We start from the raw sequence: 67,099 nt of genomic DNA, 5'->3' as shown, positions 1-67,099 counted from the left end.
GAGGAGGCCGAGGGATGCAAGGAGGCCGGCGCGCCAGGCAGACGTGTGAAGGGTGGACAGACAGACACGTGCAGAGAAGGGTGGACCAACCATATGTCAGGGAAGGACAGCCAGACAGGTTGGACAGAGGCAAGAGCAAAGGGCAGAGCAGAGGGTGGGGGTGGCAGGAGGGACACGGGCTGCTGGCCTTTGGGATGGGCAGAGGAGTCTGTCAAGGCCTGCTGCTTCCCAGCTGGTAGAATTCTCTTCACGTAGGCTTGCTTGGTCAAGGCCTCTGATCTGAGCAATCAGCTTTTTTTTTCTTCCACCCCTTGCCCACCTGGTGCCCTCTGTTCTGGCGCTCGGTCTTGGCAGATGCAAGCCTGCCTTGGAAATACCTGGCTCAGGGGAGGGGCCTGGGCTCCATCTTTTGCTCCTCCACCCCCACACCACTTTGTTGGCTTCAGGCATGCTCCAGCAGGCCTCCCCCCTCCCCCGCCCTCAGGCCTTCTTTTTCAGCGTTGCCACAAAGTCCCTGTTTATTACACACTTAAATATGTTGGTGGGCTCTACAGTTACTGGTAGAACCATTTTGAATATTTATTCACCTAGGAGAGTCCTGTAAGGGCTGCTTGCTACATCTCAGTGGGACTGTAAGGGTCTGCACAGGGGGACACCTGATCAATCTGACCAGCGAATCTATAAATTGAGTTGTTGCCAATCCGCTCTAAATTTTTATTTTAATTGATGAGGGAGCTGAGGTTTGAAGAAGAAGCAAGGACACCCGAAACCCTGATGCCTGCCGCTGGCTGGAAAACAGTTCTCAAAAATAAAACACGTTGATGATAAAACCTTGGGGAGGCAGAGGAGCCCTAGGGGACCTTCTGGAAGAGAAGTGAGGCAGCTGCAGGCCCCAACTGGGAGGTGGGGACAGAGCAGCCTCCAGGAAAAAACAAACAAACAAACAAATGGCTTAGTACCTCAGCTCTTTTAGGCACCGTGGCTCCAGTTTCCATGTGAGGAGTCCGGTTTAGAGCCCCTCCCAGCCTTTATGGGCAACAGTTCATTTGGGATTCTGCCTCCTTGACTGGGTCCTCAGTCCCTCCCCACACCTAAAGGGGTTCATCTCAACCAATTGGGGCTCTCATGGTGAGGAGGTGGGGGAGGGCTGAGAAATGTGTGAGCTGTGGAGTCAGAAAGAAGGATCCTAAGAAAAGGCTTGGTTGGGCCCTTTGACCAAACCCAAACATTTCCTTTATCTTGTGAATGAACAAATTAAATACCAGGAAAAGAAAAGATAGGACGAAGCCAGGGAGCTAGCTAGGACTGGAGGCTGACTCTTTAGGCCACAGTTCTGCCCATTGCACCAAGACCAGCCAGGTCCCCTGGAGAGACATCAGCTAATTCAGATACTGTTGAAGTTGTTGGGTGGTCACTGGTGGGTCAGCCTGAGTGTGTATTTTGGGAGTATGGGGTGTGGGCGGGCCTCACTTTGGAAGGACACAACCCTAAAGAGTTCATCGCTTTCTACTCTCTGCTCTGAGAAAGCCGTGCCTCAGCTCCAAGGGTGGTTTCAAGTGGGCTCCGTGAGGCTGGGCCTAGCTTGAAGGAATTGGATTGTGACCGCTTGCCTGCCACCTGTATCTTCACCCATCCGCAGATGCATACTAGTGTAGGCCATGAGGAAAACACCAAACAGGAATAAGAAAGTAAAACCACCCACTCTTCTTTCTCCTTAAAAAAAAAAAAAAAAAAAGAGTTGTGTAACTCTGCTTATACCCTTAAATAGAATGAGCTTGCTGAGTGTGGCCTCTTTCCTCACCTGTGTCACAGTTTGACTAGCCGCCTAGCACTGTACTTGAGGGTCATGCTGGCTTTTACTTAATTGTTTCTCTATTGTGGGCGTCCAGTTTGTTTCCCCTTTCTGCCCATAGTCGGACACCGCAGTAGATATCCGGATGGGTGAGTTTGGGCGTGTCTATGGATGTCCCTTATGCCAGTGGGTGTGTCAGGGCACATCATGGACATCAGAGAAGCGCAGCGATGCTGGGCATCTGTCTGTCAGGAATCGGGAAGGGAGGTTGCAGAGGAGAGCCCTTTGGGAATTCATGTGGTAATGGTAAGGGCCATGTGTTAGAATTCCCAGTGCAACAGGGTTGAAAGGTTGGTAACTTTAAGAGCTAACTGAGCTGTTATGGAGGGAGTGGTACCGTCAGAGCGGCCTCCTCAGAACTTCTTCCTCATCCCTTCACCCATGGGATACTTATAAACATATGACGATGCAGCATGAAGGCTCTCCCGAAGTGTGGCCCTTGACCTTGGACCTCTGAGCCTCCAAAGACACAAGACAGATGCATTCCTATCCATTATAAATTACCAGCCTGTTGTATTCCAGTTTACGGTGGACTAAGGGGACTTTTCAGGACAGTGCACTGAGAGTTCCCCCCAAAAGGCTGGCTGTTGAGACTTTACCCTAGAGTGACTTTACCCCAGTCACTAACAGGGAACTACTACCCCCTTTCCCTAAAGCAATTTCATTTTGTAAAGAGCAGGTCCTTTAAGTCATCTGGGCTACTTTTATAGAAGTATGACGCAATGCTTTTTCAGCCCTGACCTATGTCATAAAGGACCCGAATCTCTACGTGGCCTTGACTTTGAGAGTAGGGGCAGGGAGGCCAGAAAACCTCTTCTGCCAGTTTGGTGAAGAGCTTTCTTCTTTCCGTATAGATTATGTCATTCAGTGCCCTGGAACCTGTTCTGGTGGCACTTAGGGGCTGATAAAGCAAGGTACCCTGGTCCATGGCTGGTGGAGGTGGTGGGGAGATGAAAGAGTCCTTCCTAAAGCCACATGTACCGTCGTGATGGCTGACACAGAATGAGGGAAGCATCCATACTCCTTGGGGATAGCTCTGAGACCTTGGGCAGTTTTTGTACACCCCCTCCCACACACAGATACACACAGATGGAAAGATCAAGGCCTTCAACATTTATTGACTCTCCAGTGATGCACAGCTGGGTAGGTGGCACCAGGAAAGAATAGGAGGGTTTATTGTTTTTTCAATAGGCAAAAAAATCTCCAGATGTCCTGAAATTGAATATTGTCATTTGTTTCTCTAGGGCTTTGTTCTTGCCATGGCTTTCGAGCTATATTATTATCTATAAGTTCTAGAAAACGGGCAATGATGTAAATTTTCATGTCCACTGAGTGGCCTAGGAGATCTGTGGGAGCAGGGTCACAGCTGTCCATGAATACACACTCTTTGGAGTCTCCATTAGAATAGGGCATAACATCTTTTTAAAATAAAAAATAGAATAATAATTCAAAACAATTAGTTTCATTATGACGTGCTCCTACACGTGTCATTACACTTTGCTCATATACCCTCATTACCTTTCCTGTCTCCCTTTTCCCTCCTACTGACCCCAAATAGTTCCTCTTCCATCTTTCTTCCTTCTATTGAAGAGAAATGATTTTATTTTAGACTTTTTTGTTTATATGTGTGTAGTTGTGTATGTCACCTGTGTGCAGGTGCTAGAAGGCCAGAAGAGGGCACTAGATTCCCTGGACCTGGAGTTAACAAGCAGTTGTGAGCAGCCTGATGTGGGCGTTGGGAACCAAGTGGATTCTTTGGAAGAGTAGCAAGCACTCTTAACCCGGGAGCGGTCTGTATGCCCCTCTTTATTTATTTTTTTATTTTTTATTTTTTGAAGTATATCATGTAGCCTATTCTAGTTTGAACTTCTTTGTAAAATTATCATTCCTTTCATGTGTGAATGTTCTGCCTGCATGTCTGTCGGTGTATGTGGGCATCAGATCCCCTAGGACTAAAGTTACAGGTGGTTGTGAGACACCAGGTGAACCACCTGGGAATCGAACCCAGGCCCTCTGGAAGAACAGCCAGTGTTCTTAACTGCTGAGCCATCTCTCCATCCCCTGACCTTGAACTCTTGATCCACCTCCCAAGTGTGGGGAGTTACAAGTTTGTGCCATCATACCTGAATTCATATATATATATATACATGAATTCATATATATATATATATATATTTTTAAATCTAGGGTCTGTGCGAGAAAGAACAATGCATACATATTTAATGGTTAATGATTCTCTTACTAATAAGTTAAATAAAAATTTACACATGTGTTTGCTTTATATTTGTATGACATTTCTGATTTTTTTCTTTTTTTGTCTTTCTCACCGCATTTGTTTCTGCAAGCACTCCCTTCCCTGTGTTTTCACTCAGATGGGGCAGACCTTCACGTTGTGACATTTGTGATTCTTACCCTTTAATCTTTTATCCATTCACAGTAGTAAGCTCACTATTCTACCCAAATGGGTCTGTCTTATGTCAGCGTTTTTTCCATTTATTGCACATACCTGGGGCTTGGGTCCTAAGAAGGGAGGGAAATTAATGTGGGTTGGATTAGCCCTGGAGTGCTTCCAGAAGAGGGGACACTGATGGCTGGAAAGTGTTTATAGAGTAAAACCTAAGGGGATGAAAAATGAATACAGATAGTACATAGAAAATAAGTGAAAAAGCAAAGCTATTTTCCAGGGCTGTTGACCCACAAAGTGTTGGATACAGTTCCTGACTCACAGTAAAGCCTCAACAAGTGTTGTGCAGAAATGTTGAATATTAACTTGCATGAGAGAGCAAAGGAAAGCATGTCTTTTACAGCTTTTCTATTTGTTTTTGTTTGTTTGATTTTTTTTTTCCTCTGCTGCCCAAGGACAGAGTATCTTTAGTTACGAAAATAGATTTCAGTGTTTAAAATACTGTCAGCTGCCAGACACACAGTTTCCAGAGACTGCATTTGAGTCTAATCGAAACATTTAGGAGAATAATATTGACATCCTCTGAACTCAGACATTTAAGGAATTATAAGGAGCGAACTCAGGGCACAACTGGCAACCTGTGATCACCTTCATGTTCCTGCCCACCCAAGGGAGAGTCATTTGTAGTAAAGTCACATGATAGGATCCAGCCACAAGAGTGAGGGTAGGGTAGAACAGGCAACTGACAAACAGTGTTGAGTGAAAGAAGCCAGATACTGTATGACTCTATTTATATAAAGATCCAAAGCAGGAAGGAGACCTGCAGGGTTGCGTGCCTGGGCAGTTTCTATTGGGGCAATGCTGTGATTGGGTGGGAGCTTCCGGTGTTTCCTGCCCTGGGTGCTGGCTAGACTACTACATGTTCTTTGTGCAGGTTCTCTCAGCAGCAGAGAGATGTGCATTTTAATCCTAATCTATAATAGCAATAGCAATATCAACAGTACTGACAAATACTAAATAACAAAGCTTCTGGTTTTCATGCTCGTCCAGTTTCAGAAAGAGAGTTGGGCTTGAAGATGGAGGGGGTGGGGGTGGGAGTGGGGTGTCGGCACGGGATTCCAAACAGCAGAGGCAGAGGAAAAGGAAATAATATTTATTCCATCTGTGCGAGAGTTTCCCCAGCTACGAAAAGAGTTGCCTTTCTTCTGAGCAGCAGTATTCCCTATCTTTTCATTTATTTGAAGGCACCTCTTGAATATTGCAGAGTTCCCCACAGAATGCTTCCCTATGCAACTGCTGCCACTCAGCCAATCCTGCTGGGGGTAGAGAGTTGGGTGTTGGGGGTAGGGTGAGGTGGGAATTTCACCTCAGGCAAATATAAGGACTGTACATTTCTGTGTCATTCTGGACTTTTTGTTTCCTGTCTGTATTTTTTTTTCTTTTCCCCAATTTGCTCTCTTAAAAAAGTTAGAATGTTTCCTTTTGCCCTGATTTATTCCCCGATAAAGGAAAATATAAATATGTGTGTGAATGCTACTTGTCCAACCGCAGACTCAGGAGCATCCTTCAGTCCAGCCTCGACCTTGTCAGAGCCTTTCAGCAGCTTCTGTTTAGGGCTCCTGTCTATAGGGCCCTGTGGCAGCAGGGTCCTGGTCCTTTCTGATGAGGAGCCTGCCCACCTGTCCAGGGTCTCTCCTAGCCCCTATCCCTCTTAACTCTGTACCTCAGACACTTTAGACATCCAAATGGCCCATCTGGAGACTTCCCTAGCCTCCTTTCCCTCTGGGCTGAACAAATAGATCTTCTGTCTAGCAGGTGAGGCTTCTCGGCTATGCACTTGTCTCCCACGCCTGCTTCTCCAGGGCAGGGACCGAGTCTAATTCAGCACCAAGTCCTCAGCTTGGGGTCCTCTTGAGAGAACAATAGGAAATAAAATTGGGGGGCGGGCAGGTAAGGTGACGCACACTTTAATCCCAGCACTTGGGAGGCAGAGGTAGGAGGATCTCTGTAAATTTGAGGCCAGCCTGGTCTACATCTTGAGAGCTTTTGTAAAATCACAAATTAACTGCCTAAATTAGCAGATTACAATTCATAGACAACCAGGAAAACCAGGTTTGGTGGGGATAATGGCATCATCTTGCCAGGATGTTGCCGGCTGCATACAAAATACCCTTCTAATTTTACTATGTCTAGACTTAGAGAAAAGCCATCAGATCAGTACAAAGAGTTCATGTGTATCCTTTACCAAGATTCCTCCAAAGTCAACAATATATGACTTCAACAACATATGTAACCATAGAACCAGGGAACCAATGGGGTATTGCATGTGACCCTCACCAATCCTTCTAGAATGTTATTTTCAGTTCTAGAAACCAGTTCAGGATCCCAAGTCGCTCACAGCTATTGTATCTCTTCAGCCCTTCTGGTTTCTGACAGTTCATCCTTCCTCTGTTGCTGTCATGGCCTTGACTCCTCTGATAAGTATTGATCACTCTTACAGAGGCTATTTATTTATTTATTTCCAATTCCTGGTTGGCTTCCAGATGACTGAAGTTTCTGGAAGTTTGCCCTTAAGGCAGGCACTGGGTAAGAGCTCTTTTCTCTTTTCTCCTTTCCTCCTCCTTGCTTCCCTTGGGATTTCTAGAGTCAGAGGGAAGCACATCAGAAGGAGGTGATTACTGTTTCTTGACCTTGGACATTTGTTTCTGGTCTAGCAGGACTCCGGCCACATCTGTGGTTGATTACACAATTAGCTATGCACAATGACCTTGCGATGGACGTGATGCCTTCTTGCTCCACCCCTTGTTCTGCCCATCTGTCTCCATTCCCCATCCCCCTTGGTTCCCTTGGTAACAGACTGGAGGGAGAGGACCCTAGGCCTGTCAGGCGAGGAGCACACACTTTTCAGGGGCCATGCACTGAGACACTTTCTAGGCCAGCTGAGGAGGTGGGGGGGGGGTGGGGCTGGGTTGGGAATGGGTTGGTGGTGGACATTGTGTGCTGAGTCATGCTCAGGACATGAGATACTCCCTAGCTGGGGTCCTGAGGTTCATAGAGTCATCTGGGATGGAGCTCACCTTTGGTAACAAAGTGCCAGTCGACACAGCCTCACTCATCATAATTCAGAAACTCATCTTCCCATGATGCACCTGGGCTTTTCTGAGAGAGGATGCACAAAGATACTAGGACATATTCCCGTTCATTTGACCCCAGCAAACTGTAGCTGTTTTTTTTATTGTTGTTATTAATGTTAACTCGTAGTGATGGGATGAAGCTGATGAAGGCATTGCCCTCAGTGTGCCCCTGTAGGGTGACAGACCGTTGCAGAGCCTAATGCCCTGTGACACAGGCTCTTGGAGGACTTTGTAAGAACAAGGAGAAGGAACGTTCTTAACTAATGGGCCATCTCTCCAGTCTCCACCCCCCTTTTCTATTTTTTTTAAATCAAATTTAAAATTTAAATATATTTTGATCATATTCTTCCCCTCCCCCAAGTTTTTCCAGATCTTTCTCCTCCCTACCCACCGAACTTGAAGTCTTTTCTCAAACAGACAAATAAAAACCCAATACCACATCAAAGCCTCACAAAAAGACAACCTCCCCCAAAACCAAACCAATCCACACAAAAACAACACTCAAAACAAGCAAAACAAACAAACAAAACTCCACCTAACTGTAACCAAACAAAAGCACACAAAAACCTGTGGAATCCGTTATGTTGGTCAACTACTCTTGAACATGACATCTATCCTGGAGTGTTTGGGGTACCCAGTGTCACTCCACTGGAGAAAACTGATTTTCTCTCTCCCAGCAGGCATAAATGACAGTTTAGTTGTTAACCTTTAACCTAGTTGCTAGGTATTCGTTCATTCATTCAAAAATATAATAAGATAATAAAATATAATAAAACAAAACAAAAACTATTACATTGGAATTGGTCAAGAGAAACCAACAGAAGGAAAAGAGCCCCAGAGAAGGTACACGAATCAGGGACACACTCTTTCCCCCGCTCAGGGATCCCATAACATCCCATAACTGAAGCCATTATACAATCATGGAGGACCTGCTGCGGACCCAAGTGGGCCCTGTGCAGGCCGCTTCAATCTCTGTGAGTGCAGATGAGCTGGTGTTGATTCAGAGGCTCTGTTTTCTTGGCGTCCTCCATACCCTGCAGCTCCTACTCTCTTCCTGCCTCTGCTTCCACAGCGCTCTCTGAACTCTGACAGGAGGGATTTGATGAAGACATTCACTTTAGGCTGAGTGTTCCAAAGTCTCGTACTCTCTGTGTAGTGTCTGGCTGTGGGTCTCTCTATCTATTCTCATCTGCTGCAGGAAGAAGCTTCTCTGATGATGGCTGAATAAGGCGCTGATCTATGAGTGTAGCCGAAGTCATTAGGAGTCATTTTATCATTATATAAAACAAACAAACAAACAAACAAAAGACCAGTAGTATTTTGCTTTGCCCTAGGTCCCTGGCCTATCTAGTCTCTGGTTCTTGGTAACCCAAACAGCACTGGGTATGGGTTCCATCTCATGGGATGGGCCTTAAGTCAAATGAGGTATTGGTTGGTTACTCCCACAATAGTTGTGCCCCCATTTCCCTACCAGACACTACGCCATTGAAGACCAAAGAGTTTGTGGCTAGCATAGTGTTTATATTTCTCTTCTGGTAGCATGTAGAGTGCCTTCCTGTATCTAAGATGCCGGAACATAGCTCAGTGGAACAATGAGTTTAAGGCTATTCCCTAATTTCTTTTCTATCATGTTCAGTGTATCTGGTTTTATGTTGAGGGTTTTGATCCATTGGGAGTTGAGTTTTATGCCGGGCGATAAGCAAGTATCTATTCTTCTACATGCAGCCGTCCAATTTGCCCAGCACCGTTTGTTGATGATGCTGTCTTCCACCCCCCCCCCCCAGTGTGTGTATTTCTGGCTTCTATCAAAAACCAGGGGTCCATAGGTGTGAGGATTTATGTCTGTGGCTTCACTTTAATTCCTTCGATCAATGTATTTGAGTTTGTGTCTAATACTACACTAATTTTTATTACTACAGCTTTGTAGTAAAACTTGAAATCAGGAATGAGGATACTTCTAGTAGTTCTTTTATTTTTTAAGGATCATTTTAGCTGTTCTGGGGTGGGTTTTTGTTGTTGTTGTTTTGTTTTGTTTGTCTTTGTTTTTTGTATGCGTGCATGTGTATTTCCATATGAAGCTTAAAATTATCCTTTTAAGGTCTATGGAGAATTGTGTTGGAATTTTGAAGATTGCTTTTGGTAGGATGTCCATTTTTATTGTGTTAATCCTACTGGTCCATAAGCATGGGAGAGATTTCCCTCTTCTGATATCTGTCTCAATTTCTTTCTTCAAAGACTTGAATTTTTTTGTTTTACTATATAAGTCTTGCTTTGGTTAGAGATATCACAATATGTTTTATATTATTTGAGGCAACTATGAATTGAGCTGTTTCCATAATTTCTTTCTTGGCCTGCTTTTCATTTGTATACAGGAGGTCTATGGATTTTTGTGAGGTAAGTTTGTATCCAGCCACTTCGCCGAAAGTGTTTATCAGCTGTAGGAGTTTCCTGGTGGAATTTTTTGAGTCACTTGTGTATACTATCAGATCATCTGCAAATAAAGATACTTTGACTTTTTCCTTTCCAGTTTGTATCCCTTTGACATTTTAAAATTGTCTCATTGCCCTAGCTAGCTAGAACTTCAAGTACTATATTGAATAGCTGTGGGGAGAGTGCACAACCTTGCCTTGTCCCTGACTTTAGTGGAAGTGCTTTGAATTTCTTTCTGTTTAAGTTGATGTTGCTGTGGGCTTGCTGTCAATCACCTTTATTATGTTGAGGTATGGGCCTTGTGTTTCCAGTCTCACCTGGACTTTTGTCATGAAAGCATGTTGGATTTTGTTAAAGGCCTTTTCTGCATCTAATGAGATGATCTTGTGGGTTTTTTCTTTCAGTTTATTTATATAGTGGATTAATTCATCAATTTACATATGTTGAACTTGGGTCTTTGAGATGAAGCCTACTTGATCATGTTGTGTGATCTTTTTGATGTGTGTGTGTGTGTGTGTGTGTGTGTGTGTGTGTAAGATTTATTTTATTTATTACATATACAATGTTCTGCCTGCATGTATGCCTACACACCAGAAGAGGGCACCAAATTTCATTATAGATAGTTATAAGCCACCATGTGGTTTCTGGGAATTAAACTCAAGATCTCTGGAAGAGCAGACAGTGCTCTTAACCTCTGAGCCATCTCTCCAGCCCGTTGATGTGTTCTTGAATCCAGTTTGCAAGTATTTTATTAAGAAATTTTGCATCTATGTTCATGAGGGAAATTGATCTATAATTCTTTCTTTTTTATTTTCTGATATTTTACAATATTTTTTATTCTTTTTATTATTATATTTCTTTTTAGAAGCATATACATTTATATTATTACACATAAATAAAATAAGTTACATACAGCAGGAAGAACCATGGAACAATCAGGAATTATATAGCTGTTACATTCATAGTGATTTGGCTATTTGTATTTGGCAAACATGAAGTAAACATCTTTCCTAGATTGTTGAGTCTAAAATTCTGAATGAAAATCAATATCTATCATATCTCATCTCTATTAACTTAAAACATCTATTTAGATCTAAAAATATCTTAACCTGTAACCAACTAAGCTTAATTGTAAGACTAAGCTATCCGGTCTTCAACCCCATCAGGGACTTGAGAAGGAATAAAACTTAATTACCTGAGTGAACTGGAGGTACAGGTTAGTAGCTTCCAAAATGAAAAAAATGACAGAGACAGTTTACTGCCTGAATAGTCACCCAAAACTCTCTATAACATTGGAGTGTCATCTCCAGCATTCTGGCCCAATATAACTGACATATTTGTGAGGCAGGAACTGTTGAGGACTTCCTTACCCTGTCTTGGCAGAGTTTGGCCATTGACTCTGCCTGCATCCATTTTAGGCAGAATTCTGTCTGTGACAGAAATGAGGACATTTTGCCCAGTGGCTGGTTTGCCACATTTGAAGCCATCTCTATAAGGAGGTTCTTTGATGCTCATCATCCTCTTTGAGGTAGGCTGGATGTTGCCAGGAGTTCTTCCCTAACTTAAAGAAAGGCTGTAATTCTTTCTTTGTTGAGTCTTTAGGTGGCTTTGGTATCAGGCTAACTGTTGTCTTGTTAAATATATCAGACAATGTCCCTTTTCTATTTTTTTGGAATAATTTGAGGAATATTGGCATTAACTCTTCTTTGAAAGTCTAGTAGAATTCTGTGCTAAAACAATCTGTCCCTCAGGTTTTATTTTTGGTTGTGAGACTTAATTACTGTGTCTATGTCACTAGAAAGAGGTTATAGGTTGGTTTAAGTTGCTTGTTTGATCTTGCTTTAACTTTGGCAAGTGATATATATCAAGAAAAATATCTATTTCTTTTATATATTTTTCCAATTTAGTGGAGTACAGGTTTTAAAAAATACATTCTTATGATTCTCCAGATTTTCTCAGTGTCTGTTGGTATGTCCCCCTTTTTGTTTCTAATTTTGTTAATTTGTACTGTTCTTCTTTCATTTAATTTAGATAAAGGTTTGTCGATCTTTTTTTTTTTTTTTTTTTTTTTTTTTAGGTTTGTCAATCTTACTGATTTTTTTCAAATAATTAACTCTTTGTTTGTTTCTCGCTGATTCTTTTTATTGTTTTAGTTTGTTTCTATTTTATTGATTTCATCCCTAAACTTGATTATTTCTTGTCATCTATTCCTTTTGGGTGTGATTTTATTTCTTTTTGTTCTAGAGTTTTCGGGTGTGCTGTAAAGTTGCTAGTATGAGATCTCTCCATTTTTAAAAAAAATGTAGATACTTAGTGATATAAACTTGTTTCTTAGAACTGCTTTCATTTTGTCTGATAAGTTTGGGTATGTTGCTTATTTGTTTTTATTCAATTCTAGGAAGTCTTTTATTTCTTTATTAATTTCTGTCTTGACCCAGTTTTCATTTAGTGGAGAATTGTTCAGTCTCCACGAGTTTGTAAACTTTCTGTTTTTATCATTGTTGATATGCAGCTTTAGTCTGTAGTGGTCAGATAATATGCAGGATGTTATCTTGATTTTCTTGTATCTGTTGAGACTTGCTTTGTGTCTGAGTATGTGGTCAGTTTTGGAGGAAATTCCATGAGTTGCTGAGAGGTTTATTCTTTTGTGTTTGGGCAGAGTGTTCTGTAATTATCTGTTATGACAATAGGATCAACAGGTGATTTAAGCATTAGTAGTGTTTCTTTTACAAACATGGATGCCCTTGTGTTTGGGACATAGACGTTAAGAATTGAAATGTCCTCTTGATGGATTTTTCCTTTGATGAGTTTGTAGCGTTCTTCCCTATCTCTTCTGGCCAGTTTTGGTTTAAAGTCTATTTTTTCATATATTAAATTAGCTAGACCAGCTTGTTTCTTAGGTCATTTGCTTGGAATATCTTTTTACAATCCTTTACTGGGAGGTGATATTTATCATTGATGTTAAGGTATATTTCTTGGGTGCAGCAGAGGAATGAATCATGTTTTCTTTTCCATTCTGCTAGTCTGTGTCTTTTTATTGGGGTATTAAGATCATTGATGTTGAGAGATAATAATGACCAATGATTGTTGATACCTGTTATTTTACTGTGGTTATTGTTATTATTGTTCATTGTTGTTGTTGGTGGTGGTGCGTGTGTGCGTGCGTGCGTGCGTGCGTGCGTGCGTGCGTGTGTGTGTGTGTGTGTGTGTGTGTGTGTGTGTGTGTGTCTCCTCCAAATCTCCTTAAAGAAAAAAAACTTTGCTGGTTTGGGATTATTTTTTTCCACTGTGTTTTCTTGGATGGAATGAACTTCTTTGGTTGCAGTTTACCTTTTATCACCTTCTGTAGAGCTGGATTTGTAGATAGATATTGCTTGCATTTAGCTTTACCATTGAATGCTTTATTTTTTCCATCTATGGTGATTGGATGTCTGGGCTGACATCTGTGATCTCTGAGTCTGCAGCACATCTGTCCAGGCCCTTCTGGAGTTTAAGAGTCTCCATTCTGAAGTCAGGTGTAACTCTAATATATGTTCCTTGATATTTTTCCCTGACAGCTTTTAGTATTCTTTCTTTGTTTTGTACATTTAGTGTTTTGATTATGATGTGCCAAGAGGACTTTCTTTTCCGGTCCAGCCTATTTGATGTTCTTTGTGCTTCTTGTACCTCGATAGACATCTCCTTCTGTATGTTAGGGGAGTTTTCTTCTATGATTTTGTTGAAAATATTTTCTGTGCTCCTGTCCTGTGTTTCTTCTCCTTCTTCTACTCCTATTATTCTTAGATTTGATCTTTTCATAGTGTCCCAGATTTCCTGGATGTTTTGTGCCAGGAGTATTTTAGATTTAACATTTTCTTTGGTCAATGTATCCATTTATTCTATCATGTCTTCAGTGTCTGGGACTCTTTCTTCCATCTCTTGTATTCTGTTGATGAAGCGTGCTTCTGTGGTTCCTGTTAGAGTTCTTAAAAATTTCATTTCCAGGTATCCCTCAGTTTGGGTTTTCTTTATTGATTTTATTTCCACTTTTATGTCTTGAAAGTTTTATTCATTTTTATCCACTGTTTGCATTTTCATAGATTTCTTTAAGGGATTTATTAATTTCTTCTTTAAGGACCAATATCATATTAATAAGGCTGCTTTAATGTATTTTTGTACTTTAGCTGTGTCGGAGTATTCAGGGCCTGCTATGATAGGGTTGGTGGCTCTAGTGAAGACATATTGTCCAGTTGTTTTTACACTGGCATCCAGGCATCTGGGTTTGGGCAGATTGTAATTCTAGGTGCTGATGTCTTGTCTTTTTGGGGGTAGGTGTTTTCCCCTTGATTTCTGTTTCCTTTTTGGTTCTCATAAGAGTATGAGGCTGTGTAATTGCCTAGCAGGAGCATCATCTGTGGTCTAGAGAGATGTGGCTCTAAGGGTTCCAGGTCAAATGTGTTTCTACGTGTTGGGTCCTGAGCCTTAGGAATGGGATGGGGCGGGAACAGTGGAGAGTTTTCACAAGAGGGAGGAAAGCAGGGTGTTCCACCAAGATCTGCTTAGTTCCCTGAAAATAGGGGCAGAGTGTGAGGAGAGGCCACAACAGAATGTCTGTTGCAGAGCTGAGCATGAAAGCAGGGGTGGGGGTATGTGGGAGGCCTAGGGGGGAGGGGTTTGGACTTGGAGGAATGGAGGAAGAGGTGGAGATCTGCATCAGCCTATCTGCAGGAAGAGGTGGAGATCTGCATCAGCCTACCTGCTCCTTAGCAGTGCCCTGTGAGCTCCCAGAGCCCATGTGTTAGTTCTTAAAGATACCCCTATTAAGAGTCATGTCCCACGATATACTTGACAAAGTGAGTCACATGATCAAAGTAGGCACTGATGAGTCGGGCATATGTAACCTTCTTACAGAAAACAGCAGTGACTATTTAGACCAAAACTATAGCCCACCTTATGTTTGAGGGAGGTGAAGAGCTCAGTGTGACTGGAATGTGTGGCATGAGGATAGATTGACAAAAGAGAGATGAAATATCAAGCAGAAGCTCAAAGTCACCTGGACCTTGGTTACCAGGTTGAGAGTTTGGGCTCCACTGATTGGTTAATAGGGAGAACCTAAAGGCATTTGTTGAGTTGTAAGCAAATGGGCATATATAATTTTCATACATTTTACTCAGCCTTAGGTCTTTTGTTATAGCGACACCATAGAAGAGATAGGGAAGTGGGCCTGAACTAAAGCTGGCCTAGGATAGAAGGAGCAGGAATAGGATCAAAGGGAGAGGCTAGCATGACAATCAACAGATGCTTTAGAGAGAGTATATGTAAGTAAGTTGGTGTGCCCAGGCCTTGTGTACCAGTAAAGCAAACAGTGTTCTCACCACCAACAACATGGGTCCTGATCAAATGCCTTTCTAATCTCAAAACCTCGACCTTTGTTGACTTTTAAAATGTGATTTGTAACTGACATAAAATAAGTAGAAATCCTGATCTGGTCCCTGTAGCTAGCCTGAGGGCTAGAGTCAATGGTGGTCCCCAAATCAGTCTAAGGAAGGATGGTTCAGAGGGAAGACAGAGCATGGAGTTTGGGGCAGAATGAGTATGAGGTGGGGTGGGGGAAATAGACAGCAGAGGGACCCAGGAAGAGGCTGGGACAGACAGAAGCTGCACCCAGAAGCCAAGCAAGGATGCAGTCTGGCTGTGCAGAAGAAGGAGGGGGGCTGGGCTGGACCCTGGGGCTCAGCAGCAAGGGACAGGTGCAGCTTCTTGTCCTCCACTGCCAAAGGGGCTGCGAGGGCAGGGTGGGTGAACTGAGCGGCTGGAAGGTCCTAGGAGGAGGGTCAGGAGTCAGGAAGGTGGAAGCTACCAGCAGGGTCAGCTACACCTGAGCTTTGGAAAACGCAGAAAGGACTGAGCTTCATGGATATATGATCCTCAGGTTGAGAACTACGGCTGTAGCTAGTTTTGTCCTTTCAGCATATTGTAGAAATGACACCAGACAGGATGTGGGCTTTTATCTCTCTGTTCTTTCATGTAGCATCATGCATTTGAGATACATTTAAATTGTTATTTCAATGTCTCTTCCTTTCTGTTGTTTGATAGGGCTCCTTCCTGTGGATATGCCAGATGTGGTTTGCTATCTTGTCTTTTCTGTGTAGGCTCTATAACAAAATACCAGAGTAGATAGCTTATAAATAACAAGAGTTTATTTCTCATGGATCTGTCTGTAGGCTAGGAAGTCCAGGATCAACATGCCAGCAGACTTGGTGTCTGGTAAAGCACCTGACCCATATATAACAGCTTTTGCTGAGCTCAACTTGGCATGCCTAGAACCCCAGTGTTCAGGAGCATGAGGCAGGAGGATCGTGAGTTCAAGGCTCTAAACAGAGAGAAAGAGATTGCTAATCCACTTGGGTATTTACTGGGATTCCATGGTCATTTGCTTAAGCACATGACTGCCTTATGAGAACTGCCAGCCTGTTTTCTATGGTGATCATCAGCAGTGACTCAGAGTCCCAGGGCTCTGAATCTTCGATCGGATTCGGCATCCGTCCCCATCTTAACAGGTACACAGTGGCATCTTTAGCGCGCCCTTCCGTAAAGACTGGCGGTGCTCAGTAACTTCCGTGAGCTTATTTGCCCCGTCTGTCTCCTTCTGTGTCTGTTCTGTGTCTTACAGCAGGCTCTACCCTTTCTTACTCTTGAGTTTAGAGAGTGCTTTATATAGTCTGGATGTATTTGTCAGATACCTACAGTCTGTGGCTTGCCTTCCTAGTCCATGAATTCTGTCTTTCATAAAGTAAGCATATTTTAGGGGGTTGCTTTAACGAACCTCCCTGTTTTTTAGATCTTTATACTTTACATTTGGGGCTGTGATTATTTTTAAATAATTTTTTTGTAGAAAATCTTGTACCACATGTAAAAGCATTTCCTGTACAGGGGCGTCTGATTGTCCCAGCACCATTTATTGGAGATACTGTTCATTCTGTTATTTTCTTCACTTTAGCCAAGATTCCATTGAACTTGTTCATGTGGTTCTGTTATTTCTGAGCTCTGTGTTATGTTCATAGAAGTTGATGACTATAGCGGTTTTTAAAAATTTTAATTACATTTATTTATTTAGTTGTTCTTGTTGTTATGGGGTGTATGTGTATGCATGCCATGCCATGCCATGCATGTGGAGCTCAGAAGACAATTCTGGGAGTCAGGCCTCTCCTCCCACCAAGCTGTACACAGGGATCAAAGATGGGTCATTGGGTTTAGTGGCAAGTGCCTTGACTCACTGAGCCATCTGCCATCATCAGTTTTTTTTTTTTTTTTTCAAAGTTGCTTGGCTCTTCTAGAGTCTTTACCTTTTAAAATGTGAATATTAAAATCAACCTAGAGACTCCAAAGATTTCTTTATTTTTATTTGTATGTATGTCTGCTTGTATGTAAGCATGTATGGTTGTGGGTACCCTCTCTCCCTTCCTGTTAACTCTGAGTGTCTTAGTTACTTTTCTATTAATGTGAAGAGACCTCATGACCAAGGCAACTTCTAAAGGAAAGCATTTAGTTGAGGGCTTGCTTGCTTACAGTTTCAGCTGGTGAGTCCGTACCATCATGGTGGGAACATTGCAACAGGCAGGCAGGCATGGCCCTGGAGCAGTAACCCGATTCACAAGCATGTGGCAAAGGGGGGAGGGCACAGAGGGAGGGAAGGAGGGGCAGAGGGAGGGAGGGAGGAAAAGAGGGAGAGAGAGACAGAGACAGAGGCACAGAGAGACACAGAGAGATACAGAGAGAAAGAGAGACACAGAGACACAGAGAGAGGCAACTGGGCCTGTCATGGGCTTTTGAAACCTGAAAGCCTATCACCAATGACATACCTGCACCTCCTCCAAGGCCACACATCTTAAACCTTAAACAAGCATTCAAACATATGGCCCTCTGGGCGCCATTCTCATCCAAACCATCACAGTCCACTCCCTGGGCCCCCATAGACCTGTAGCATATCTTAATGTGATAGACATCCAGCCCAACTTCAAAACATTTTCTTTGCGAGCTGTTGTCAATTACAGATAGTTGCTTATGGCTGAGGGCTCATGTTCATTTTTTACCTTTTGGTGCCAGGACCCTGTCTGGCTTCGACCTGTGCATGCCGCCCCAATATTTGTGAGCTCATATGTGCGTCAGCCCTGTTATGTCTAGAAGGTATTGTTTTCTTGGTGTCCTACATCTCTACTGGCTCTTACAATCTTTCTGCCTCTCCTTCTACAAAGTTCTCCGAGCTCTTAGGGGAGAGGTGTGATGGAGGCAATCCCACTTAGAACTGAGTGTGCTGAGTGCTTTCACTCTGTGCATATTGTCTAGGCATGGGTGTCTTGTCCCTACATATTCCTGGTGGAAGGTTCTCTGATGATGGCCAAGGAAGACACTGATCTATTGGTTTAGCGGAATGTCATTAGGAGTCATTTTATTGCCATGTCCTTTTAGCAGAACAATAGTATTTGCTTTTTTCTCTAGGTCAATGGCTATCTAGGGTCTATGCTTTGGGCCACTCGAGCAGTGTTCAGAGTGGGTCCATCTCAGGGTGTGGGTCTTACATCCACTCAGATACTGATTGGTTATTCCCTTAAGGTGCTACTATTGTACCAGTGTATCATATAGGCAGGTCACCACGTACATGGAAGGGCTTATAGCTGGGTTGATGTTTACTTTTCTCCTTTGGTAGCGTGAAGAGTGCCTTCTAGTACTGTGAATACAGGTAAGAGTGAAGGCTCTAGCTGGGAACCAGTTCCACTTCTTTACGTTCACTGAGATCTGTATGGGTTGTCTTCTGCAGTAGGACCTTACCATCGGCTTGTGGAGAGCAACCTATAGGCTTGGGAATGGCCTGAGTTCTTTGGATGGGCCAGCTGTAGACGAGCAGGAGAAATCACCCTGATGGTGTGGGTGCCTGGGTGCAGGGGAGTTGTTGGCCTGACCTGCTCAGATATCTCTCAGGACTAGATGCAGGGCTTTGAATTGGCCTACCCTAACATCTACTTCATTGATAAAACTGCTAGAGTGCATGAGGGGACCAGTCTTATAGATCCAAAACTACGGGATCTCCATGACACAGGGCAACAACAGGATATCCAAGAGGAGTCTTTCTCAGGTCCCAGTATTGATAGGGTAGGAGTAGCCAGAGGTCTCATGGTAGACCAACAAGTCATTGCAATGAACATTTGCAAGCAAAGAAGTTTGGACAAAAGGGCAGACTGTGTGACACATACTGTGACTGTGGGACATACTGTGGGGGAGGTTTCAGGGGTGGAGGGTAAGTACAGGGGGAGGAAGAGATGAGTGGGATTGGGGTACATGAGCCAATAAACCAAGAGCCAATAAAAGGCAAAACAAAACAAAACAAAAAAGAGAAACAAAAGAACAAAGTAAGTAAAAAAAAAAAAACAAACAAAACAGCTGAGTAATACTCCATTGTGTAAATGTACCACGTTTTCTTTATCTATTCATCCGCTGACAGACAAATAGACTATTTCTAATTTCTGACTACTATGACTGGAGCAGCAAGAACACGTATGAGCAAGCATCTCAGTAGTAGGGTATGGAGTCCTTTAGGTGTATGCCCAAGAGTGGAATAGCTGGGTCTTGAGGTAGATCTATTCCCAGCTTCCGGAGGAACTGACACTGATTTCCACAGTGGTTGTACAAATTTCCAGTCCCACTAGCAATGAATGAGTGTCCTCCCTTACACCACATCCTCGCCAGCATGAGCTGCCATTTGTTTTAGTGATGATGGCCATTCTGATAAATGTAAGATGAAATCTCAACGTGGTTTTGATTTGCATGTCCTTGATGGCTAAGGATGTTGAGCATCTCTTTAAGTATTTTTCAGCCATTTGGGCTTGATCTTTTGAGAATTCTCCATTTAGATGTATACATCATTTTTAATTGGGTGCTTTGTTTTCTTGATGTCCAGTTTTCTGAGCTCTTCATGTATTTTGGGTGTTAGCTTCAATCCAATGTGTAATTTTTTTTTTCATCAGGAAGTTGGTGTCCTTTGCCATACAGAAACTTTTCAGTTTCATGAGGTCCCACTTATTAATTGTTGATCTTAGTGCCTATGTTAATGGTGTGCTCAGAAAGTCTTTTCCTGTGACAACGAGTTCAAGACTATCCCCCACTTTCTCTTCTGTCAGATTCAGGGTACCTGGCCTTATGTTGAGCTCTTTGACCCATTTGGACTTGAGGTTTATGCAGGATGATAAATATGGGTCTATTTGCATTCTTCTACATGTAGCCAACATCCAGTTTGAACAGTACTATTTGTTGAAGATGCTGTCTTTTTCCTAATGTATATTTCTAGCTTCTTTATGAGAGATCAGATGTCCATAGGTGTGGATTTATGTCTGGGTCTTCAATTCCATTGATGAACACATCTGTTTTTATGCTAATACCGTACTTTTAAAAATTACTGTACCTCTGTAGTACAATTTGAGATTTGGGATGGTGATACCTCCAATAGTTCTTTTATTATCCAGGATTGTTTTAGCTGTCCTATCTTTGTTATTTTTTTAAACATGGGAGATTTTTCCATCTTCTGATATCTTTTTCAGTTTTTTTTTCTTCAATATCTTAAAGTTTTTATCATTCAAATCTTTCAGTTGTTTGGTGAGAGTTACTCCAATATTTTTTAAGCTATTGTGAAAGATATTTTTCTATGATTTATTTCTTAGACTATTTGTTATTGGTATGTGGGAGGGCTACTTGTGTGTGTCAATTTCATATCCTGATATTTTCACTGAAAATGCTAAACAGCTGTTGAAATTTCCTGGGGGAGTTTTTAGGGTCATTGATATATACAATCACATTACGTGCAAATAAAGGTAATTTGACTTCTTTTCTTTCTATTTGTATTCCCTTGATCTCCTTCAGTTTTCTCATTGCTCTAGCTAAGACTTCAAGTACCTTATTGAATAGGTATGGGGAGAGTGGACAGCCTTGTCTTGTTACCGATTTTAGTGGACGTACTTTGAATTTCTTTCTGTTTAGGTTGATGTTGGCTGTGGGCTTGCTGTAAATTGCCTTTATTATGTTGAGATATGTCTCTTGTATCCCTAGTCTTTCCAGTTTTATCATGAAGGGGTGCTGGATTTTTGTCAAAGGCTTTTTTGTGTCTAATGAGATGATCGTGTGATTTTTGTCTTTCAGTCTGTTTATATGGTAGATTATATTTATGAGTTTCCATATATTGAATGAGCCATCCTTACCTCTCTGGGATGAAGCCTACTTAATCATGGTAGATAAACTTTTTGATCTGTTCTTAGATTCAGTTTGAAAATATTTTGCTGAGATTTTTGCATCTGTGTTTATGAGGGAAATTTCTAATTTTCTTTCATTGTTGAATTGTTGTGTGGTTTAGGCCTTGGGGTAATTGTGGCCTTGTAAAAATAATTAGACAATGTTTTTATTTTGTGGAATAATTTGGGGAGTATTGATGTTAATGCTTCTTTGAAGATATGGTAGAAATCGGCACTGAATCCATCTGGCTGGCCCCGGACTTTTTGTCTGTTAGTTTTTTTTTTAATTACTGCTTCTGTATCACTAAGGGATATAGGTCTATTTATACTGCTTATATGGCTTTTAAAACTGTAAGCAAGCCCCAATTAAATGCTTTTTAAAATAAGAGTTGCCTTGGTTGTGATGTCTCTTCATAGCAATAGAACAGTGATTAAGACAAAAGTTGGTACCAGGGACTGAAGAATTGCTGTGACAGCCCTGTCCCTGTTGTTTGTTGGGGGAATATGGAGATCTGGGGACATTGGACTATGAAAGCAGTTGGACACTCTAAGCAGGGCTTGATGGGCCATCTAAGTAGGCACTTGGAAGACAGTGGGGAGGATGATTTAATATGTGGGGGCCCAGCTCATGAGTCAAAAACCTCCGAGGTAAGCCTCCTGAACCTGGAGGAGACAGAGTGGAGAATCTCAGGCACTAAAGACAAGGCAGAAGACATGGATGCCTTCGTCAAAGAAAACGGTAAGTCCAAAAAAAAAATTTTTTTTTCAGTCGCCAGAAACATCCAAGAAAAATGAGACATCGTCAAAACTCCAAGTTTATGAATAACAGGCATCTTATTTATAGTCTAGGAATCCGTGGCTTGGGGAGATTGGGAAATACCTCTGCTAGTGGCTGAGGAGTTCACTGACTCGCATTTGAACCTGCTTACTTCTGAGGTAACCAGATCTACCAGTTCACCTGGCCTGGGGCCGAGGCATTCTTCAGACACAGGCTTTGGAGCTAAAACGAGGAAAAGTCCTGTCAAACCAGGAAGAGTTTTGTCACCTTGCACAGCTGCATCTGGTTTGCCCAGAGAATGAACTTTTGCTGGCCCAGCTACAGATAACCTGAGCTGGGGTGTGTGGCGCCCTAGGCGGTACTTTACTAATCACCACCCAGAGCTATGTACCTATAGGTCACACTGTTCAGAGGCAGCTCTTTCTCTCAGTTCGGATGTTGTTTGTTTTCTTTGTGAAGACACACATGCCGTGTTAAAGCCTCATGTGAAAACAGCCAGCCTAAAGCATGCATGGGCTGAACCTAGGCCTTCTACACATGTGTAGCAGATGTGCAGCTTGGTCAATAGTGGGTCCCGCATACAATGGCAGTAGGGCTAGTCTCTGACTCTGTTGCCTCCCTTTGGGCCCCTTTTCCCCTAGCTGGGATGTCTTGTCTGGCCTCAGTGGAAGAGAATGCTCTTAACCCTGATTTGACTTGGTGTGCCAGGGTGGGTTAGGACCCATGAGGGACTTCTCCTTGCCTGAGAAGAGGAGGAGGAGGGAGGGGCAATGGGGTATAAGGGTGGGACTGGGAGGAGAGGGGGGAGGGGCTGCAATTAGGTTGTGAAATGATTAAATCAGCACTGGGAAGCAGGCAGATTGCTCGAGTTCGAGGCCAGCCTGGTCTACAAAGTGAGTGTAGGACAGCCAAGGCTACACAGGTCTCGTAAAAACAAAACAAAACAAAACAAAAAAAAGTAAATAAATAAATGGGGGTAAAAGATGCAAGTAAGCAAACAAACCAACCCTCTTGGTCTGCACAGCTTCCAGGCTACTGTGTAAACCATACCCCCACTCCTACCCCCAGGAACCAAGACTCAGGAGCATTGTAAGTTAGCTGCATCCAAGTCCAGGCTGTGAAAGGACTGTGAAAAGTGCCATAAAGTCCCCAAAAGCTGGTGTATCCACAGACTTCTCAGACACCCTGGATGGTCTCTTAATAGGCCGAGGAAGACTCAACGCCATTTTTTTCCTTTTATATCCCAGAAAAAGAGGAACATTCGGCATTTTATGTATCACAGAATTATTTGGGGTGAGGGGTATTGCCAGTTTGGAGAACCAGCTTTCTCCTCCCATAGACCCTGGAAATTGCTGGAAATTCAGGGGATAACGAACTCCGGAGGTAAATAGATTGAAGCCCCATAGACAAAGAAATTTTCAGAAGTAAAGAAGTTCATCCTCCAGGAAGAATATTTCTGGGGTCAAAAGCATTAACTTCAAAAACAGCTCAGAAGCAGACAACAGCAGGGTACACTTGTGACACCAGTACTCACAAGGGAGGCCAAGGCTAGAGGTTCAAAAATGTGTGCCTGGGCTACTTGGTGAGATCTTGTCTCAATACCAAACCAAAAGAAAGCAAACAAATAACCATCTAACCCCCTTTCTATCCTTCCAAAACAAAAACAAAGCCCACACAATTTGGTCTACTTTAAAAACTCTGTTGCATCAGTGGCGAAGTCAGAAAAATTGCTTTAAAACACTCTTATCAATATTTAAAAATCAATGGAGAAAGACAGATCAACTCACCGTTTTTGCAGTTACTTTACAGACGAACATGAAACATGTTTCTAAGACTGTGTGTTGACTATAGAAAACCTGGCAATCACTCAGAGTCTCTTAACCCGGGGGTGAGTGTTTACCAGAAAGACACTGGGACCTGAGTGTAGGATACTTAATTTTGACATCAGTTTAAGCTCACCTCCTGAGTTGTAACAGCTGCTAGGTTTGTTTGTTTGTTTGTTTGTTTTGTTAAAGACTTATTTTATCTTATGTGTATGAATGTTTGCCCCACGTGTATACGTGTGCAACATTGTGTGTACCTGAAGATGTCAGAGCTCCCGGAACTAAAGTTACAGATGATGGTGAGCTGCCATATGGGTGTTGGGAACCAAATCCAGCAACAAGTACTTTTAACTGCCTGTTCAGCTCACCTGCCTCTGCTCACTTGGGTTTTAAGGTTCTGTCACAGTCTACATAACCAACCGCTCTGTGTTGGACATTGACTGCTTCCAGTTTTGCTTTGTAAATGGTGCTGCATTTAATATTAAAGGAGGTACAGCTCTTGGGCTGAGCCTTGGAAGGGACGCTTACTACATTGCTTGGGGCTTTGGTTGTGGGAGTCAACATCTCCATGTGTCACCTACAGAACAGCAGGAGTTGTAAGGGATTTTGATCTGAGAGGTCATGGAAGCAGGACATATAAGGACTTACTGGTTTGGGACCCAATGGAACCCTCCAGACTAGAGGGGGAAGACACAGACACGGACACAGACACGGACACGGACACACAGACACGGACACACAGACACACAGACACATGGACACACAGACACACGGACACGGACACGGACACACAGACACACGGACACACAGACACACGGACACACAGACACACGGAAACACAGACACACGGACACACAGACACACGGACACGGATACACAGACACACAGACACACAGACACACAGACACGGACACGGACACAGACATGGACACGGACACAGACATGGGCACGGACACACAGACACGGACACACAGACACACAGACACACAGATACACAGACACACGGACGCACAGAAACACAGACACAGACACGGACACACAGACACGGACACATGGATACACAGACACACAGACACACGGACACGGACACACAGACACACAGACACACAGACACGGACACGGACATGGACACAGACATAGACACACAGACACAGACACACACACACACACACACACACACACACACACACAGAAAGAGAGAGAGTAAGTTAGAGTTGGGTGGGAGAACACTGAAACATGTTCCCCCAGGGTGGAGGAGGGGTGATGGGGTAAAGAGGGGTGATAGGGTGCAAGGTGATACTCATAATCTCAAGGACATTGGGTTATAGGAAGCTGCAAGTACTCTAGCTCTAGACAGGGTGTCGGAGTGGGTCCCCAATTTTCCAGATAATGGCTTATTGAGGTTGTTCTGCTAGACCTGGAGTTCATTCTTTGAAATACAACTTCTCTGTCAAAGAAAGGAACTCCTAGGGCCTTGCCATCTGTGCTAGGGAGCCAGGGATTGGGACACTGGTTAGGACCAAACATTTGTAAATGCAGCGCGCCCCCTAGTGGGAATGTCTTGATTTTCCAATGGCTGGAGCGTGGCTGCTTCCTGGCACAGCCTCCAGCTCCTAGATGGGAAAGAAGCCTCTTACCCAGCCATAACTTTCTGGGAACCAGAGGCAGGTTCTAGCTTCAGCTCTGTCTCTTGTGTGGCGCTGGGCCTTCGTACCGTGAGCTCTGGCTCTCACCTTGGTCTTATGTGAAATCAAGGTCACAGGGCTGCCGGGATTTAGTCCAGAGTAGTGGGGCTGAAACAGCTCTCCTCTCTGCTCAGCCTGGGAGCCTAGGGCCCCTGGAACAGGCAGTCTGTTTCCTGAAAGCATTGAGTTTCTACCCTAGCATGGTGTCCACTAAAAGCCAGGGGCCTCAAAATGAGCTCTCGGCCTTATGAGGGTTTAGAGCAGAGGCCCCGTCCAGTCAGGTAGGAACACTGACCCCGAGGAAGTAACAGCACAGGACAGCAGGATGCAGACTACCGCTCCTATTGGCACCCTGGAAGTAAACGGCAACCTCATAACAAACAAGGAGCATCTAGTCAAATAAAACAAACAAGAAGACTAAATTTTTTTCAAAGTTTGGTAAACTTCGTGGCATTGTAACTTGGCCATAGTTCTATCTCCTGCTCCCTGGACCTTGGAGCCCTGTGTCCAAGAGCACCACCATTGAAGAGAACGGTCAGCCACTGAAAGAGCAGCCCTGGGCTCTGCATCTCCAAAGTCTGAGCTACCTGGCTGTTCTCCAGACAACTTCTCCTTCAAGGCCTTGTTCATTTGACTTGATTTGGAGAAACTCAAAAACAGCCTTAAAAAAAAAAAAAAAAAAAGAAAGAAAGAAAGAAAAGAAAAAAGCCTTTCCACGTCTGAGCTTGTTGGAAACCATCCCCACCGACTGTTTAACACAGAACTATGTCTCAGCCAGAGCTTTTGAGGAACTGGCCAAACCTTCATAGAGGGCAAGTTGAGGAGGAAGCTTTTCTGCAAAGGGGTTTGAAAAGAGCAGGCATATTCTGTGGAACCGAGATACCCCATGTGCACAGGGCTATGCATCTGCCCAGGAAAAGAACCTGCTTCTTTGCTGATTGCAAACGGTGCTGCAGCACTGCCCAGCTCTGATGGGCGGTGGGGGTGGGCTGAATGCATAGAAGGCTAAACTGGATCTCCCTTATTTTCTGTCACAACTAATTTTCTTTTTTTTAAAAGAATAGGCTTATTTTTAATTATGTGTGTACATGCACACAAGTGCAGGTGCCCTCCAATTCCGGAAGAGGGCATCAGATGCCCTGGAGCTAGAGTTACATGGGTGCTGGGAATTGTACTCAGGTCTTCTCAGTAAACACACGTAGCCAATGAGACATTTCTCTAGTCCTCTAATTCACTTTCTTGGTGTCCCCTTCTCCTCTGGTGAGGATGGTAGCAGTTTTATATGTGTATGCAACTGTGTGAGCATTTGCACGCATGCTTGTGTACGCATTTAATATAAGCTCTATCAGCTCTAGAAAAAGACAAATTTCAAGATGTCTTTATTTAGAGATAAAAAGGTATAGAACATCTCATGCACCAGGGTGACTAATATATAGTCATTATCCATACAGTAATTACTACAAAAAGAAATAAAAACTTAACAGGAATTGTTTATTCAACTAAAAAAAAAAAACCAAATTAAAATTGTTAACCTAAATAACAACCTGCTTATTATACCCCCAAAAAACAAACAAATCCCCCCAAAACAAAAAAACTTTATTCTATGTTTGTGAGACTAGAAACTTGTAAGTATCATTAGTAAAATAAAATTAAGAGAAAACTAATTATTGGTTAAGCAATTGTCGGTGCTATTTACAATACCCCCACCCCAGGCAGAGAGGCCTTGTTGGGGGAGGGGTTCACAATGGAGGGTGAGCAAGCAGATGGCATCTTTCTGCCTTGCCTGGACCTCTTTGTGTCTGGATGTCCTCTCCTCCAGCTATGGCCCCAGTGGGAAGTTACTCTAATCCCTCCAAGGGATTAGAGGTGCAGAGGTGCCGCTGCTCTTGGAAAGGGCAGAGGCCTTGCGTTCTGCAAGGGGTCCTGGTGGAGGGTCATTCCCTGAGATGTGGCAACTAGGAGAAAAGGCTAATGGCTTAGTGGCTCTGTGATGCAGTTACATTTGATTTGGGGCAATGGCCAGGCTTGCTGAGTTTGCCTCTTGGGTGCCTCCAAGAGATAAGCAGACAGCAAGAGAAATAAACGGGAGCATGAGTGACCTGGCAAAGCAGCTGCCTCCCACGGGCAACCCAGGCAGGGTTGAGTGTCACATGGGTTTCTTAGCTCTTCTGGGATCTTTGTGGTGAATGGATTGGAGGCTATCCTTGCTCTATGACCTGTCACCTATGGTCCCCATTGTCCTTCCGGGGTGAATTCACAGTTGCTTCAAATTCAACGAGACATTTCCCTGAAGTTGATGGAATGGACCATTGCTTAGAAAAGCAGTTAATGGGGCCTGTGGGATCACCTCAGGACTCAAGGTCAGGAGCTGCTGACAGTCTGCTTCCTCCCTAGCCTGGCCTGGGGGAGGGGCTGGGGGAGTAGCTGGGCCCTGGATAGGCTTGAGGGAGGCTCCTGAGACCAGGCATGATAGATCAGTTACAACCTTCCTCGGGACTGGGTTTTAGAGTCTCTACCAGGGCTTCCTGGGGACCCCTGGGGACCCCTGGGGAAGACTCCTCAAAGTTCAGCATAGGCAGGTTTGCTTGGCAGTTTTGAAGGAATGGAAGTCTGGGATAGATTGGGAGTGTGTATGTGGGTGGGTGCCCAAAGACAGAACACGAGCCTCACTTTCGCAGTATTTGGAGTGGCCATCAACAAAACATGTCTCTATCTCTGGATATTTAAGGGACTTGGAATTTGCTACCCGGAGGATGGAAAGGTCTTTGGTAGCCACAAGGAAGGGGTGCTGGGCTGGAGGGTCTGTGCCACTCCTCGGAAATCAGGGAAAGTGTGTCAGGTGTCTGATCCCAGCTGCAATGAGTTTGGATCTCCTGGCCCAAAGACCGGAAACCCTAGATGATAAGCTCTTCCCGGGGATCCGAGCCATAAAGCTCCGCCAGCATCTTGAACCTGGGTCCCCAGTCGTTAAGGAAGTCATAGTCGATTTCAGAATCGGAGGAATTGGTGGTCAGGGAGCTGAGTGACTCTGCGATGGACTCTGCGCCCTCGTAGCCGTAGATGTGCAGTGTGTCATAGGGGGGGCCACCGCTGTCATTGTCTGCCTCATCTTTCTTCACCTCGATCATGGTGGCCATCTCGCTGGGTCCGCTGTGTGCTCCTGGAGCTAGCCGTGGTGGCTTCTGCACCTGCGTGTACACTGCTGGTACGGCATCCATCGTGGACCGCAGGGGCTTGGTGGACCCGTTGCGCACCGAATTAAGCACTGACACATCGTAGCTGGTAGTGTCCATCTCGCCACCGCCCTCCTCGTCGTAGGTGACCAACTGCTCGTGAATCTCAAGGGCGCTTTTGCTATGTGCGTGTGCCTGCTTTCGGAGCCGCCTCCGCAGGAAGATGAGGAGGGTGATCACTGCCAGCAAGTCAGAGCAACAGATGTGGGTCAGATAGGGTTCCCGGGCGGGGTGCTCCTAACCCCTCCTTCCTACAAATTCCTGGGGCCAGCCCAGATTCCCAGGGCCATTACCATTCCTGGGCAAACACAGACTTGGTTTGGCGCAAAGTTTAAGTCAGTGACATAACATGGACCCTGCTGAAGACTGTGGGGGAGGGGGGTGGCTGTGGGAAGATCCCCCAGAAGCCTGAGCTGTGTCAGAGAGCTCCTCATTGTTTCTAGCCTTGAGTTAGTTACTAATCTGTAACATACATAAAGTAAGGATGGCCTAATGAAACCCCTCCCTCAGCCTCACTTTTCCTGTCTGCAAAGTGGATATAGTGACTGCTCGGCAAAACTGGTATTTGAGAAAGAAGGTGATGATGAGATTCTGTGGGTGATATTAATGCTTCCATCCTTCTTATTAATTATTACTTATGAAAAGGAATCCTGTCTCTAAAGTCTCTGGCCCAGAGGTTCCGGGAAATGGACACAGTGGGAAGTGTAGAGGCCTGGAGCAGAGGCTGCCTGTGCCTCTTGCATCCTAGCACTGCATGGGGCTGGTACAGCATAGAGAAAGTACTTTCTGGAAGGAGCCTTCAATCCTCAACTGAGTGGACTGGAGAAGAGGGCTCTGTGAGGCACCAAGCTTCCTGGTGCCCCATGGGCATGAGGCTGGCTAACACGGCCCTTCACAAATCTTTGTCTGAGGTTTGTTTCATGGGAAAGTGAAACCTAGGTGAAACCTAAAGTCACCCTGAAAGTGACAAGGCTCAAAACAAACAAACAAACAAACAAAAAACCCCAAACCAAAAAACTAAAAAACAACCCTCCCCACACAAAACAAAACAAACAAAAAAGGAACCAAAACAAAACAACCCAAAAGAAAAACTAAAGCTGGAAGAATTCTATAAAAGCAAAGAAACCCCCTGGTAAAATTCCAAGTTAAAAGTCTGAAAATTTTCCAATCTAAAGGAATTTTAGAAACAATTAAAGCCAGAAGTGGTGGTGCACACCTTTAATCCCGACACTCCAGAGGCAAAGGCAAAAGAGTGTAGGTCAGCCTGCTCCATATATAGTGAGTTCCAGGCCAGCCAGGGATATCCACTGAGACTTTGTCTCAAAATAAATGAATAAAATAAATAAATAAACAATAGTTTTAATGTATATCAATGCCTGAAACAACACCCAGAATATAGTATGCACTCAAAATGTATGTAGCAAGTGAATGAATGTCAAGTGTACATTCTTATTCTTTTTGAAATGGTGGACATTAAACCTTGTGCCTGACACGTGCTCATATGTGCTCTACCACCGAGCTCCAGCCTTGGTGCCAGGTTATTTTGAATTGGAGTTAGCTTGAAGAATGGCCCTATATCTCATCTTTCCTTTCCCCTGGCCCCTTAAGCACCAGGTTGGCGGAGTTCTACATTTATATCTTTGTGGCCTATACAAGGAACTGTGAGGTCCAGAGTGGTACAGGACTGGGCTGGGACCCTGCGTCTTCTGTGAAGCCCTCTCAATGTCTCCTCCTTGCCCCGTGAGACACTGACCTGTGATGGTGAGGATGCAGAGAAAGATGGCCACCAGCGCCTGGATGCTGATGCCCGCCTGGGCGGCCATCTCCTCACAGAAGGTGAACTCGCCTTGTTCGTTGCATTTGCACACAGCCACTGTTAGCGTGCCGGTTCCGGTCAGGCTGGGCATGCCATTGTCTGAGATGAGCACGGGTAGGTAGTGGAACTTGGTATTCTCCCGATCAAACTGCCCATACTTGACTGTGATGTTGGCCGTGTTGTCTGCAAACGTCAAGACGGCAAAGTGAGGCTCTGTCAGGAACATCTGCCCTCCTGTCTCCTGGGGAGAGGCTGCCTTATCCTATGGGATTTCACTGCCTTCTTTGCTCCCCCGCCTCAAGTTTCAGCCCCTTGAGCACAGGCCTGCCGCTTTGCAGAGGATGTAGTTTTGGCAGGTGCTTTGACCCAGCCTGAAAGAATGGCTCAGCCAGCATATAAAACCCCAGTTTTCTGTTTATGTGGACGATGGTCACATGCTCTCTTCTCCAATCTCATCTCAACAACAGGAGCTTTTCTCTTTTGCTTAACTCATTGCTGTATTGTTTCAAGCTCTCACAAAAATAAAATTGGGGAAAGAACACTTTTTCTTCGAGCACCGGGCTAACTTTTTTGTGCTGCCTCTGAATCATTGCAAAGGAAGTTTATAACGGTAAACACAAGCCTGAGTCTCTAGTGGCACCTGCAGATTACATTTGCCACTGGGAGAGGATGTCCCTGGGCATTCTGAAGCTGAGAACCAGTTTCTGTGTCAATATCCCCCGTCCTTGGAGCCAACCATTGGTTTACTGTGCAGAAGGATCCTCCATCCTCTGGGGAGCTTTTTGAACAGCTTGATTTTCAGGCCCCCCTTTTCCCATTGTATGCACGTGCATGCATGCATGCACACACAGACACACAGACACACAGACACACACACACACACACACACACACACACACAGAGCTGCTACTGCTGCTATTCAGTGGCCATGGGCAAAGGACAGCTAATCTGCCTTTTGTAGGTTCCTGGGAGGTTATTGGAGGACTTAGGCGCATGGGGTGGGCACATACAAGACCAGTCAAAAGCCAAGAATTTAAAATAAAAGCTGATTTCACATTGTTATTCATAATTACCTTTCAGTTTTAAGGCTATTATAACTGAGAACAAATGACAGGCCACTGACACATGATGGGAGAAAGGATAGACTCTGCTACTTAGAACATTTGTATGCAAATGACTCTGAGACCAATAGACTTGCCTCCTCTTGCGCATGGGATGTTTATTTGGGGGTAACTTTCTATTTTGCTGTAGGACCCCAATTCTACTTAGCTCACTTGAGGTATGCATTGGGAATGGGGCAACAGGTATTTTTGTAATGTTGTTTTCTGAGTGTTGAGTTGTGTCACTAACTATCAGCATAGCATGGCTACCGTCCTCATTCTGTAGGCCATGGTGTTCAGCTGGCTGGATGCGTCTGTGGCTGATCCCCTGTATCTGCCCCTTACTCTCAGGGACCCTCTTCCCTAGTTTTTTCCGAAAGATGACAATGGGCTATTTCGGTATGGGGCCCTCATGGTGTTATCAGTTAGGGACAGGGAGCTCTCTTTCCATGTTTGGGTGAACCGTTGCTATATTCATCCTGAAGGGTGTTATTTTTTTCTTAGAAAGTTGCAGAGGCTGTGGAAATAGAGGCCATGGAAGCCTGGCCACTTCCCCATGGAATTAAATCAGCTTACCAAGTGGATCTTCAGAGCTCTGACTGGCAACTACTGACCTCAAAAGACTCTCTGAGCCTTGATTGGCTAAAGAGATATACTGTGCTATGCTGTGATTAGTGGACCAGATCCCCCGTTCAGGGCCCACTCTCTGGCAGGTATCTGTTCTAGCTTAACTGGCAACAAAAGCTCTTTGTGCTGATGGGGACTCATGGCTTCCTTTTCCAGTCTGAGTTCTTTGGAATGATATAAAAAGTTGCAGTTTTGTTGAGATCGAGATCCCAGTATTCAAAGAAGCTTTTGGATGGTTTGGACTGAGCTGGCTGCCTGCATCCCTGTTATCCATTCTGCCTTCCTCTTCAATGAAGCCTCACTGGGGTAATGGTAATCCTACGGACCATGCCCTATGGACCATGAAGCCTGGGCAGAAGGCTTGACCACACAACTGTACATTGTATATGGTGAGAATTGTACAAAACATCCTATAACTTGTAAGATCCTATGGAGACCTGTCACTCCATGTTGGTCTAGTGCTTGATTTTTGTGCTTCGAGACTCTTAACTGACACTGCTGACCTTTTAAGAGCCAACGGACCGCTCTGATGCTTACCATGGTTGTCTATGAGGGTGAAGTTGCTGTCCTCGGACTTCAGGGCAAACTTGAACTTTGTGTTTGGTTGCATCACATCCTTGTCTGTTGCGGAGATCTGTACCACCAGCTGGAATTGTGAGAGATGGGGAGTGATCAGTGTGGTTTAGGGGTGGTATCTTGGGGTTCAAGGCTGGGTTTAGACGTGACCATGGCTGCCTGTCACCTATGGCACTCTCCTAAATGGTCTCTCCAAGGCCACTTTGTCTTCTACCATCCTGCACTCACTTGTCCCTGACCTATTCTTCAGACACCGCCTTCATTTTTCCACATGTAAAATGGGAACAACATTTTCTTCAGAGTCATTATGTAGTTACTTTAAACTTGGGGCAGTCTAGGTGGGTAGGGAGGTTTTCTCCTCAGTCCTCTGCCTGAAAACACACTGTTCTCCCTCTACCTCCGCCACTCGAGGCCGACTCACCTTGCCCTGGGCAGCATTCTCACACACTTTAGGTTCATAGGGCAGGGCCAGTTCCGGGGGGTTGTCATTCTCATCCAAGACTTCAATGTAAGCCTGCACAATGGATTCTTTTCCCACTGGGTTACCTGCAGGGGAGACAGCTTGTTAACACAGTGGGCCCAGCTGATGCTGGCCTCCGGGGCTGGAAGATGTTTGGATGGACAGTCCTGGGCCACTGAGTGGTGAAGCCCATGGTTTTGTTTTTGTTTTTGTTTTCAGGAGAAAAGGTCAAGGATGGTGTTGTGGATGGAAGGAGTGTGGAGGAGGACAAGTAGGGGTAAACTTTCATAGATGAGCAAATTTGCTTATGTGAATTCAAGAGCTAAACATCCTTGATGCATAGTAAGAGGTTGTAATTAAATTAATAAGTAAATCAAGCAAACAAATACAATCAGTTAAAAATGATGCAATTGAACAAATAATCAAGTGCTTACTTAAGTAATGGTGTCCCCTCTCAGAGATCCCATGGAACCTGGGTGCAGGAGGAAAGTGACTACTTTTTTGCCTGGGTGATTGTCACAACTCCCCTGCATAAGTTTTTGCAGATCCTAAGGATCTCTATAGTTCAGGGCTGCTTCTTGGCCCTTTAACCGGTGCACATATAACTTTCATTGCACGCAAGAGTGTTTGCTAAGGGTGTTTAACACTAAGAATCATGCCGCATTTGGTCTATGCACATACTTAGCCCTTTCTCTCTCTGTTCTCTGGACCAAACCTTCAGAAACTCTGTGTGTAGCTTTCGGTGAGTCTCATCACAGAGACACCTGAACAGTCTTTCTCATCACAGTGCTTCTTAAACTGTGATGTACACGGGGTTCTCATTAAGTGTAGGCTGGCTCTCTGTTATTCTGTATTCCCAACAAGGTGGTGGGTGCTTTATGTCACGCTGGTCCAAGGAGTACATTCAGAACAGAAGGTCAACATACCCCAGCCAGAGCATGTGTCCCCAGGGTCTTATGAATTGGACCTTTAGAGGTCCAAAATGATGTTATGTCAATTTTGAAAGAATGAGGGAAAAGAAGAGCCCAGAAGGCCTGGAAGTTGGAGCCACTCACCTCTAGAATCCAGTTCATTGGCCTCCACAGTCAGATTATACCAGGCGTGGGTTTCTCTGTCCAGTTCTTTCTCATTATAGATGCCTCCCTGTTTGGTTATTCGGAAGAACTGGCCTCTGTCACTGGTCTTGCGGATGGAGTATCTGTCCAGGAGAGAGAAGCTCATGACTTTCCCTGTCCTTTGCTGTTTGCAAAGTCTTCAGCATGACAGAGAAGGCTCTTCGGGGCTTGTCCCTTGCATCCTTCCCTGTACCCCTTTTCTAGTGTTCACTGTTTGTCCTGACTGTCCAGAGCGAGTGGGCCTGCACACGCACACAGGAGCAGGATGACGCTTGGACAGAATGATGTGCTTATCTTACAGTTGTACGGGGGTACCTGAGACTCCACCCAGCCACATTTCAAACTCAGCAGGTGACACTAAAATCAATTATGCCTCAGCTGCAGTGTGTGTGTGTGTGTGTGTGTGTGTGTGTGTGTGTGTGTGTGTGTGTGTGTGAAGATAGTTGCTACTACTGAGAAGCTATGACAAAATAGCAGAAGCAATACAAAATATAATAATAATTTTTGATAGGACGAAGGCCCGAGCCTACAGATTAAGCAATGTATTCGATATTTGGGCATAACTATAAAATATATAGTAATAATGAGATGTGTGCTGAGAGTCCTTTGAATGTCCCAGCAGTGTGAGGAAACTGAAGAGTTCAGACTCTCAGGAACAAACATAATAGATTCCTTAGGAAGAAAGGGAAATTAGACCTACTTCAGATGTTCCCATAGGCTGAGTGCTAGAACACATTGGTGGGACGTTTGAAGAGAAGTACACAAGTACATCCAAGAGTCATTAACATAAGAAGGCAAAGAGTGATTTCCTATCTATCTATCTATCTATCTATCTATCTATCGCTACCTAATCTATCTGTCTGTCTGTCTATCTGTAAATATATAAGAACTTAGGAAAAACATCATTCACAAAGATGAGTCCTGCTCCTGCAAACAAACAAACAAACAAACAAACATACATCTTGAAAACTTTAAGAGATTTCCTCATAGAAAGTAGAAACCTGGTCTGGGAGGAACTGAAGTGAAGTTATTAGCACGTAGGTGTGAGTGATGCTTTTAACTAGAAAGCATTTAAGGTTTTGTAGACAGAAGGAAATCTCCAGGCCTGTACAGCATTAAGGTAAAATAGATCTCTGAGGTTCATAAGTTATCCAGCCCATGATATGAAGTTATTGCAAAGGAAAATGAACTAAGAGCAAGTATTGGTGAAACTTGCAGGACACGATCCAAAAAAAATGACAGCAAAACCACAAATAATTAACAATGAACGAGGCATCAGTGTATCAGTACGTTTGTGTAGTCTTGAACGGAAGGCTACTCTGAACTCACCCATGAACTCAGGGAGAGCAGGAGTGACCACAGACTTCTTTATATATGTGTAATTTCGTCAAGCTAAAACACTTCTGCAGGCTTTGTGTTTTGGGAGACAAATTACTAAACCATTTTTGGTGACAGGGCCTCAGATATGCCATTGCTACTTATGACTGCTCACTTTGACTCCCAGGTCCAAAGGGATTCAAAGAACAGAGGATGACCTGGACCAGACCAGATGGACAGGACATGAGCTAGCAGGACAAGGGTGTTAATGGAAAGAGGCAGAGTCCAGCATCTTTCCATGGAGGTGTTGGGAGAAGCCAGTGCCGTCTGAGCCTTCATCTCAGACCACTAGACACAAGAACATCCATTGCCAGGATCACCATGGCATTTTCACCTCACGCCCACCACCTCCTTACCCAATGCTGCGCTGAGCCTTGTCAGGGTCTTTGGCCACCACGGTGCCAATCAGAGGTTTCTTCTGGTTCTCTGGCAGTTGGAAGTGATAGAAGTGTCGCTGGAAGACCGGGGGCTCATCCACATCCATGACATTGATGGTGATCTTGGCTTTGTTTTTGCCTGCAGTGCTGCTCAGGTATCCGAGTCTGACGGTGGGGTCTGTGGCCTCAATGTAGAATGTGTACTTCTGGATGAGTTCATAATCCAGGGGCTGTGTGGGTGGGAAGTGTGGAGACTGCCTTTAGCCCATTTCATTTTACTGGTCCCCACCTCGGTACCCACTCCTGCTCTAAGAACCGAGGGCACGCAGAGCCCCAGTCCTCCTCTCTCGGGGTTCAGAGCCTAGGAGTTCTATTCAAAGGGAGTATCGTTCACGGTTTTGCTCAAGAGGCTTCTCCCATGTTTGTCTGTCTATCAAATTCCATCCTATTCATCTTGAGGAATGAATAGGCGTTTGCCAGTGAGCAGGTAGGAAGAGACAACCCTCTCAGAAACTATTCTGAATAGAGGCAACAGCTTCCTGCCTGGCGTTGTTGTGCAGCCCTGAACATGTCAGCTACATTGTTCTTGTTGTTGTTTGTATGTCTGTCTTCCCTGCTGTCTGAGAGCTTTGTGGACTCTGGTGGCGTTGTGTGTGTTCCCAGTCCTCTACCTGAAAGTTCTAGAAAGCTCCTCTCCCTCCTCTTCTGGATTCAGTCAGTATGACTTTGCTTGCTGCCATCAGTGGCCACTGTCCATGAGTGCTTGTGCCCTCAGGTGCTCATTTTATCAAATATATGCTAATAACTACTGTGGACTCCAGGAGTTAATGCTGGGGTAGGGGAAGGGCAATACACTGCGCTGATTTTAAATGTGAATTTGTCACAACCTGGAACCACCAGAGAAAGGACCCTTAACTGAGGAATTACCTAGATCGGCTTGCCTATGGGCTTGTCTGTGGGAGATAGTCTCCATTGTTAATTAGTGTAGGAAGACCCAGCCCATTGTGGGCAGTACCATTCCCTAGGTCTAGAAAGCTAGCTGAGAGCCAAAGCCACAGACAGGAAGTATAAGTGCATTTGTTTCTCTCTGTTCTTGGCTGTGGATGTGATGTGACCAATTGTCCCCTAGCTCCTGCCACTGTGACGTCCCCTTAACAATGGACTCAACTTGGAATTGTTAGCCCAGTACACCTTTTCTTCTCCAAGGTTTGACCAACCTTTGGTCAAGGTTATTTTTATCATAACATGAGAAATGATACTAGAACAAGCATTCTCTGTCAGCATTGCAGGGTTTATGGCTGCTTATCCCATAACCTGACCTTTCTCTTGTAACAGTGAGATGTGCTCTAGGTGGCTCTCTCATGGGTCTAGGCCCCACTTGTGCCTGTCTGTCAGTGATCTCAGGAGTAGCTACCTTATTACCACCTGTCACCACTCCTGGGGTTTCCAGGGATTGCTTCCCAAATAAACACTTCACACCCAAAAGCATTGCCTCAGCTTGATTTCTGGAAAAACTCAGCCTGAGACAGCGGCTTATAGTCGCCATGAGCACACAGCCGGCTCTGAGCTGTACAAGGATATTCTTGTCAACGGCCTGTGCCTCAGAAGCAGTCTCCAAGCCCATCCTTTGGATGCTGTGAACTCAACAGCCTGTGATGGGTTCAGTACTGCAGGTCTACGTACCTTCGTGGGCTTGATGATGCCCTGGTTACGGTTGGGGTCTGTCTCAATGGTGAAGGTGTCCCTGTACTCGCCCTGCATGATGCTGTACTTGGTCATCCGGTTCTGAGGCTCATCTGGGTCCTCAACAGATAGAAATCCCAAGGGGCTGCCCACACGGATGTCTTCTGGCACCGTAAATGTGTACGTGGCTGATGTGCATAGGGTACCACAAATAGTTAATGAGATAAATAAGACAACTGTCTCTTAATATTCTCTCTCTCTCTCTCTCTCTCTCTCTCTCTCTCTCTCTCTCTCTCTCTCACACACACACACACACACACACACACACACACACACACACACACACACACACACGACTTTGCCAAGGGTCTTACCCAGGCTAGGCAAACATTCTACCACTGAACTACAACCCTAGCCTTTGGACTTTGGAGATAGAGGATTGCTCTGTCGACAGGCTGTGTTTGATCTTGCAATTCTCCTGCTCCTGTCTCTTGAATGCTGGGGTCGCAGTCATGTGTTGCCCTATCTGGGTTTCATGTAATATTTTGCTACAGAAAACAGGCGAGAAACATATGACCATGGTATTCTGGGTCCAAGGCAAGGAGGCCTGCCTTGTCTTCTGTCCATCTGTCCATTCTTCTGTCCACCAGGAAGTTACTAAGCTCATTGTGTACTTTGGAACACCAATAGACAAGAGAGATATCTTGCCTTCAGGAAGTAACAGAGTGATTTCAGGACTCGATAATTTGGGGGGACAACTGAGGCCTGGATCACAACATAGCTAGAGGGTTCCATGAACACACTGACTTACTTTCCCAATCTTACTTGGGGCATGGTGAAAGCTCTTGGCAGACAGTTTTTAAAGGGGGAAAAAAATCAATTTGTGGGTATGTTTATGCCAGGCTTTAATTGTACCCGTATTCTCTGGATTTTTATAGCTGGGCCTTCAGGCTCAGAGGCCAGGTTTCCTGAGCCTGTGGAATCTGGATAAAATTGTTTCTGTCTCACAGTGGGACTTGAAAGGTTGTAGCGGCGTCGGCTGGGGTGTGATTTTTATCTGGTCTGTAAAGGGACTCATCAGTGGACAGTTGGATGACTTTGGGAGCAAGGTGTTAGGCTGGATCAGGGGCTCCATATCCTGGCTTCAGAAGTACTCTGGTGGATGGGGGGAAGTAGGTTTGGAGTACCTTCCGAGAGCCTCCAAATCACCGAGTCTGGATTGTACTGAGGGCCCTATGGGAGGGGCTTACATTGAGTAAAGATGGGGAAGTTGTCATTGATGTCTTCCAGCTTGATCAGCACAGTGGCCGTGCCTGACTCGCCCCGCAGACCTTGGGCATCTCGTGCTTCTACCACGATCTTGTACTCGGCCTGTGTCTCTCTGTCCAAGTTTTTGGTCTTTGTGAAAACGAGTCCTGAAAGAAAAAAAAAAAAGTCCCACCAGGAATTGTGTTATTTGAGGGGCCTTGGGAAAATCTGGATGATAGGATCCTTCAAGAAATATACAGGTGACTCCACTATATATCTGAGACTGAGAACCCCAGGACAAAAGCCCACTACACAGCCTTGCTGTGTATGGCTAAAAGCTGGCCAAATGTATGGTCCAAAATTGTCCCTAGCCATAGAGAACCTTATGCTGAGAAGGACCACGCAGCCAACTCCAGGTTCAAAGTGAGAGTGCTATGATTGATTAGTGATGTCTGCCTTGGTACACTTAAACATGATTGGCTGTGCCGTGTCTTAGTACTGAGAGTGTTGTGCTTGATTAAAAATGTCTGTCTTGACATATGTAGAAGTGACTGCACCTTTTAGTGCTGAGAGTGTTGTGATGGATTAGTGATGTCTATCTTGGTGCACACAGAAGTATCAGTTGCATTGTGCATTTGCTAATCTTTCTGGAAGGCCCATGTTCCTAGCTGAACTAACTGGCCTTCTTTCTTGCTTCCTAGATTCAGTACTTACAGTGTTTTAAATCTGTTGAGCTGAGCCAAATTTGGCCTGAGAAGCCTTCTGTACTTGCAGACTTGAATCTTTCTGTGATGAGCTGTAACCTAGTAGTATGTAAAATAAACTAAAATCTTAACTTAGGCGGATGCTCAGCCAATCCCAGCAGCTGCGCTTCAGTCGCTCATAGGCCTGCCACCTGTTTAAAGCTATTCAAATAAGGCAGACACCCCAGCTGTAACCAACTGAGCTGTTTCTAGACTGCAGGGTGGTTTGGTGTTTTTTTTTTCCCCCTGCACCATAAATATCACCCAACTATGTGGCAGCCCTGGGGCTTCTCTGAATTTGTTTAGATTCTGGGGTGTCCCAATTTGTGAACTGTTCTTTGCGAAATTAAATTTGATGAAATTTAATTGGCCTAAAGTTTTTCTCTTAACAAGGCCCTAAAAATCATGTGGCATGGCCATGTCTATGTATAATCTAATTCAAACTTCACAGCTACTGCACAAAGAACAAAGGAAGGTTTGTAGGTGTGACCTGGCTTGTCTGAGGGCTGAAAGACTGAGAAGCAGCTGGGTTAAAATCAATCATCTCTGAACACAGACATTCCAGCCAGAATCTTCCGTTGAGTCCCAATGTCTGCTTGGGTGAAAAGACCCTGTATTTCTTGCTGTGTTTGAGTGCATGCTTTGGGCAGTTATCTGTTTCCTCCTCCCCTAACCCCGCCTCCCCCATATCTTTATATGTATTAAGCATTCCTTGCCTGGATCAGTGGCTGGTGACACCTGTCGGGCTAGACTTCCTTCTGCATTGGCACCTGTAATATTTATGCCCCCTCCCCCATCCCATCCCTCCAAATAGCTACTTCTCCCAAAGGGTTAGCCATACAGACCAGAATTATCAATGGAGAAGTACTCATTTCCTTTCAGGATTTGGTACATGACAGTGGCATGGCCTGCTACGGTGGGGTCATCTGCATCCACTGCAGTCACACGGATGACAGAGGTCCCTGTGGGGACAGAGAGAGAGAGAGAGAGAGCTCATGACTGTGGCCCTCACCCCATTCCCTGGGAGTAGACAGATGGGGTTCTGTTGTTGTGCCAGAGGGGCTATCATGAGAGCAGAGTGCTAGCAATGCTAGGCCCAGCCAGAGAGAACAGGTGCTTTCTGTTTGTGGGAGAAATGAAGAAGGAAAGATATTAGGTGGTTTTGCTTTTTCTGAAAGTGAGGGAATGTGCGACTGGGAAGGGGCCTCCAGAGAGGTGGGGGTTACATTTCTCATCCTTTTTTCAAGGTCTGGCCCCAGGGCCCTGATCACACATCCTGAACAGAAGAGTAGAGGGGGTTCACTTTCCCTAGACCTTCTAGAAGCAGGATGAGGTCATGCTAGTACCTCCTAGGCCACATCTAGAGTGATGGCACTCTCTGCGGCTCAGGATGAGGGCCCAGGCTATCCTGATGCTCAGTGCTCAGCACATGATTAGGATGATTAAGGTGAGGGTTTTAGTTTGGGACTAGGTCAGAGGTTAGCCTTTAGGGACCGATTTTGAAGTCAGGTAAAGGGGTGACGCAGCGTTAAGACCACTTCCTTGAACTTACTGAAGCCTGGCTCTAGGCATTGAGGTGGCTAATGTGTGAGATGTTTTCAGGCTCGGGTTGAGGAGAGGAGACAGAGAGCAGATGAGGCACATACCCATAGCTGACATCTCTGGCACAGATGCGTTGAATACCTGGCGTGTAAACACAGGCCAGTTGTCATTTATATCATGAACCTTGACAATGAAGTGGGAAGATTGTTCTAGGTTTTCGTTGGTCTCCTTGTCCACAATGAGGGCAGTAAGGTTGTACTCAGTTTTCTTTTCCCGGTCTAATCTCTCAAAGGCATACACATCTCCTGTGTCAGGATCGACCCTGAAGATTTTGCCAACAAACGGTCCTTGCAGCACATACTTAGCATTCTTACTGTTGATGCTGGACATGATCTGGGAAAGAACAGGTCACGTGAGGTAGGAATGGGCAGTGTGGCTGCTTGCATTTGTGAGAGCGTGGGCGCACACACGAGCGTGTATGTTTGTGTGTGCGCATGCATGTAAGGATGTTTGTGTGCATGCATGTGCACAAGATCATACGGGTAGTGCTGAGTGGGGAGCCTAAGTGTGACTCCGAGGTTTTCAACGAGAACTTTTGACTGCTCAGCAGTGAGCTCCTCTTCACCAGGCGGTTGTAAGCGCTTTGGTGATGGGCCCAATGCGTAGAATGGTGCCTGGCGCCTGGCAACACATTTGCCATTGAAGAATAAAAAGTATCTTTTCCCCCTCAGAAGACACTGATTGTTACTCTCTCATTTGTAACATGGAGCTAGTGGGATTTCTAAGGTTGATTTGCACTAATGGGTACAGCTTCCTGTTTGGAAATGAATGCCAGGAAACCTTGGCTTCTCTTGTTGTCCCCCTGAAAAAATGAGATACGTGCCATCAGTGTACTGGAGTTGGCTTTTATGAACATGGCTTTGAAAACTAGGCTAGAATTGTGGAATATTTGTGATCTGGTTGTTAAACATGGTCACGTTAAAAATTAAATTATATGAATGTACAAGGAAATAAATCATTGCTATGAATGGTTTGTTACCCCAGGATTTGGGCATTCAGCACCAACTTCGGTGACATGCCTCTGGGGATGCGTTGTCTGTTGTGATTTGTCTAGCAAACATTAACAGAAATGAGAAGGACCACCCTGAATGTGGGTCTCATCCTCCTATGGGCCTGAACTGAACAAAAAGGAGAAAGTAGGTGAGGCAGCTGCATCCATTTCCCTCGGCTTCCCCGGCTGTGGACACCTCTGCTGGCATTCCTTCCTCCGCACCCCCCGTGATGGATGGGGATGGTGGGGGTGGTGGTGGGTGGTGGGCTGGAAGGGGGAGTCCCTTCAAACTGTGAGCCCAATTAAGCCCTTTCTTTCTGAAGTTCCTTTTATCAAGTCTTTGGTCACAGCACTAGAAATGTGACTAATCCAAACATGCCAGAAGCAAATATTACAGACACTCAGAATTCATGTTTCTAGGCCATGTCCCTATACTCTACCACATTCTTGAGGTTAGTGCGGCTTCTGTGTGACCACAGTGGCAATGCTGAATGGGGTACAGCCGTGTACATCTTGTACTAACTCTGCCTTCAGGGAAGTCACGGCATCAACTTGGAGGCTGAGTATTTGCACTACAGAAATTGGCAAGTTCTGCACATCTGCACTCTCCCTGAAAAGCCAGATGTCAGACATTTATCAGCACAGTGAGTGCTGGGTCCCGGGGAAATTGGTTTTGGAAGGATGCATAAAATATCCTCTTCTTGGCAATTTACGGTGTCTAACTCGAAGAACAGAAGCCCCGTGAGCCTTGCTTAACTCAGGATGTCCTGTACTTGTTAGACCACTGTGCTTTTCCTTTCTTTTAAACACATGCTACTGGTAGCTTTAGGGAAAACAGTGTGTGTCATGCACCTTGCACTGAACATTCCTGAGGTAAACGAGAGTAATCGCTAATGATAGAGCCGCAAGTCAAAAGGTGTTAGAAAGTCCGAGTGCTGAGTATTCTATTTTCATAGCCTGAGGATATTGGGTGTATTAGAGTATAGTATTATATGAGCTCAAAATAGTACTTTTCTAGGAGGCTAGAATGACCAAAATGAGAATTCCATTTGAAAAAAACCAGAAATTGGATGCCTACCAGGTTATCAGGTCTGCTATGGAACCCACAGATACCACAGGACCCATTCTGGCTCTCGGCACTGAGCCTTCTAGTGTAAGGCCAACAACTCATGAGGGTGGCGTTTGAGGGTCAGATGGAGCAAGACCCTCCCCATGTGCAGGTGTGCGGTAAGGCGTAATTAAGAAGGTGGGATGAGAACGGAGGGAGTGGCCAGGAGGTCAAGAACGTTAGTCTCAGGGAAGAAGGAGATTCCAGAAGAGTGTGGACCAATCCCACGAGGTCTAGAAAGTCTCCCTAGAGCTTAGCAGTTGTTCAATAATTAAAGCCCTTGGTGAGGGGGCCAGGGGGTGACAACTGTGTGGAAGGCTTGGAAACCAGATGGCAGAGCACAGAGAGGATTCTGGAAGGGGAAAGAGCAGACATATGGAGGGAAGGCCCTTTCCCTGAATGGCCATTGGAGGAGGGAGGCCGGCAGCAGGTGGGACTAGCAGAGATCCTGGAGCAGGAAGTGTGGTGTATAGGGGGTAGGTGGGCCCGACGCACACACGGGGCAGGTAATGAGCTAGACCAGGCAAGAGGCCTCGGTCCAGGTCTGTAACCTGTGGCATGTGTCGACAGCAGGCAACAAAGAAGAGCGAGGAGCCTGATGCCCTGTTTAAAGGCCAGATTAAGCTGTGGCGCTGGTCTTAACCAGGACCTGTGCTCTGCATGAAGGCACAGACGGAAAGCAAACTAACTTGGAAATGGAGTGAACAGTGCCCGTGTCACGAGTGTCCAATATATCTTTTTTAAAAATCCCTTTTCTTTCCTTCTCTTCCTCTCCCCCACATCTCCCTTCCTTTCTCCCTCCCTCCCTCCCTCTCTCCCTCCCTCCCTCCCTCCCTCCTTCCTTCCCTCCCTTTTTTTTTTTTTTTTTGACAAGGTCTGGCTATATAAGCCAGGCTGGTCTTGAACTCCCCATCTTCTCGCCTCAGGCTCCAGAATGCCAGATTATAGCATACACTGCCACGCTTGGCCCAATTTCATTTAGATAGACATTAGTTTTTACAACTCTTCTTAGACTTAAAGAAAATTTAAGATACCAGAGCTTAGAGTTCCTGGGTGCCTGCTCCCTTCACCTCAGCATCACGCCTTACATTAGTGTAGTCCCATGCTACAATAAAGGGATCAAAACAGATGAAGCACTATTGATTAACATAGAGAGCTTATATAGATTTTCTTTGTTAAACCTAATATTTATGTTCCCCCATCCAAGATGCCATTTAGTTATGATGTTTTTCAAAGCTTATTTGGGTTGTGACAGCTTCTGAGAACTGTATTACTTTTGATGACCTTGGTAGTTGGGAGGAATGCTGGTCAGGACTCACCCTGGACACCCTCCCATTTCAGTGTCTCGGATTTTCTCACCACTGAACTGGGGTTATAGATTTTTGCCCTTCCCCTCTTTCTACTATCATTGGGTTTGGGTGAACTAGCTTTCTGCCAACAGCTGCGCTGCCCTGGGAGGCTGCTCCCAGCTGGCTCCCATTGTCCATGCAGGTTTATAAACAAAAGTGCCAGACTTTGACCTTGATAAACATGTGCTTCCTTCAGATTGTGTCCTCAGAGCCAGGAGGGGATCCTTGGAGTTCTGTGTTTGTGTCTTTTACAAACTCTTGTTTTAGCCAGGGAGGGGAGCACGTGCTGTTCCTCTACTCCTCCAGCCCTATGCTAGGTACCAAAGAGGCTTTGTTGTCACAAGACACAACCCATCTACCACCCTTCCAAAGCTTGTCCTGGTTGGCGTTGGCCTCCACTTTCTCATAGCTCTTCCTGATTCGAATCATTCTTCAGATGTCCCTCAGGGCTAGCCGCTCTCCTCAGAGGGTGATTCATATCCAGTTGTCCCATTGGGAAAGTCATAGCTGGGCTGATGGCATTTCCCTCTATGACACAGGGTTCACTGTGTAGTTCCAGACTTGCGTCTTTCCTTTTGACTGGCCGGGTGGCAAGATTTACATCACTCAGTGGAAAGCCATTTTTGGAAGCCAGACCGGCCTCTGTGCCCAGTCAGCTGGCTGTGGGTGGGGCTGTTAGTGGACACTTCCCAGGCAACTCCATCTGCTTCCTTTAGCAGGGGTTGAGGAGACAATTCTAGTGCCTTGTCCAGACTTGTGCTTCAGCCTATTTCTGTATCTCCAGAACACTCCCATCCCCACCTTTTGTGTGGTTCTTTGATATGTGCTGTTTCTCTAGATGTCAGTTTCTTGAACTGTGGTCTTTAATATCATGCGGAGTCATGTGCCTAAATATAGGAGTTGTGGAAAACATCAGCAACACTGAATGATTTCTTGATCCACAGTGACAAAAAAAAAAAAAAAAAAAGTAATTCATAATCCAATGTCTGATTTTTTTTTTTCAGTGCTTGCCTGTGTTGTTGCCTTGGTTCTTGGTGCACAACGTATGTGCTAGGCATTGTGTGTGTCATCGTGCCACATGCCATCAATGAGTGACACCTGAAACACTTGGCTCAGATTTGACACAACTGTATAGACTATGGTGATTTTACTATGCACACAAAGTTTTCTGCTTTAATAGAAACAATGGCAAAAAAAGAGACCTAAAGAGACCTTAAAGGATACATATTATATAATATATATATATATATATATATACACCTTTATAGGAGATAATCTTTAAATATATGTATCCTTGTAGGAACGTGTGTGTGTGTGTGTGTGTGTGTGTGTGTGTGTGTGTGTGTGTCCTGGAGATCATTGTGTAGACCAGATTGGCCCAAAACTCACAGAGATTCACCTGTCTTTGCCTCCTGAGCACTGGGATTAAGGATATTGCATCCATGCTTTGTGTGTTTGTTTTTGTTGTTGTTGCTGGTTTTTTCAAGGGGGGGGGGTGGTGGTTGAGACAAGATTTCTCTGTGTAGCCCTGGCTATTCTGGACTCTCTTTGTTGACTATACTGGCTTTGAACTCACAGAGATCTGTCTGCCTCTGCCTCCTGAATGCTAGGATTAAAGGCGTGGGCCACCATGCCCAGCATACCAGCATGTCTTGTAAAATAGACTTTTAACACTTTTCTTGAATCATCCCTCAGCATATAAAAGTCAACATTAGTGCATCGTTGAACTGAGTCGTGTCAGAACATTTGATTTTAAAAGTTTCTGTTTGAGTTGTTGGCTTAAGTTTTATTTTATTTTATTTATTTTTTAATTTTAATTTTATTAAGTTATTTAGATTACAACTCAATTGTTATCCCATCACTTGTATTCTCCCATTCCTCCCTCCCTCCCGCTTTCACCCTATTCCCCTCCCCTAGGTCTAAGACCGAGGGGGACTTCCTCCCCCACTATATGGTCATAAGCTATCAAGTCTCATCTTGGTAGCCTGCTTACTCTTTCTTTGAGTGCCATCAGGCCTCCGAACCAAGGGGAGGTGGTCAAATATGGGGCACCAGAGCTCATGTCAGAGTCAGTCCCTGCTCTCCACATAACTGTGGAGAATGTCCTGTCCATTGGGTAGATCAGAGTAGGGCTTCGATGTTTACTACTTGTATTGTCCTTGGTTAGTACAATAGTTTGAGCAGAGCCCCCTGGGCTCCGATCCACCCATCACGATGTTCTTTTTGTAGGTTTCTAGGACCCTCTGGGTCCTTCTATTTCCCCAATAGGTGAATGAATTTTAGCTTTTAATTAGGAAAGAATTTCCAAAATAGTTCTAAACATGTTTTTGCCATTTGCGTTATGTTTTCATGCACAGCAGTGCTCTTACATTGACTGTTATAGAACCCAACTATTGACCCAGGGGGCATTATACCTTAAAACAGCTCACAGGACACAAAAGCAGGCAGACTTTTGTGACCTTGAGGCCAGCCTAATCTATATAGTGAGTTTTAGGACAGCCAGGGCTAAAAGTGAGACCCTGTTATAAACACATAGACAGACAATAGACAAATACAGCTATTGTTAAAAACAACAAATCCAATGTGCTTTATGCCTATTGTCTCAAATATTAAGCCAAGGGTTTTGTTTGTTTGTTTCTTTCTTTTTTTTTGTTTTTTGTTTTGTTTTGTTTTGGTTTGGTTTTTCGAGACAGGGTTTCCCTGTTTTAGCCTTGGCTGTCCTGGACTTGCTTTGTAGACCAGGCTGGCCTTGAACTCACAGCAATCTGCCTGCCTTTGCCTCCCGAGTGCTGGGATTAAAGGCGTGCACCACTACCAGCCCAGCCAAGGTTTCTTGAGATTTTATTTTGTGCGTGGGTCCACGTGTGTCTGTGGGGGTGCGTGTACGTGCACATGTATGTGTCTACATGTAGAGGCCGGAGGACAACCTTAGGTGTGTTTCTGAGGCATTCTCTTACCAGCCTGAAGCTTGCCAAGTAGGTTAGACTGGCTGGTTCTCAGGCTTTAGGGACTGACATTGTGATCACGCACCACCATGCCTGGATTAAGACTTTATTTGTAAACAAGTATCAATTTCATTACAATTCAAATTTGCTTTCATTTTAATAAATGCTAAGATTGCATGTATACCAAAGAATTGTCTAAAACAATGAATTTATGATTTATTATCAGTTAATGTTGATTTGTATATCTATTTTTATATATCTATATAACCTGTTGCATAAAAATCCCTTGGGCACAAAGAGGTTGTAAGTGGTAGAAGCTTGAGAAGGCCTGCTCTAGGCCCAGAAGAAGGTGGTAAATTATTTTTGTAAAGGGCCAGAGAGAAAGCAGTTTGGCTTTTTGGATCATATAGTCTTAGTCACAGCTATTCCACGTTGCCATTATTATATGGAAGCAGCCATGGACAATTAGTATATTAATGTGGCTATGTCCCAATAAAACTTTATATATAAGACCAGGCAGAGGGCCATATTTGGCCTGGAGGCAGAAATTTGTACATCCTCAGTATGCATGAGAGTAGGGAGCACATTTTGCCCAGTGCTGTCTTCCTAGAACACAGTCTAGGCTTGGAACTGTGTTCTCCGTCCAGTACGTTGACCTGGTCCTTTTTATAGCTGATGTGTGGGTTCAGAGATGTTGACGTAGTGAGATGTGAATGCTGTCAGTTTTCCTCCTCACAGAACGCTCTTCAAATGCTTAATCCATTGATCTCTCGTTGCATGGGAAATTTCACTATGCCGGGCATTCCTTTGAACTAGAGTGGGTGGGTGATTTTCTTTTCTTTTCTTTCTTTCTTTCTTTTTTTTTAATGTCTATGACAATTTGACACAGTGAGAAGGTTCATCATTCACTTAGATTGTCTCCAGGCTCTTCCAAGATGGCCTTGGTCATGTTTTAGAGTTGGATAATGAAGTCACAGACCTTGATACTGCCTCCCCAGTGGACATGCTTGGGTCAAACACCTCGTGATAGAGGGTCCTGCCATTTGGGGAGCTGTGTGGAATCATGGGGAGCCTAGCAAGGATAATCTGTGAAAGAATTTTTTTTTCTCCCCTTATTTTATTATATTAATGGCAGTATCTTACTATGTAGCTCAGGCTAGTCTTGAACTCTTGATATTTCTGCTTTGGTCTCTTGAACGCTGGGACTACAGGTTTACACCACTATGCTTGATGAAAAGGATTTTTTTTTTTTTTTTTGAGGAGGTTCAGGGCCCATGACCAGAATTGGTATAGCATTGTCACCTGTGTGACTTTGTAGAAGGCTGCTGAGACCTTTCTTGGTCTCTCAAGTGGGACCGTTGAATGCAGCCTTAGCTGATTCTTCCCTTAGCTCCTAGCTCTCAAGACAGGCTGGTCTCCTCACCCTTAGCACACAGTGGCCTTGTTAGGGATTTCTACTCTGTAGAGATTAGTGTAGGAGACGATGATGCTCACTGCTCTTCTGCCATGGTTACATCCTTCATCACAACCATCATCACTTGCTTACTCTCCTTCACCAGGGCCACCCACGACCATCACTACCACCACATCTCCATAATTACCACTATTACCACCTTCTCCATCCCCTCACTGTCACTGTCTTCACCATCATTACCACCAGCACCACCTCCACCATCTACTCCTTTACCAACCATCACATCCACCTCCACCATTGAATCAACACTACTGCTGCTCTCTCTGTAATAGCCTCCACTCTTGTGGTGGTTTGAACAGGAATGGTCCCCATAGGTTCATATGTTTGAATGCTTAGAGAGTAACCTTATGAGGTGAGGCCTTGTTGGGGTAGGTGTGGTCTTTTTTGGAGGAAGTGTGTCACTGGGGGTGGCATTTCCGGTTTCAAATGCTGAAGCCAGGCCTAGTGTTTCTTTCTCTTCCTGCTGCCTACGGATCTAGGTGTAGAACTCTTAGCTGCCTTTCCAGCACCATGCCTGACTGCATGCTGCCATATTTCCCACCATGGTGATAATGGGCTAACCTCTGAAACTTCAATACAACCTTTAATTAAACATTTCCCCCTATAAGAGCTGTGGTGGTCATGGTGTCTCTTCACAGCAACAGAACAGTGGCTAGGACAGCTTCATCTCCTTACCTGAGTGACTAATATTGTGGCTTCAAAGTGAAATGACTCCGAGAGGCTCATTGATTTAAACACTTGGTAGCACTATTTTAGAGGGTTGTAAAACCTCTAGGAAGTAGAGCCTTGCTGGTGGAGGCAGCTCACTAGAGTGGGAGATGAGGTTTTCATGAGACCCTTTCCCTCCTACCGGGCTGCCTCGTCCAGCCTTGATGTGAGGGTTTATGCTTAGTCTTATTGTCTCTTGTTATGCTGTGTTCGGTTGATATCACTGGGAGGCCTGCTCTTTTCTAAGGGGAAATGGAAGAGCAGTGAATCTAGGAGAGAGGAGGTGGGGAGGGGACTGGAGGAGAGGAGGGAGGGGAAGCTGTGGTTGGCATGTATCGTTTGAGAGAAGAATAAAGAGAAAGAAAAAAAGAGAGAAAGAAATGTGAAAGTAGCTAATACAACTATCATTGTCACTGCCCCAGTCACCTCCTCTCCCACCACCCATGGTCACATAGACTCAGTGCCTTGGTAAGGCAGTGTATCCTGGTAGAAATATGTGGATGAGGAGAGCAGTTCACTGCTGACATCCAGGAAGCAAAAGGTGAGAAGAGGGAGAGAAAGGGAACCCTGGTACCCACATCTCCTTCAAGCAAACTTCCTTCTCCTAGGCATTTCTCCTAAAGATTCTACCACCCTCCCTGGGGCCACATCCTTTAGCACATGGTCTTTAGGGGACACTGAAGACCTAAATTATAACATTCTGTTTTAATCAATTAATTGCTAATGTATACATACATGTGTGAGTGCATGTGTGTGTGTGTGTGTACATACATGCATCAACCTAAGAAGGCAACTAGTAGGAGTTGTTTGTGTCTCTCCTTCTACCATGTGGGTCCTGACGACTGAGCTTAGGTTATCAGACTTGATGGCAAATGCCTTTGCCTGCTGAGCCATCTCTCTGGCCCATAAACAAGCACATGAAACATTTGTGTGCATGTATGTGAGGGTAGGCATGTGTGCCACAGCACGCATGCAGAGGTCTGAGGATTGCTCCCAGGATGCTGTTCTCTCCTGCCACACTGGCACTCAGGCCATCAGGCTTGTGTAGCGGCACGCTTATCTGCTGAGCCATCTGGCCAGCCCTAAATGATGGCATTCTGCCTTTGACTACTGAGGGCCCATGCTTATCTCACAACACAAAAGGAACTGAACCCATCTGCAAGTGTCCCTATGGTATCTTCAGCTCTGCATTGCTCAAAGGAAGTGGCCTCTGAGACCCAAGGACAGCTTTTGGGCCTTTAAAAACAAAGGCCAAGGCCAGAATAAAAGCTTCATACTCCAAGAGACACTGGTACATAAGAAGCATTCCTGTTTCATAAGGGAGGAAAGTATGGTGGCTAGTGCTCGTTACCAGCTTGACTGCCTCTAGGGCCTCTCATGGGACGAGCCTCTGGGCTCACTTGAGAGGGATTATCTGTGTCAGGATAACCTTTGGGCATGGCATTGAGGGATTTTCTGTTTTTCTTCTTTCTATTCGTTGAGGTGGGACTACCCGCTCACCGTGAGTGTGGCGCCATTCCCTCGGCAGAGGTCCAGGACTGCTCTTGCCTGTGGGTGTCATATACCCAGATGCTTTAATCCCCTGCTACCTTGCTTCCTCTTGATGATGATTGTGCCCTTGAGCTGTGAGCCAAAACAAACCCTTCCTCCCCAAAGTTGCTTTGGTTAGAATTTTTTAAATCACAGCAACTAGAAAAGAAACTTAGACAGGAAGGAAGAGTTGGACTAGAGTAAGATGCAGACCCAGCATGGAAACCATCAAATCTTAGAGCTCAGGGTCTAGCATGTAGGGCGCAAGGCAGAGGATTTGAGATCCAGGGCTCAGGCATCCTGTCCCCTGTGGCCTGTCTGGTTGCAGTCTTCTCTTGTCACTCTAGGTCTGGCTCTACGTCTGCATTTCTGACATATCTAACTTTTTTGGAATCTTCATTAGAGATTCACCTCCATTCTTCTGGATCTGTAGGCCACCTCCTCAGGGAATGCCTTCAGGGGCTCCACACCTACTATGCTATCTGTCTTTCCAGGGTATCCCTCACTTTCCTCCTCACCATCACCATGACAATTATCATTACTACCTCACCATAATTATTGTTATTATCATTTTCTTTATTATCACTGGCATTACCACCACCACCAGTATTATTATTATTATTATTATTATTATTATTATTATTATTATTATTACTATCATCATCATCATTATCATCATCAATGAAAAACATATTCAGCATTATCACCACCACCATCTCCACTGCCATCACTTTCACCAACACAACCACTAACTCCCTCACCTTCTTTACTATCAATACAAGTACCTCTACCACCACCAGGACCACCAGCTCCACCAGCACCAGCATCAGCACCAGCACCACCAGTACCACCACCAGCACCACCACCAGCAGCACTACCAGCACCAGCACCAGCACCACTGGCTCCACCAGCACCAGCACCAGCACCACCAGCACCAGCACCACCATCACTTTTCTCTTTCTTAGCACAACCATCATCACAGTTATCACCTTCCCTGTTATTACCACTCTGCTCACCACCTCCACCCCCTTCAGTGACAACCAATCCTGTATTCATCACCATCTGTGTGTGCTACATGGCCATGATTATGGTCCAGATGACTTCCGTCACCCTGGAGCCCAGTGCTTACCTTTCCCACGTAGTGGGGCAGGGAGGAGTTTTTCTCCTCATCTATATGCATTTGATTCCAAATCCAGGCTCTCTTTTGGCGATGGTGGACAGGCAGCATGCCGGAGGTGTCTATCTGGGGATGGTTAGGGCCTGCCATTGCTGTCGCTGCCAGCAGGCCCAAGAAGATGCCCAAAGCAGCAGCCATCTCTGTGAGCCTCTGCATCCTTTCCCAGAGGCACTGACCTGGGGGAAAAAGGACAGAAAACATCAGGGCAGAGTGGCCACAGTCCTAGGGTGTGAGCAGCTCACTCTAGGAACCAAAATTTCTTTGTCATGCTCCTCCTTTGTCAGTCACTCAGATGACACCAGTAGAATGAGACACTAGTCTTAGTGGGCTGAAGGCAAGCCAAGAAACAATTTCTCCTTACACCCACATAGGCTGCTGTGAAAGCAGGTGCAGGGGTATGAGGTCCCCAGGAGGGTGGGACTGACTCCTGGGATACTGATGCTTATGCTTCCAAAGCACCATGGGAGCACTCAGATTATCGCCATTTTACAAAGGAGGGAACTAAGGCTCAGAGAGGTAAACTGCAAGTGAGAATGAAGCCCAGGCACCTGGCCACAACCAGTTACCTTCACCGAGCGCTCGCTGTTTACCTGGCTCCATCCTAGGTGCTTTGAGACACACCATTTCATTCTATCTCCCTTCCGTCTCTTTTTATAGACAAACGAAGACACTTAGTAACATCCCCAAATCACCCCAGACTGTTTGGGGAACAGAGTCAAAACTTGGACTAAGTTTGTGAGGCCCTGAATTCCAGCTCTTCCCTGAGGCCTTTCATGTCCCAGCAGCTGATCTGGGATAGGTTTAAGGTTCCTTTTAAACATCTCTCCAGCTCCTTCCAGCCTGAAAACCCCTCTGGCTTCGATGTTGCCTTAAGAGAAGGCTCCTAGAAGCTGGGCAGTGATGGAGCATGCCTTTAATCCCAGCCAGTGTTAAACAGAAAAACCTTGCCTGGAAAAACAAAAACTAACAGACAGACAAACAAAAAAACAGACAAGGGGGGTTGGGGAAAAGACTCCTAGAAAATCCCAAACATCTTAATCCAGAGGTTAGCACTCACTCCAGAGCTCACAGGTGATAGCTACCTTGGGGGCTGGGTTTGATGGGATTTGAGAGACTGAGGTACACAGGCTAGCTCATGGGTCCAATATGAAACAGAGTGCGGGTCTGTTGAAGTAGAGATGAAAGAATTTTAAACTTCACAGGGGCCCCTTTGAAGCACAGGCCCTTTGCAGTTGTACAGGCTGTATGCCCTGGAAGGCAACCTGTAGGCTTGGAATATGGGTCATTCAGAGATCAAGCCCTAAATCTAGTCTAAGTTTCGAGAATGGAAAATTTCCAGGGCCTCATGGTGGTGGAGGCCATGACAACGTGGCCATCACTTACTATTGCATCTCAGCCCTGACCTCCCGTGACACCCATCTGGGGTCCCTGTGTCACTGACCTGCAGTTCCTGAGATGGTATAGGGGGAGAAAATGGGTGGGTGGGGGTAGGAATCAGAATGAGTGTCTGGAGAGAGATGAGAGCTTTCAGGAATGAAGAAGGGGTGGCCTCCTCTCCTGCTATTGAGGGAAGGGGTGGGTCCTATTTATCACAGGATCTTGCTAAACTCCAGTAACACCATCTCTGGACCACTGGCGCCAGGCTGGCCTCAGTGAGGGCTGGGCTGTCTGTGCTGATCTTAGCACCCATGGTTCCTGCCCTTCAGCTCCTCTTAGTCTGTCCTAGAAGGAAGTGGACTCCACCATCCCAGCATGGGGGAGGGGGCGCTGAATACAAGTGCTATGTGCCTAAAGGAGGCTCTGTGTCCCCAGACCTTGTCTTCTTCAACCATCAACAAAGAGTCTGCCCAGAAAATGCTGGGGCCTCCTGGAGTAAGATACCAGGCAGAAGGAAGGCTGTGAACAAACGGTAGGGAAGGGTAATGGAAGCAGAAGGCCTGCCAGGAATCTGGTTCTGACTTAAGCAGGTGGCTGTGTGACCCTCTGCCTCTACCTTGCAGGCGTGGCTATGTAAGTGAGTCATTTCCTTCTTTGGCCTGGGAAGAACTGCCAGGCTTGGGGTTTTCTGTTCCCCTCCAGTGAGAAGTGACTAGGAAATAGATAAGTGGTGTAGTAGGAAGTGAAACGGAGGAGGGGAGAGAGTTCTCAGGCCAGGGGTAAGTAAAGGATGAGAGCCTAGGCTATGGGGCACAGCTGTGAGACAAGAAGACCTGCCTTGGAGCTGTTCGCCACACTGGGACCAACAGGAAGATGAGAGAGTGGGAATCCCGCCGGGAGACGCGGCTGTGAGGAGGAAATAGCTGGCAGAGACTGGGAGACCATGGACGGCCTTCCTGAGATGCGTTTATTGTATTTTGTGGCACGGTGGGGGGAGGGGTGGTGTAACCAAGGTGGAACCTCCTGTATGTTAGGCAAGTGCTCTATCACTGAGCTACGCTCTCAGCCCTTGCAGAAATTTACTTAAGGCCACACTTGAGTGCCAGCTCCAAGAAGGCCAGCAGGAGGAAGAGAATTTCAGGAAGCAGCACCAGCAAGAATGCCGCCTGCCCCATGTAGAAGAGCAATTGTCATACCTGAGGAACCGACGAAGTCCCCAGGGTCATACAGAAATGAGAAGCAAAGGCCAAGGCAGTGGAGAGAGGCTACGTCAGTGTGACAGGTGAATAATGTCTTCCAAATAATATCCACGTCCTATACGCTGGGACCTGAAAGGTTGCCTTATATGGCAAAACGGACTCTTGGCAGCTATACCTAAGTGGGGGATCTTGCTTGAGATGTGGAGTTGATCCTGGACTGCCCAAGATAGTCCCTGCGTCTTTCGAAGATAGGAGGAGGAGGAGGAAGAGGAAGAGGAGGAGGATTAGATTCAAACATAACCTGTGGCTAGGTCTGGTGAGGCAGACCTGTAATCCCACCCGCGTAGCTAGCTGTGACAGGAGGGTCTCAGGATCAAGGTCTTCCTTGGCTACCGCGTGAGTCCAAGGCTAGCCTGGGAAACCCAGGGAGACCCTGTGTCACAAATAAGGATGCGGCCCACCTGGTAGACTATTGCCCAGTATGCACAAAGCCTGGGTTTTTATCTCCAATACCACGTAAACAAGGCATGGTGGCACACACCCATAATCCCAGCATTTGAAAGGTGGAGGGCTGGATGTGGTGGTACACGTTTTTAATCCCAGCACTCAGGAGGCAGAGGCAGGTGGATCGCTGTGAGTTCAAGGCCAGCCTGGTCTACAAAGCGAGTCCAGGATAGCCAAGGCTAACACAGAGAGACCCAGTCTTGAAAAAACAAAACAAACAAGCAAACAAACAAACAAACAAAAAAGAAAAAGAAAAAGAAAGAAAGAAAGAAAAGAAAAGAAAAGAAGGAAAAAAAAAAAAGAAAGGTGGAGGATCAGAAGTTCAAAGGTCATTCTCAGCCACACAGGAAGCTGGAGGGCATCCTAGTATACATGAGGCCTTGCCTCAAAAAATAAAGTGAAATGAAATAAAATCTAAAGGGAGAGCTCTGGATGCGGTTCTGCTGTAGGGCACTTGTCTCAAATATGTGAAGGCCTGGATTCCAGCACCAGGAAGAGACGTAGTGAGATGAGGCTGTGGTGCTGAGAGACTACCAGCTAATGGAGGCAAAGGCTCTGGGTACGAGTCCCTTCCGAGACCTACAGAGGGGTCACAACTCTGACTTCAGCCCTCTGAGATCCATTTCAGACTCCTGGCTTTCAGAACTGGAAGGCAATGCAATAAATAAACCCACATGGCTTTAAGCCCTCAGATTTCTGGTAGCTTATCGCCATCACCAGAGGAGTATTATGGCCTGCTTATCACGCTTGTTCCTGAGCACACAATCCTGAGGTGGCACATGCCTATCATCCCGGGACTTGGGAGGCAGAGGTAGAAGGACTGCCAGGACCGTGAGGCCACTCTGAACGACACAGCAAGAGCTGCCCTCAAAAGAGTGGCAGCAATAACATCTCCCAATCATTTCTGCGAGTTTGTGTGGCTCACATCCATTTCGTCTCCTAGATCTCCCGCCCTGGCCCCACCGACCTCTGCTCTGGACATACATCTTCCCCCAGGGACTCCTAGCTTTGGCCTTCGCCTCGGGCTGGGTTTGGCCAGAGGTGTCCAGCAGGTGCTGTGGTGACAAGGGGAGAGAAAAAGGCTATGTCTTCCCTGTTCCTCTGGCCTATATTTCCCTTTGGGGTTGTACCCTCCATCATGCCAGCTTCTAGTGGGCAACCTATGTGGGGTTTGTCTCTGGACTCTGGGCTCTGCAAAGTGTCTTTCCTTTTTTCCCTTCAGCCCTAGAGTGATACTAGCTTCCCTCCATTGCTGGTCTCTGGGTGCCTCCATGTGTAGCTTTGTCCCTGTGGCCCTCCATAGCTCTTGTTGGCAGTCCCTTCAAAGAGCCTATATTCGGCACTGCATTCCTTGTGTGGCCTCTGTACTACAGAGTGAGCAAACACAGTTTCTTTACTGGTCCCTGTTAGGGATGAGAGAAGGGTTCTGAGTGCTGACAACAGCCTTTAGCTATATGAGGAAATTATTATATTGGACTCCTATGAAGCAGAGTCTACTGGCTCACAGGCGGCATTAGCCTGTTGGGGCTTTGGCTAGACACATAGAGTTCTCAGAAGATGCAGAGCTGACCTCCTCTCTGTCCAGCAGAGGCCTTGCTGTGAGACTTGGAAAGAAATCCCCGAGCCCACAAGGTCGCCCGCAAGTTCTCAACCTCTAATAGGAACGGCCCTTGCTCTCATGGTGTCCCCTGGATCAGGGCATAGGAGGTCTGCTCACTCAGCTCTCGGTCAGTCAGCATTGGTGAGGAGGCAGGGCCATGGAGTCTGGGCCCTAGGGAGGTGAGGGAGGTGAGGGAGGTGAGGGAGGTGAGGGAGGTGAGGGAGGTGAGGGAGGTGAGGGAGGTGAGGGAGGTGAGCGAGGGATGTGAGGTAGGCTAATCTCCTTGAGTATGTTATCTGATTTAAACCTTGCCACAACCCTTCAGGCAATTACCAATAGTCCCTTTCTGCACATGATGAAGGGAAGGCGCCATGGAACCTAAAATAGCTCTTCTTGTATCATTTCTTCCTCTACCTCCAGCAACAGTTGTCATAATAGCTGTTTTCAGTGCTTGGCTCTCAGAGATACCCCCTTTCTTTACATTTTACACTCACTACAGCACATCTAGGATGCAGAAATTCTCATCCCTCAGCCTTCAATGAGGAAATTGAAGTCTGGGCACTGCGCATCCCACAATCTGCCTTCTTCTAAAATCTGATCTTCTATAATACAGTCTCAGAGGGACCCAGGGAACTTCCCACTCCAAAAGCCACACTTATTTGAGTTTGGTGCTTTTAGCATTAGACATTTGGCAGAAGGGAAAGGTTTTGTAAGACAGCCATTGCCTCCTGTCCAGGGACAGAAGCTAGGATGACTGTGGTCTCATTGCAAATCAAATCTCCTAAAGGTTTAGCCATTACCCAGTTGACACTGTATCCCCTTGGTTTCACACAGCACAGTCTCATCTTTTGGTCCTTCTTATCAGCTTCAGAAAGGCTGGGTGGAATTAGGGCACCAAATGTGTCTGAGAGTTTTGAGGACTGAAGATGTGATTCTGCACTGAGCACCCCAAGTTGAACAGCTAGGAACTTGTATGAACACAGTGGCCAGGGGACAAGGAAGTGCCTAGTGGCTCAGATGTCGGTGTGGGGCATTCAGGGATTGTCCATTTTCCTGGCCACCCAGGATCTGTGACAATGCCTAATCTCATGCTTTGAGAGAAATTCCAAGTGGATGACAGGGCCTGCTGCGATCAGTCTACGAACGCCAAGAAGATCCCAATTTAGAACCAAGAGATCCCAATTTAGAACCAAGAAGATCCCAATTTAGGAGACAAAGAAAACCCTAATGCTGAGCATACACAGAGCCCAGAACCAGGGCCACTTGAGCCTCTGAGAATCTAAACATGGTTGGACTCAAGTGCCCTGAGAGGTAAGGATCTTGGAAGCTGTATCTGGAGTGGCCATGGACCAAAAGCCAGAGATGGCTCTGAAGGCTGTCTGGGCATCTGAGTAGGACAAGGCAGGCCTCCCATGGCTCTGTCTTCTGATCTCTGGGCTCCCTCTGAGACTCTAAGCATAGTCTAGTTATGAGCCCTTAACTCTAGAACCCCCTGTCCCCACTGGGCTTGGTGATGTTCCTTCCTTCCTAGGTCATACAGCACCCCTCCCCTGAAGGAAGCCAAGAGAGTACAAGGTTACACATCCTAGCATTCTAGATTACACAGCGCTTGCATTCTAGCACATTTCTTATATAGGCCTTTGTGCCTATGGACCCATGACGCAGATTGTACCATATAAAAAATTGCAAAAGTGTGCTGGGAGGAAAGGATTTGAGAAGCTGTGAGAGGGTGTGTGGGGAAGGGAGGGACAGAGCTGACATGCAGCCGGAGTCTTAGGAGGGAGCCCTTTTTTTCTCACTCATCCCCTGTGGGACATCAAGCAAAGCCCCCTTTTCCCTTTGTCTTTACAGCCCATCCATTCCTAGCACTTGGCCTCAAGGGGGCAGTGAATCGGACTCAGCCTTGAGTTCTACAGATTCCAGGCAGAAGGAAGCCCTTGGGCACAGCTGAAGAGGGTGTGTGGAGGAGCTGGAGTGTCTCCGGGGCTCCCTGGGACTCATTTCTGGCTTTGCAGCTGAACAGATGTAGGAAATTTGGCTCCAGCTAGAGCCCCTCAGCAGGACATAAGGCCAAGATCTTGGTTCGTCCTCCCCTGACCACAGGCATCTGATGCCTTAGATTCTAGCTGCCAGGTTCTGATTTTGAGAGGGTTGTTCACTGTGGGTAAAGTAAACTATCATCCATCTATCTATCTATCTATCTATCTATCTATCTATCTATCTATCTATCTAATCTTCTATATATCTATCATCTATCTGTCTATCATCTATCATCTCTGTCTCTCTCCCCATCTCTCTCCCTCTCCCCATCTGGAGCCTCATATCCAGCAAGGAGTCTGTGTAAGATCCCAGTAGGTGAGTTCCCACAGCAGTTCCGCAGAGCCGACTCCCTTACCTCCTATACAGGGCCCTGTCCTCTATCCAGCCTATGGCCTTCAGTGAGGACAAGAGCCTGTATCTGGCAGCTAAGTGGAACCCCAGGGAGAGCCTTTGATGATGGAATGCTCAGCCCCACCCCAGCCCCCTACAGACTGTGGACTTCAGCCTGGAGACCTGGGTCAGGGATGAGGGGCAGGGCGGTGGGTGGAGATGGCTCAGAACACTTGTAGGAGGGGGGGGTGTGCCTGTGCTCAGAGGCTTTGGAGCCTGAGCTCTGTGTGTGGCCCTGGGCAGCTCTGGCCTGCCTATGCCACACACTTTGAGCCTCAGCTAGGACAGGAGTTGGTTTTAAAGGTGCACGCACCCCACCCTCACTCCTCCAGTGATTTCCTGTCTTGCCTTTTTGAGCCCCCCCCGTGTTTACAACTGGGTTTTGTTAGTGTGGATTTTGGGAGGTCAGAAGGGTGAAACCAATCAGCTCCTTGGGGCTTTCTCCTCCTTTGTAGCTCAGTTTGGCAGTGAGACAGGGGTCCCCAGAGCTGCTCCTTTCCTGGGACTGCCTCCTGGCATGGAGTGTGACTTTGCTCCCTTCTGGGTCTCCCTTGTCTAGTTCCTTCCTGCAGCTTCTTACTTCCCCAGCATGAAGCCAAGTTCCCCAGCCAGCCAGTGGAGTGCGTCCCCCATCAGCCCTTCCGACTTTTCTGTCTTCTTCCCTCCTACCCCTTCCAGCCACAAGCCATCCTAAGGGTTTACTAGGATGCACAATGCTTGTCCTGTACCCAGCGTGAGCGTGCGGGAGTGCCCTTCCTAGCTTTGCTCCCTGAGTGAATCCATCCCTGAGGCTACCTCCTCCACGTAGTCTTCTGATTGCCACCAGCTCCCAGCCCAGCCTCTGCTTCCTAGTCTGAACATTCTCTGCCCAGAATCATTCTGGCCCCAACTGTGTACTTCCTCCTAGTGTCCAGGTACATGGACTCAAGGTAGGTCTGGAAGTTGGTGGTGTAGAATCCCCTGTGACAGTCTCCCATTCTGAAACTGCTTCTAATTCTCCTTTCACTCACAGGATTTAGAAGCCAACATGTATAGTTCCAGACAGCACCTTGGGTGGCCAGAGCAAATGCAAGCTGTGGTTTAATTGGGGAGAAAAAAAAAAAGGCTCTTGCCTGTTCCCAAATATCCCTTCTAACAGCTACTTTATTGCTAGATTCCATTAAGATTTGATTCTTTAGGACAATGAGATAATCTTTCCTACAGGTCCCCAGAGAGAATCCATATACTTCTGAGCAGTGAGTTAAGACAAGGCTGCCAAACTAGAACTCATAGGCCATTTCTACTGGCCTCTTCCCATACCCATGGCAGACATCACTAATCAATCACGGTTTTCATTCCTCTGCATCTTTAATACAGCTTTCAATATAAGAGTCTTCCAAGTCTTGTCTGCAATTTGTAACTGATTTACTCTGAGTCTTTGAGTGATAAGCTGTTCAAACCAGCTCTCTATCTCCCTATGGGGAGGCTCAAGCATCAGACAGATGATTCCCACCCTGGGGGTCTTTCCACCGCTTCTGAGCATCCTGACTTTGGCTGGGACGGTGGGACAATGGTGGGAACCAGGACAAGGTTCATGTGTGTTGGAACCTGTCCTATTGCTTATGTGCTTGTGATCTTGAGTCTGTTTTGCTGTATCTGGGCTTCAGCGGCTGCATCTGCAAGGAAGGCAACAAACGCTGAATCCCTGGACAGGAGGACGGGAAAAGGTGAAGCCCAACACGTACAGACAGTGCTCATTAAGTGTGCAGGTGTCTTGACCTCTATCTACCTCTCTAGTCTAGAGCTGCACCTTCCACCAGCTGTCTCACATCTGACCTCAATTCCTGGTCTTGCTGAAGGCGCGTCTCTCTCACTTCCCTGTTCTCTTCCAGGAAGAAATATTATTCATCACTGTCTGTCAACCCCTGAGCCCCATTTCTCCCTGTCAGCCTATGCATGTACCAGATGTATGGATGTGTGTGTGTGTGTGTGTGGGGTGCCTGGTTTCTCTGAGTGGATTTAAGAACTGTTCTCTGCTACAGAGAGATGGGAGACAGAGGCTGAGTTTGTGGGAGCTGTACAAGTCTTCCTGGGATCCCAAGTTCCTATTCTTCCTTCAAGAAGCTCTCTGTAATTGTTCCTCTCAATGCCAATGTAGACCAGGGTTCTGGTGGACTTATTTCCCCAGCAACAGTAGAGCTAGTCTCTTAGGGCAGATCCTGGGGCCTCTAAGGCTCCTGGTTTGTCCTTATACTGGCAGCTATGGTCTCAGTTCTGATCGTCTCTGAACTCCACTATGGAGTATGGCTATGGGATCAGCCCTGTCCTCCTTCCAGTTTATACTACTGTGTGAACTTCAGAGTGTCTGGTTAGTCTCTCAGCACCCCAGAGGTCATGTTTGTCACATGGGACTTATTTATGTCAACCGAAGGGGGTGCAAAAGAGGTGATGAAGGCAACTAGAGGTGGTCCACTCAGGCAGGGCCTTGAGCTTCTTGCTGGAGTGATGGGTAGTGTCTGCTGTCTCTGAGGTAGTCATGTAACGGTGACTCATCTAACTTTGGGGAGAAAATACGTGTGGCCCTTCTGGCTTCCTGTCCCATGTCCGGTCCTTGTTTGGCTGCACAATGGTCAGGCTGAGACTGCAGGGTGGGCAGCTTAACCCCTTCAAAGTATTGGGAACTTCTTCCAGCTCTTAGATCTGAACTTTAGAATTGGCAGGGCCGCCCTGAGGCTCAGCAGCTTCTGGGCCCCTCGGGACCACCTGGAACTCCCCAGTCCGTAGTTGGCTGGGTTCAGGCCAGATGCAGGGGAGTTTTATGACTTCCCTGCCCACCCAAGGATAGCTAATAGTTCTGGGCTGTCACAAACCTTCCTGCTCTAAAGATCCTAGAACACACCAGACTCCCAGATCCTTCAAGCTTCCTACCTGTGGCTGTCATCTGTTATTGGGGTCTGGCCTGCCTACCGTATTCCTCCAGAGGTAGAGTAGGTAAGGAGCACAGATGCCCAAAGGAGCTTACAGCACAAGTAGCTGAGTATACAGTCTCTCACTTCAGCCTTTCCTTTCACATGCTGGGTATCCGCCCCTTCCCCTGTACCCCCCACCCCCCCACCGTGCCCCTGCACAGTGCCAACAGGAGGTGAGGTGGCTGGAGAGGGAGCTTATGCCTGTGCTTTGAGATGCCAAATCTTTGTGGTATTCACAGCCACCTATTGCCTTGGGCAGTGGGGGAGTCCATCCATGATTCCCTGGCTATCTGCCTCTCACTATGCGCTAAACCCAGAGCCAACGGTGTATATCACACATAAAGACTGAAGATGCTTCCTCTACTTTATGGTCTAGAAGTGAGAGACCCTGTGTAATTCCATGTGCCAGAAAGAGCCTGTGTTGTGGAGGACGAGATCTAGGTTCGAATCTTTATCCTAACTCTTCTTTGAGTCTTGGCAGCTCTCTCTGAGTACAGAGAGAACCCATCTACCTCCTTGGACTGGATAGTAAATACAGCAGCCACTGATTTGGAGTATTCTTTCTACATATACCGTCTCCACTGCTTACCACTGATTGTGAATAGAACTGCACCCCAGAATATCCTCTCCCAATGAAGGAATGGAGATCTTAGGTAACTGTCCCAAGGCTATGTGGAAATGGCTAGGCTGGGATCAGCACTGAGGGTCAATGTCTCTAAGCCCAGCTTTCGCCTCAGAGGTCCTTGTCTCCCGGGCCTTCCAGGGACTTTGTTGCGCTGCACAGGCACAAGGGTCCTTGAGTGCTAGGTCCTGAATATCTATCTGGTGTTGGGGGAGAAATTTCAGGCTGCCTTCCTGTCCGCAACCCCCAAAGCACAAAGCAGGCCCTGTGAGTCTGGGGCAAATGAGGGGAAGAGTTCACAAACAGGGCCCCAAGGGCCCAGAGCCGAGCCTCAGAATGCCTGTCTTGAAAGTGGGAGACACTGACAGAGGGAATGAGTATCCCTTTCAGCGCCCCAAATCTCACCCTAGTCCCTTGAGGGATTATGGGAAGGGATGATGGGGAGAGGAGAGAAGGTATGGCAGACCTTGGTAAATCTATCCCTTTAGCTCCTCTCCAGACTGTCCTTTGGGCAGAAGGCAGAGCTAATGCTAGTAGGCAAGGAATCGCAAAGCTGCTGTTTGCCCATTTCATACAAAGCAGATCCCACACAAATCCAAGGCCCAGCCAGCAGTCCTCTGCCCGAGCATTCTGCGGGAGAGTGGGATCCTGTCCTCTTTGAGCCTGGTATCCGCATAGAAGCTTCAGGCCACTGGAGTCTCACTGAGTGGGACAGTCTACTTACTTGTAAGACTGCCGAGTCTTTTTCCCACATTGCCTCTGAGATAACCATGTGTGTCCTTGCACACTGAAAGGTGTATATTCCTTAGGTTCCCTCTCACTCAGAAGAAACTCAGACCTTGGAGAGGCTGGGGTCTCCTGGGAGTCGTATGCATGCCCTCCATATGGGCAAGTGAGGACCCTCCCAGCTTCGGCTCAATGGGGAAGCAGAGGAAGGTTTGAGAGGTTTGCAAGCCTCACTTACCGCGTCTGCAGGGAGCTGAAGACTCTCCACTCCTTCAAACAGTCTGTTCCAAGGTTGAGCTTTGTGTAGCGCTCCGCTGATTGCCTCAGGAGGGGAGAGGGGAGCCACACCCAGGCGGGGAGGGAGGCAGGTTTTCCAACTGGCCCTGGCCCACTTCCCCTCGGGATGGTTTCCTGTTATTGTTCCTTTGTGAGCTGCCTGCAGATAGGCAAGCCCTATGGTGGGCGGCCTCCAGCCTGGTTAGCCTAGCCTGGTGGAGGCCTTTGGAGCTGCCTGGGGTATTCAACTCATACCTCTCAATTCCAGGTCTCACACGTGGGGCTCTGAGCCTAGTGCTGGCTGTGGGCGCCCTGGGCTTTTTGTCAGGGCATTCACTATTCCCCCGAAGGCAGGTGTCATACCTCCACTTCACAGTTCAGAAAGCAGAGGCTTAATGGGTGGGTGGGTGGGGAGGGTATTTGTTTCCCAGCTGGTCAGAGAACCCAAGACATCTAGCGACGTCAGCCTCTCCACAGAGCTGCCTTTTCATGGTGACTCCATGGAACGGTGGATGAAAAGGAGGCTGTGGAGGTCTTAGGGGCAAGGTGGCCGAGAAGTGGGGCAGACAATCACTTTCAGCACCAGGGTGCCTGTCGGCTTCTTCCGGGCAGGGTGGTGTGGGTTTAAGTTCCAACGCACCAGCCTGAGTCAGTTGGTGGGTACCACCTCCCTTTACAACTACTGGGTGACGTCAAAGGCATGTGGCTTTACTTCTGATATGACCGTGGGCCAGTCAGAGCTCCGTGCCTCAGTTTCCTCATTTGTTAAATGGGACTAGACAGGCTTGAGTCAGCCAAGGTAAGAGGAGCTTAGAAGACAGTGAAACGGAAGGTGGACCAGAGCTCCCCAGAACCAAGAAGTTGGGGAGATGAGGTCAAGAGCTTGCTTATTCATTATGTGATGGGCTAGTAAAGTTTCCAGGGTACCGGCCCAGACTAAATGACTTGGGATCTATGGGGCAGGCTCCCCACATGTACCCTTTGGGAGGTTGCCCACCTTTCTTTATGCGTAAAAGCTTGGGAAGTCCCCAACTTGTCCTGTTTTTCAGTGAAGCAAAGAGAGGGCCTAAGAGAGCAGGCTTTCCAGGCACAAATGACTGGATAGCAAAAGGACAGAGGAGCTGGGAGAAGAGAGGATTTTCCATTTGGGGCAGGTGGTATTAGAGATGCCCATTAGACACCCACCCAGAGACAAGGGGTTGGTGAGTGGAGATGGGTAACATCTAAAAAGGAGCCAAGTTGGTCCATGGGAGTAGGACCAGCGTGCAGGGAGCAGGGGCTCATTCTCTGAAGTTCGTGGGTCCATCACAGGAGGGTTCTGTATTGAAGGAGCTGTGGAAGCTAGTGAGGTTAGTAGGGTGGCCAGCTAGCTGGGTCACCCTGGGTAAAATGGTGTGACTCAGAGACCTCCGGCCACTGGGTTTGAAAAATGACGTCATAGACTTGACCACAGCAGGTTAAACAAAACTTATTGGAAGAGATACTCAGGGGTCTGGGCATGTGGGGGTGGGGAGGGGTGACAAGGAAGCAAAGTGGGTATAGCCAATCACTCCCTCTAGGCCCTCTGAGAATTGAACTGGACCAGAGGCACAGGCATGGAATCTAAACTTGGATGGAATATTTGTGTTCTGAGACCATGCTAAGACAGATGATGGGGAGCTGTCCTGGGGCTGTTCTGAGCTCTGAGCAGGACCTATAACATTCAGCCAGTGTGTGTGCGTGCGTGTGTGTGTGTGTGTGTGTGTGTGTGTGTGTGTGTGTGTGTAAACAATAGCTCCACATTTTCCTTTTTCCTCTCTGCCAGCATCAGCCCTCTCCCCAGCTCTCAGCATGGGCTGGCCCAACATAACCTACTTCCCTGTGAGAGCTGCCTGTCCCGGTGGTCTGCATACTCAAGGGACACAGCTGCCAGGGCAGCACTTTCCACTGGCTCTCAGATGCAGTGCTGGCAAGCTGCCAGGACCAGGTCTGTCCTGCCACCACTGCCAACCCCTCTTGTGCTCCAGTCCTGGTGGACGTTTCTGCCCTGAAAACAGTCATCGCTGCCATCTGTAAACAGCAGACAGGCAAGCCTTGAATGTGCCCTGGACTCCAGGGATGACAGTGGATGGAGGACTGCCTAGCAGAGAAGTTCAGACCTTAGAAGGCCAAGCTGGTGCTCCCCAGAACCATCGGAGGCAAAGAAGGTATTGGGAGGGCACGTGCACAGGATGTGCACCGGGAGTGCAGAAGGCTGCCAGGAAGGCAGGAAACGCGATGGTCTGCTGGGGCAGATTAGGCGCAGGCTGGAGGAGAAAGATCTGTAACCGGCCAGGGGAAACCCACCTAGCCTGACCGGGGAGTTGGTCATGTGTGAGGAGCTAAAGGTCATGGGGTTGGTAAACCCGGGGGTCAGATCCTGTTTGTGTGACTTAGACCAGCTATTTGGCTTCTCGGGGCTGTTCTCACCTATGAATGACCTTCAGGCCACACTTTTCATGACAGGGAGGAAGTCAAAGGGACATTGGAAATCATTAACACTAGCAAGGCATACTGAACTTGTGTTTCATATGAGCATAGTCTCTGGGGCAGGAATGGTGACCCAGTGATTAAGAGCACTTGTTCTTCCAGAGGACCCTGGTTCTGTTCCTAGTACCTATATAGCCACTAACAGCTGTCTGTAACTCTACTGCCATCTTCTGGCTTCCTCCTGCACTGCATGCACAGGCATCTATGGAGGCAAACTTTCCACACACATAAAATAAAGACAAAACAATCTTTTAAAAAATTGAGTGTGGTCCTCAAGCCTCCTGCCTCAGAATCACTAGAGTGGGTAGA

The 67,099-nt window shown here is 46.2% G+C and overlaps 1 protein-coding gene across 1 annotated transcript; it reads right to left on the bottom strand.

Moving 5' to 3' along the window:
* Positions 1-27,905: 27,905 nt before the first annotated feature.
* On the bottom strand, positions 27,906-64,405 carry Cdh5 (cadherin 5). The gene is made up of 12 exons (XM_051168501.1): positions 64,245-64,405; positions 52,553-52,776; positions 41,363-41,651; positions 40,562-40,678; positions 38,976-39,140; positions 37,726-37,913; positions 36,022-36,272; positions 34,229-34,371; positions 33,135-33,259; positions 32,675-32,783; positions 30,348-30,593; positions 27,906-28,773 (listed from the first exon to the last, which is right to left on the bottom strand). Exons 2-12 carry the CDS (start codon positions 52,754-52,756, stop codon positions 28,256-28,258), a joined length of 2,355 nt encoding a protein of 784 aa, XP_051024458.1. The 5' UTR covers positions 52,757-52,776; positions 64,245-64,405; the 3' UTR covers positions 27,906-28,255.
* Positions 64,406-67,099: the final 2,694 nt, after the last annotated feature.

This window comes from Acomys russatus, chromosome 26, assembly GCF_903995435.1.
Source record: "Acomys russatus chromosome 26, mAcoRus1.1, whole genome shotgun sequence".
NCBI lineage: Eukaryota > Metazoa > Chordata > Mammalia > Rodentia > Muridae > Acomys > Acomys russatus.
Note: the sequence above shows the minus strand (reverse complement) of the source record. Positions and strands in the feature narration are given on the sequence as shown.

Excerpts from the sequence above, each read along its gene's own strand:
- Cdh5 (XM_051168501.1), bottom strand. The coding sequence starts at position 52,756 with ATGCAGAGGCTCACAGAGATGGCTGCTGCTTTGGGCATCTTCTTGGGC. Across the intron at positions 41,652-52,552 it reads TGCCCCACTACGTGGGAAAG|ATCATGTCCAGCATCAACAG; the intron begins GTAAGCACTGGG and ends GTTCTTTCCCAG. Across the intron at positions 37,914-38,975 it reads CTTCCCCATCTTTACTCAAT|CCACGTACACATTTACGGTG; the intron begins GTAAGCCCCTCC and ends TATGCACATCAG.